The 70,299-nt window shown below is 42.1% G+C and overlaps 5 protein-coding genes across 12 annotated transcripts in view; 2 read left to right on the top strand and 3 right to left on the bottom strand.

Moving 5' to 3' along the window:
• LOC116725078 (transcription factor 7-like 1-A) overlaps positions 1-14,657 on the bottom strand; it is a 20,489-nt gene extending 5,832 nt beyond the window's left edge. Inside the window, exons 1-7 of one of the 4 annotated variants that reach the window (XM_032570974.1) lie at positions 13,831-14,657; positions 13,430-13,676; positions 13,284-13,353; positions 9,767-9,903; positions 2,160-2,237; positions 1,012-1,129; positions 710-794 (exon numbers count right to left, since the gene is read on the bottom strand). In XM_032570974.1, coding sequence (XP_032426865.1) covers positions 710-794; positions 1,012-1,129; positions 2,160-2,237; positions 9,767-9,903; positions 13,284-13,353; positions 13,430-13,603 — 662 coding nt within the window. In that variant the 5' untranslated portion in view covers positions 13,604-13,676; positions 13,831-14,657. Of the gene's footprint in view, positions 1-709; positions 795-1,011; positions 1,130-2,159; positions 2,238-9,766; positions 9,904-13,283; positions 13,354-13,429 lie in introns of all 4 variants that reach the window. The other 3 variants (XM_032570973.1, XM_032570972.1, XM_032570975.1) reach the window with 3 other exon arrangements.
• A 6,717-nt stretch (positions 14,658-21,374) lies between these two features.
• helq (helicase, POLQ like) lies at positions 21,375-29,509 on the bottom strand. Of its 4 annotated transcripts, XM_032570970.1 has the most exons (19): positions 29,375-29,502; positions 28,981-29,245; positions 28,190-28,802; positions 27,909-28,087; positions 27,468-27,668; positions 27,305-27,377; positions 26,982-27,079; positions 26,305-26,403; positions 25,952-26,097; positions 25,630-25,869; positions 24,761-24,902; positions 24,466-24,570; positions 23,858-24,062; positions 23,597-23,754; positions 23,419-23,517; positions 22,205-22,378; positions 21,956-22,069; positions 21,732-21,866; positions 21,376-21,566 (listed from the first exon to the last, which is right to left on the bottom strand). In XM_032570970.1, the coding sequence occupies exons 2-19, from the start codon at positions 29,167-29,169 to the stop codon at positions 21,459-21,461; spliced, it is 3,078 nt and encodes a 1,025-aa protein (XP_032426861.1). In that variant the 5' UTR covers positions 29,170-29,245; positions 29,375-29,502; the 3' UTR covers positions 21,376-21,458. The 4 variants fall into 4 exon arrangements, 3 of the variants coding, with proteins under 3 accessions (XP_032426862.1, XP_032426861.1, XP_032426860.1); XM_032570971.1 differs by having other exon boundaries at positions 21,375-21,588; positions 28,981-29,505; XM_032570969.1 differs by having other exon boundaries at positions 28,981-29,505.
• Positions 29,510-30,059: 550 nt separating this feature from the next.
• Positions 30,060-32,060, top strand: mrps18c (mitochondrial ribosomal protein S18C). Its single transcript, XM_032570979.1, has 6 exons — positions 30,060-30,216; positions 30,326-30,372; positions 30,445-30,528; positions 31,445-31,502; positions 31,575-31,634; positions 31,905-32,060. The coding sequence occupies exons 1-6, from the start codon at positions 30,075-30,077 to the stop codon at positions 31,979-31,981; spliced, it is 468 nt and encodes a 155-aa protein (XP_032426870.1). The 5' UTR covers positions 30,060-30,074; the 3' UTR covers positions 31,982-32,060.
• A 302-nt stretch (positions 32,061-32,362) lies between these two features.
• abraxas1 (abraxas 1, BRCA1 A complex subunit) lies at positions 32,363-36,893 on the bottom strand. The gene is made up of 9 exons (XM_032570978.1): positions 36,747-36,893; positions 35,776-35,866; positions 35,550-35,586; positions 35,400-35,466; positions 34,084-34,280; positions 33,891-34,010; positions 33,731-33,815; positions 32,811-32,928; positions 32,363-32,743 (listed from the first exon to the last, which is right to left on the bottom strand). Exons 1-9 carry the CDS (start codon positions 36,825-36,827, stop codon positions 32,490-32,492), a joined length of 1,050 nt encoding a protein of 349 aa, XP_032426869.1. The 5' UTR covers positions 36,828-36,893; the 3' UTR covers positions 32,363-32,489.
• An 88-nt stretch (positions 36,894-36,981) lies between these two features.
• gpat3 (glycerol-3-phosphate acyltransferase 3) lies at positions 36,982-49,122 on the top strand. 2 transcript variants are annotated; one of them, XM_032570976.1, is made up of 13 exons: positions 36,982-37,113; positions 37,999-38,170; positions 38,287-38,353; positions 41,479-41,767; positions 42,080-42,154; positions 42,898-42,987; positions 43,450-43,543; positions 43,611-43,726; positions 44,970-45,025; positions 45,111-45,196; positions 45,274-45,402; positions 47,361-47,440; positions 47,874-49,122. In XM_032570976.1, exons 2-13 carry the CDS (start codon positions 38,027-38,029, stop codon positions 48,019-48,021), a joined length of 1,374 nt encoding a protein of 457 aa, XP_032426867.1. In that variant the 5' UTR covers positions 36,982-37,113; positions 37,999-38,026; the 3' UTR covers positions 48,022-49,122. The 2 variants fall into 2 exon arrangements, with proteins under 2 accessions (XP_032426867.1, XP_032426868.1); XM_032570977.1 differs by lacking the exon at positions 36,982-37,113 and adding an exon at positions 37,614-37,711.
• Positions 49,123-70,299: the final 21,177 nt, after the last annotated feature.

Here is a 70,299-nt window from a genome sequence, read left to right on the forward strand (position 1 = left end):
AAACAGAACTCCACGGTGTGGAGGAGCAGGATGTGGAAGGTAATATGGATAGCATGTGATGATAAAGACATGGCAGCATAACAGTAGTTAAATGGAGGAACTGAATGTATCTAGAAACCTTTGAAAAACCCTCTATAATTAGCAAAGTGGGTTGGTGCTCAACATTCTCAGTAATGCAGATAAAGATGGATGTGTTGGGATGGAGCCCCCTACAGCTGAAACAGGGGTACTGTAGAAAAACTGGAGGTGAATGCAAAAGGCAACAGAAAGCGAAAAATCCTATGCGTTTCTGATCAGTGAACACATCGTATCCATGTGATCCCTGCTCTTCAGTGTCCATGCTGTTGCCAGACTCCAGCTGTACTACGTCCAGTTTCAGTGATGCGTTCATTCAGGCAGAGAGAGCCAGGCTGAACACACACAGGTTCTGTTCTGTTCCGCCCAGCAGGACAGTGAGGGACGGGCCACATGCACAGAGAAACTCAGTACAACATTTTATGGTGTTTATAGAGACACACCAATACAATACTAATATCCATATTAATTCTAATATTAAAAAAATAATTCTACATTGTGTATCAGTGACGATGTCTTCGATCCATAAGGGCAGATCTATTCAGTCCAATTCTATGCTTTGTTGCATGCTTTATTGTTAACACTGACAGGATCACAAGGCCTGTGTGTGTGTGTGTGTGTGTGTGTTACTCACAGCCAGCCCAGTGGGTGTGGGATGGGAGTCATTCCTCCAGGAGACACAGGATAACAGGTAGTGTGAGGGCTCCTCGACATTCCTGCTTCAAAAAATTAGAAGAACAGATTAGAGTCACAGAGGAGAGACAACCTGGTGCAGATGTGTCTGACAGCTGGTAGCAGGAAGCAGGCTGCAGAAAGTAGGAAGCAGGAAGGAGAAAGCAGGAAGTAGGAAGCGGGAAGCAGGAAACCAGCAGCAAGTGGAAAGCAGGCCACAGGAAGTAGGCAGCAGGAAGCGAGAAGCAGGCAGCAGCTGCTTACCAGGCTCAGGAGAGAACCCAGGAGACGCCCTCTGAGGGGAGAAGGCCTCTGGACTGTAGGACAGCAGGGGGCGGAGGTGGGTCATGTGGGGATGCTGCACCACAGGGACGCTGTTGGACTGGAGATGAGACAGAGGAAGCTCAGCATGTTGGTGTTTCAGCAAGTTGCTGCTGAAACACCAACAGCAATCCATAAGCATCATCTGGAACTGACCAGGTTAATGCTGCTAGTGTAAAACAGCTGCAGTCCAGAAAACCTGCTTCACATCCATTTCCTTTCACTAAACACAAACGGATTTCATCTGAGAGACACAGTAGAAGTGACAACAAAACAATTTTTTTATGTCAAATATCCATCTGTGTGGAATTAATCTAGTTATTACATTCACACATCAGGTGAATGTGACCCAAATCTGTTTTTTCACCACAGTCTGAATGGTCCAATTCTGATCTTTTCACCCCCAAAACATCTGACCTGTGCCACTTCCACATGTGTAACTAAATTGGATGCACATCAGATAGGTTTCAAAGTGCTAACTGTCTGAATGGTCAAGTCAGATTTTAACTTATGTCATTGACATGACACATGCGTCCATAGAGAGTAAATCTGGACGTAAACAATGGTAGAAGATTATAATGATTATGAATTATGAACTTATGAAAGTAGTTTGTGTCAGTGAAGCTCATCACATCCCAATCCCACCACTCCTGGCTCTGTCTACACACCCAGACTTCTCTACAGTGAAACATTAAATGTTGTGTGAACTTTTTTCACAGAAGAAACTTTTCTAAAGCTTCATCAAAAAGGATGAAGCAGCGAGGAACTAAAATGGCTCAATGAAAAATAGTTGAATATTTGCAACATGTGAAACCCCGTTGAATCATTACACTGAACACACAAGTTGTTTTGCCGACAGTTCAGTTGTTTCTCTTCATTGGTAAATAAACACATCATGTTAGTAGATTCATTGCCCTCTTCAGGCAGAGAGGAAGTACTACAATGTTAGATTAAAGTAAATGATAAAGTGAACTCATTTTGCATGTTTGTTGAACATTCCACATCCTCTCTGCTGTTACAGCAGCATAAAAATGTGGGAAACACAACATGCTGTGTGTGTGTGTGTGCGCAGCAGAGAGGGAGAGTCTTACCAGGTGTGTGGGAGCAGCAGAATCTCTGAGAGCTGCTCTTCCTGGGATGTCGAGGAGAGGCCACTGAAACGGCAGGTACTGTGGGGAGACAGAGGCTATCAGCTGTTTTATTGTCAATGTGTGGTGCACTTTTGTATTCAGACCATTTTAGCCATTGTTGGCTAACAGACAGAGCTACAAAGTTGGGGTGCACCAATATAAATTAGCCAGCAGATAAATTGGCACCGATGTCCTTAATGTTGGTAGATGAGAGATCGGCCGATACTTGCATGTGAAGCTGGTCTTATCTACCGATCTCAGGTCTATAAATCAGCTGCTGCCCTCTTGTACTCTGCTGTGAGAGAAGTTTGAGTGACAGACCGGCCCACAAGATTATGTCTGCATGTTTGCAGTCGCTCCACTTTTGCTAACTCAGCAACTTTCTAGCAATATTTAGCAACATTCAAACAAAAAAAAAAATACAAAGTCATTACTGGAAGTCAAAATCAGAATCAGCAGGTCAGGCTTTTTAAATATCACCTAGAAAACTGCTGTTGGTGAAGCCCTACAAAGCAGTGGTTTAGATAAAAAAAATAACTCATGTTAGAACGGCTCAGTCAAAGTCTAGACCTAAATCCAGTGGAGAAGGCAGGGCTTGAACCACTGATGCTCACAGTAGCTCTCCATTAACTTTGACTGAGCTTCATTTTTCCTTTTACAAAGAAAAAATAGAAAAACCTTCAGTCTCTATATCAGTACAGCTGAAGCAACAAATCAAAACATGCAGGTGGTCATAAATGCGCTGATTCCATCTAAATTAATACTAGATTGGGAATCAGTGACAATGTGTCCAATACATAAGGTCAGATCTATTCAGTCTAATTCTATGCTTTGTGTTCTGAGCGACTTTATTATTTATTTTACATTATATTTAGAATTCCTAACTATACTTCATGAACCATTTGAAATATTTGTTAGTTTATTTTCACATGTTTGGCCAAAGATGTCAACCTGTTGTTTTTGTAACAGTTACAGTTTCTTTATTATTTATTTTACATTGGCTGTTCTACTCCTAACTGCACTGAATGAACAAATGAAAGTTGTTTTTACACGTTTATGTATTGAAGTGAGCTGCACTAGTGCAAAGTTATCAAATTAATTTGTTAATCAGTACATTTGTGAATTTGTTTAAAAAAACATTTTAAGTCAATTAATCACCATCTTTGGCCGATACTATGACTCAGATATCGGTACACTGAAAAGTGTGGTGTGCATGTACCGATCATGTACCGGTCATGTACAGATCATGTTAAGCCATGAACAGATCATGGCTTAACATGATCTGTTAAACCATGTGAATATTACTCTTTCACTTAATAAAGGGAAGGGTTTGTCAGGCTTCCCAGTAACAGAGGTAAGCAGACTTTAGGAAGGTGACAACTGGCAGAAGGCATGATGGGAACTTTAAATGACCAGCCTCAAGAGGAGCAAATATTGGCTCTGGGATTCTAACACGAGATAAGGTGGTTAAGTGTCCTCCTCTCCTCTTCATTTGTCACTTGTTTACATTCCCCACTGCCCTCCCAGCCCCCCTCATCGATGCTGAGCCTCCACAGCAGGAAGCTGCCTGCAGATAAGAGCTCAGAGCTGATGGTCCTGATGAACAGGCTGCAGGGTGGACATGGGTCTGCTGAAAGACCCTTTAGTGCTCCTTCAGCTGTGAGTGACGCCTACAGGCTCTCAACTGTGACCTTTGACCCTACTGACAGAAGATAAACCAAAGCAAGGCAGGGAGGCCTTCTGCTTCTAACCCGACACTTTCAGCTGTTTATACATTTTGGAATATTGATTTATGATTTGAAAATGCTTTAACAGCTTTGGCTGGAAAGTAACAGAGGAAGATTTTAGCTGCTTGAGTCATCAGCTCAAATAACAAGAGCAAAAAAAGAGGAAGAGCGCATGGCTGTGCTGTGCTGTTATGTTTTGGTTAAATTACTACGATTAAAACACTGAACAGGATGGCCCACAAGTATGGATCATCACTCGGGGTCGCCTCAACACTAGGCGACCATTAGGTGCAAACGTTTTGCACTTTACACAGAGAATACATCGCAGAGATAATGGAATTAATCAATAAAAAGTAAGGATTTCCATCAGAGTATCATCTCTGACCTGAGATGCACAGTACTCCATGCATCTCACATGGAGACATGGAGGGTTACATCAAACCCTATTTTCCATCATGGGTGAAGAAGTGGAGGAATAGAAATACCTCTGTGTTCATCTGAACAACAGACTGGACTTGTTGAAGAAGCTAAAATCCTTCAAGGATAAGTCTGTTGTTGAGAGCGTCATCTTTTCTGAGTCATCTGTTGAGGCAGCAGCATCAAATTCAAATCTCTGGACTAATGACTAGGAGGCAGGACTCGAAACAAGAACACCAAACCTTGTTAGTCTCATCAGTCCTGGAACTACGTCAGACAAACATTTAAGCATGAATGAGCGAGACCCCCCTGCCCCCACACCAGAGCAACAAGACCGGCCCCTGCACACAGCTGGTCTGTGGCCCGGCCCCTGCTTCAGCGCTTAGAGGAAGCTGAGGATCAGCTCTAAATGGATCCAGCTGCTGGAAACACCACAACACTGCTCTACTCAACCCCCCCCCCCCCCCCCCCCCCCCCCCCCCCCCCACACACACACACACACACACACAATACGAGCCATTACTGAGCCTCGGGTACAGATCGGAGCTCAGGGGAAACTTGTTAGGATTATTGCTGCTTACGAGCAGCAAACAGCTCAGGTTCTACACAACGGACCAATGAGAGGCCAGTGGAGAACGGCTACAGGAGTTCAGGGGAAAATCCGGAAAATCCTGATGATCTGCCTTGGGTGGTGAATTTTTGACTCAAGTGTCAGAATGATTTCCTCGACCAAGTCTATCAGACATTAATGATGGAATGTTTCCTGAAGATGGATTGACCCATGATATCAGAGACCAAAGCCAGAGAGGAAGCATCTAAACACACACAGGAGCAGAAAGTGGCTGAAACGTCTCTGGAGTCAGAAACAGAAAAAGTGACAGATTTATCAGCAGGAAGCAGCAACCTCTTCTGGAACCTGAACCCGAACCTGACTACAAGACCTAATAATAATAATAATAATAAAGTATTTAGTGGTCACTCCAAAGACAGGAGGCAGACTATAGAGTAGGGCATTCTGGGTAAATACAACCAAACTAAACATGCACATCACCACAGACAATTTACCATGGCTCAGAGTGGGACAGATGCTTGCAGATTTCAAATCTCTCATTTTTAGCAAAAAATTATATATATCTAATCTATAACTGTAAAACTCTGGGAAGGTGTCACTATTGAAAAAATTTAGAGAGTATGTTCGACCACTAACATGACAGGAGATGGCTGAAGAAGAGAGTCAGCTCTGGCTGGGATTACCACCAAGTGCCCCTAAATGAGGAGTGTCCAAAGTGTGGCCCCTGGATCAGTTGTGTTTGCTCTCCATTCCAAGAGTAGCGCATAGTGTATCCTGACCCGGGGCCCCCAAGTCTGTATGACTGATTTATTTAATTTGGCTAAAAAGCAAATGTTTAATGTTTGCCCCTGTCAAAAGAAAATAAAAATTTAGTCAATTCTCCCATTACCCCCAGCCTCAGCCCCCCCAAATAAAAACTGCATTTATTATAATAAAAATGGTTTATAGGTTCGTGTTATGTTTTGGATTTGCAATGCCCTCACCCTCAACAATGTTTGTTAATCTAAAATATTTTTACCGGGTGTGAGGGGTTAAATAAACAAATTTAATAAATAAATAAGTGGATGAATGCATAATCTCAGTTTTATGGCTCAAAAACCATGAGATTTTGATATGCCAGATTTTATCAATTTGTGCTACAGTCCCCAAAAGATGAGGTAATCTTGTATTTGGTGATCAGTAGTGGCCAAAATTAGAGGAATGGACAGGTCAGGTTTTTAAAGATTGATGATCAGCCAGAAAACTATGAATCGGTGCAGCATTACTACTCAGCCAATCATGCTGCTGTAACGGTCACGTCTACTTTCTGTGTAGAACACTGAAAAACTACCAACAAAAATGATTCATAGATCAAGTCAGATGTCAAATAATTCAGACATACCGCTGAACATTGTTAGCTATGCTGTTGAGTCGCGTGTCGCTACGGTGAAGCAGCATAAACAAGGAAGTGTGCATCAGGCAACAATGACCTGAGATAAAACATCGGTTAGAATGGAAAAATTAGGAGGAATCATTTCACTGAGAGTAAAAAACCATTTACTGCTGGTCACATTCTATTGTTATTGTTATTTTGTTCATTATCTTTCAGCCACAATATCTGGAATAAAGACTCATATCGCCTGTTTTCCCACGCATGACCACATGTGACCGGCATGTTTTCTAAAGAGACAGCATTTTAAGTGATGAGCAGGTTTACAGGTTGAATCATGAGCAGATGTCCCTCAGTGTTGAGGCTCTTCCTGTTGGATGAGTCCCTGAGCTGCAGCAGCGTGCGGCGCTGTGGGGAGGAGGCGGGGGGCGTTATGGGAGGAGGGCGAAGTGAGCAGACAGGTCGTCTCTGTACGCCGCCTCATGCTTCCTGCCTGCACCCATCAGCACAATAAACAGCCTGTATTATAGTTCAGCTAGCGAGCAACCAGCAGAGGTTTGTTTACAAAGACTCTGCTTGAGATAGCTGGTCCATCTCCTCATCCTCCATAAACACTCCCAACAGTCTGAGGAGGCAGAGAGCGACTCCTCTCTGAGAAGGTCTGATAAACAGCAGAGCAACTCTGGTTCCAAGGCTGAATGTAGCCTTCAGAGGAAACAACGACCTCAAGGGAGAGAAAAAGGTACAGTAGATAAAAAAAAGAACTTATTGAAGTGATATATAAATACAGTTCATAATAATAAAGATGAACAGAAAACATTTTCTAGACTTTTTCTTTAGGAATGTTCAGTCAAATATCTAGACATATTCAGGACATGTTCAAGTACTCCTTCAATAGCTACTGATAGCAGACTGATCACTTTTATTAAAGTAGGGATGCACTGGTTTCTGACTGATCACCAATATTTAAAAAGCCTGACTGATATTGGCCTTTAGAAATTTGTTTCTGAACTAGATATAGAAAAAAGTAGCAAAGTAGGCAACAGCAGACATGCTATTGTTATACACAGCCCTCTCAGAGCTTTGTGGTGGTAGAGAATATTGGTAGGTAAGGTTGGTTCACATGAAAGTATTGACAGATGGTCGATCACCCAGAATGAAAGAAACTGGGCCGATAAAGCAGCAGCTCCTGTGTAGCTGCTGCTGGAGAACACAGAGGGCTTAACGACCTTTCAGACTCTGTGATGGACAACAATGAGCCAGAAAGAGAAAGGATGGCTGCTACAAAGCTGAGGAATGCAGGTGTTTGTGTGTGGAAGCTGGGCTGTGTGTTTAACCTGCGTGTGTGTGCGCGCGTGTGGCTTAAATAAGTAGAGGCAAGACTTCCAAAATAAACACGGAAAGGAAAAAGAAAGAGAGCCTGCAGCCCCGAGTCTAAAAGCTTCAGCTGTAGCGTCATGTGTGGCTTTAGCTGTGAGTTGACAACTTCAGTTAAGCTTTTCCCCTGAGGTCATCAACTGAAACTTTCCTTTGAGGTAACACTTCATGTTAAACATCCTGAAACTTCTCCCACTTCCACAGAGGCTACATTTAAACATGGCTGAGAGCAGAGATGTATTAAACCATCAGACAGCGGCCCCTAATCCAAGCTTATCCTCAAAAACGCTGTAGGGACGGGAAATTGAGCAACACTCTGCAAATCCTGCCTGGTACCTGGCAGCTACAGCAGCTAATCTGCAGCAGAGAATCAGACGCAATCAGAGCTCATTCCTGCTGAAGGCAGGCATGCAGGCAGGCTGTGTCCAGGCCTGTCTAACACGCCACCATTACAAGGCAGGTCAGAAACACACACACCATGCACACACACTGTACACACCAGACCTGCAGGCGGTGGTGTCTGGGCCTCAGTTTGCTAAAATATAATATCCCTGCAATATGAAGCAACAACTGCAGGTTTCAGCTTCCTGAGCGACCCTTTAGTGGCGTCGGTTTCTGATAAGATTTAACCAGCAGGTCCCTGAGGAGTTCACAGCCGTGCCAGAACATCCACACATGTCAGAGCCTCGCAAACTGCTTAAACTTCTTATGGTTAAAGCTCTTTTCCTGCACAAATTTCAGGTGTTTCATGAGGTTTTAATGTGAAAAAGCAACAGAAAGTTCACACACATGGTTTAAGGTTATTTGTGACAGTTTTTCTCGATTGTTTACACACAAATAGTGGTACTTGAGACACAATGACAACATGTAACTCATGCACCAACCTGCTAAACTACAAGCATAATTCCTGCTTTATACTGAAAGTGCAGTTGTAAATCACACTTTTTTTCAAAACACTACACACAATTTCCTGCTATAGCACAAAGTTCATGAAGAAAATCTCTCGTTTTCACAAGAAACACGTTGTCATTCAAAATCCTAAGTTTACTGCCCTTCTATGCACACGGACTCATCACATGGCCAAACACCTGCCACACACACATCTAGCCCTTCTCCAAGCTATGGAAGATGCAGCAGTAGCTTTTCATGCCAAGATGTTTTACTGCTTGTCCAGGGAAACATTGTGATGGATGAAGTGCTGCATCCAGTCCTGAACATAAGAGAGGAGGCAGCATACTTTGCTTTTTATAGTTTACAGTAAATTCCTCTGTTCTGTATGTGCAACCTTGTGTTGGTTGGGATGTACGGTGTGTAAATTGTTTTTGTTGAAAAAATAATATATTTATTACCATGTATTTGTGTGTTCCGAATATAAAAACAATATTCTAAAAATATTTTACAACACACTTGCATGTACTATGTGCAGTAAGTGTAACACAGAGTCATTATGATGAATGGAGAAGTGTTTTACACCGAACACATCAGTATTCAACTGGTGCTTATGTCTAATCATATGAGGCTCTGTGTGTGAATCTGAAAACAAAATACAATTTTAAAACATTGTTTTGAATGTAAAGTTTCATCTTGCAGGAGAATTGGAGGGTTTTGCCCATTGTGTATGTGTGTGTGTGTGTGTGTGTGTTTTGATATGATTGTTTAGTTCTGAGAGTATGAGGCGTCCTTTCAGAAAATGTATGTAAACAATCAAGAAAAACTGTAATAAGAGCTTCCACTGTTATCCAGAACATGTCACTGTGGAATATTGTCTCTGTTGCCCAGATATTGAACTAGTAGCAGGTCACGATAGCCGTCAGACTGACAGTCTTCAATCAGAGGTCTCTTCAGATTTGTTGTAACACTGCCTGCTGCAGACATCCTGTCCCTGCACAGCGACTCTTTGAAGAACCTTTATGAGTCATGACAGCCTTTAACTTCCCTTTGGGATGAATAAAGTGTTTTTTAACTGAACTGTGATGGAAAATTATTATATATATATACATATTTTTTAGAATTTGTCTACAAATAATAAACAAACAACCAAGCAAGAGACATAATGAAGCAGTGTGCCATCCTGATGATCGGCCATCAGTGTTTGGTGCTGACTTACCGTCCGGCCACTTGGAGCCAGAGCTCCATTAGTGAGGTAGGGGCTGCAGAGGTTCCCAAGGTCCGAGATCATGAAGAAGGGATAGCCAACATACGGAGACGGCTGGAAGAGGCCCGTGTCATGCTGCTTCCGGAGCCCTGAGGAACAACATCAGCATTTAGCTGGGGGAACCTGTTACAATAACTCAACAGGGCTTCTGGGAAACTGAGTCTCCATTAAATCTAGACTTAGAAACACTGATTCCATATCTGACAGTGACAGGCAAAAAGTATTCATTCCTCTTAAACTTTTCTATATTTTCTCATATTACAACCACAAACAAACATTTTTGTGTTGAAAGACCAGCACAAAGTGCTCTACCATTGTGAAATAAAAAGAAAATTATGATTCAAAATATGTTTTACAAATAAAAAAATGAAAAGTGCAGTGTGTAGAAGTATCCAGGCCACTGAGTCAATCCTCTGTGGAACCAGGTTCTGCTAGTGTTGCAGCTGCTAGTCTTTAGGGTTTGTCTCCACCAGCTTTGATCTGAAATTTTTGCCCATTCTTCTTTGTCAAAAAGCTCAAGCTCAGTCAGACTGGAGGCATTGTGAGAGCGTTTGTGAACAGCAGCTTTCAGCTCTTACCACAGATTCTGGATTGGGTTTAGGCTTGGACTTTGACTGGGCCATTTTAACACATGACTATGATTTGTGTTAACCCATTCCATTGTAGACTTGGCATTAAGTTTATGGTGTTTGTTGTGCTGGAAGCTGAACCTTCACCAAAGTCTCCAGCCTTAAGACTCCAACAGGTTTTCTTGTATTTGGCTCCATCCATCTGCACATCCACTTGGACCATCTTCCCTGATCCTGCTGAAGAGAAGCAACGCCAGAGCATGATGCCGTCACCACCTTATTTGACAGTGGGCATTGTGTGTTCAGAGTGATGTGCGGTGTTAGTTCCCCTCCACACATATAACGTTTTGGATTTTGGCCTAAAAGTTCGGTTTAGGTCTGGTCTGACCAAAGCTCCGTCTTCCACATGTTTGCTGTGTCCAACATGACTTCTGGCAAACTGCAAATGGGACTTCATATGGTTTTCTTTTAACAATGGCTTTCTTCTTGCCTCTCTTCCATAAAGACCCCACGTGTGCAGTGATGACTAATAGTTGTCCTGTGGACAGACTCCCCCTCTGAGCTGTGGATCTCTGCACCAGGTCCAGAGTCACCATGAGCCTCTCTGCTGCATCTCTGATCAGAGCTCTGCTTGTTTGGCCTGGAAGTTTAGGTGGGTTCCAGTTGTTCCAGACTCTTTCCATTTCCAGATGATGGATTGAACAGTGAGATGTTGAAAGCTTGGGAAATCGTTTTATAGCCTAAGCCTGTTTTAAACTAAAAAGTCTTGAATCATGCATCATTTTCTTTCCACTTCACAGTTGTACACTACTTTGTGTTGGTGTTTCACATTAAATTCCAATGAAATATATTGATGTTTGTGGTTGAAATGTGACAAAATATAGAAAAGTTCAAAAGCTATGAATACTTTTGCAAACCACTGTATTTACATGTTTGACTAACTATAGAATGAATGTTAGAAAAAAAAACAAAAAAAACACATAAAAACCCCCTTTCAATTAGGACTAAACTTCAATGACAATGACGATGTGAAAGAATGTTTAATCATCATTTTGCATTCCAGGTAATGAATGCAAAATGCTAGTGCTTCCTTCTAATGTTTTAGATATCTGAGAATTAACCAGAGATGCTGTGCTGAAAATGTTTTCTAAGCTGTCAGTTTCAGCCAAAAGTAATGACTCAGTCACCATGACTACACTCACTTATGTAGAAACACTTCAAACCTTCTGGAAAGGTGGAAGACATTTTAAATGACTTGTGTGTTTGCTGCCTCAAAAACGCAGCAGCCTATTCAACAGTTCTGATTCGTTCAAAAATCAGTTCATAATCAACAATCCTGAGAGCTCTGACTGTCTACATCTGGATCAATCAGGAGATTCACACTTTCTTCTGGAAGAATGTCTAGATAGGTGCAACAGCAGGAGTTGACGGTTCAAGCCCTTCAATATGGTCCAGAAGGTTTAGGGCTGAACAAAATGACAAAAAGATCCTCAAAGCAAAATCTATTTTCATTACCTCTGTATTGTACAATGGTCACACATGTCAGGGGATAAGTCTAACAAGAGTAGAAAAGTGTAAACTAGAGATGCACCAATCAGGCTTTTCCTAGCTGATTCTGATTTCCTGTTTGCGCTGAAGTCTGACTGCTCAGGCCAGTTTGTTTCTAAAACGCTCAAGAGAGAAAGAAAACACAGGAATTACAAGATGGTGAACTGTTAGTTATCAAAGCATGTCCCTAAGTTTTATCTGATTTCTACTGCACTTAAAATGCATCCATGAACTGATGCCGTTACAGACTGAAGGAAGAAGGAGTTCTTAAACTCATGTTTATGTTTATTTTAGATTTTGTAAGGACCTCCTCCAGCATACACATGCTGCATCTGTATGGGATAACCTTGAAATAAAAGAAAAAATTTGACCAAAAAATATATAAATATATCAAAGATCACTGAGTTAATAAGGGAACAATCTGCCGCTCTGACTGGTCCATCCCCAACCATGCCCATAATCTGTCAGAAGCACAGGCCCAAATGTGGAACTTCTGCATAAATATCTAAGTTCCACGATGTGAGCAGAGAAATTTGTTTTTTAGGACTGAAACATTTTATTGAATTAATTGTGAATAACTGATTATTGAAACAATTGTCAATCAATTTAGTAATTAAATAATTGTTGAGTATAGAGACTCATAAAGAGGCAATTTGCTGAATGAACAAGAGCAGTAATTAAATCAAACCGTTACAAAAATAGTTTGTATTTAAGATAAAAAACTATACATCTATACATCTGTCCAACCCAAAACTCCTCAAGTAACAGTTTTTGCTTGACCTAGTTCAAGTTCTGTAAAAAGAATGTTCTCTTATTAAGCACCTCTTGCTATCCAATTATTAATAAAAGATAACCACCATATCAACGCATTGAACATTGATGTTCAGTCCAGCAGAAAGGCCTGAGCTCCTCACATGTTGATGCTAGAAGGATTTTTTAGCTGCGGATGCATCCTTTGCTACAAGCCATCAAACGTTGACTAAAGGAATGCTGTTATTGCATTTTGGTCAAAAACATGTTTATTATTATTTAAAAATGAATTGCATTATTTGCACATTTTCATATTTTAGTGTATGTCTAATCTTATGTAAATGGGTATAAATAGTTAAATTAAAAATCTGCAGAATGTGGCCATTTTTTCCCCAATTACATTATTAATCCTCACAATAATCAATAGAATAATTCATGGCCAAAATAATCGTTAGCATCCCCAACGTTTTAGTTCAAATTTCAAACTGCAGCTCATAACTGTTGATCTAAGACTCTGTATAAACTACTGCTTTGATAAATAAGTCCCATGTAATATTTACTACTAGAAGCATCATAACCCAGAATGCCATGCTATTGCCTACCTTCCTGGAACAGCTGGCCGTGCCTGGCCCTGCTCTCAGCATCTGGATGCGGCTTGGGGCGCCTGTCTGCCTGCACACAGAGCCACAGCAGCATGAAGACACCCGGAGCACAGCGGGAAGCATTCACGGACCTCTGCTCAACTCACCTCCGAGTCAGAGCTACTGGTGGTCTCCGACTCGTTGACTAGGGACGACTTGACATCATCCAAGTCCCGCTCCGAGGACACATTGGGTTTCTCCTCCTGTTCCCCCTCGTCTTTGAAGGCGATCAGCTCATCGTTAGCCCCCAGGTCGTCTCCGTCTCTGCCCAGCTGCGGCATGTTGGGACGTTAGCCGCGGAGGCTAATGGTGGAGACTGGACTAGACCCGAGTTGGTTTAAACAAAATGCGACCCTGGAAAAGCTCACACAGAGCATTTAGCTCACGTTAGCGGTGTGCCGAACAGCCCAGAGCCTTCGTTTGAGTACAATTAGGCCTATTATGTTTCTCACCTCTATCAGGAGATATTGAAACAATCCTAAAAGTCTCGAGCAAGTTAGCTAGCTACCTGCGGCGTTCACGGACCCTTCAGTTCCTGGCGTCGAATTCCTGAGATGTGGAAGTCTCTCTCTCGTCTTTTCCACTTGGAAAACCGTACATATAAAACACAGCTCTCATAAGAAATGGGAAAAAAATCATAAAAGCCACTCATAACACACTCAGAAGCCCTGACATTGTAAGACCGAGTCCAGTCCTAAAAGTTTACGTCCACTTCTGCTGCACGGTTACTTTACTGGAAAAAGTCGAGGCTTCTTCTGATTCAATCCCCGCATCTGTAGTCCGATTTGGAAAAAGCATAATCCCCAAAACAGTGATTTAATCCGCGTTTATTCCAGTACAGATTGCTGGATCTAAGGGTGCAGAGGCGTGGGAACAGCCAGCCTGGTTGGCGTCTCAAAAGTGGAGTGGAAGTGGAAGGAAAAGACTGCGGAGTGGAGCTGCTGTCGGATCAGAGCGCGCGTGGGGAGGGAAAAAGTGTAGGGGTGAGGGGTACTGATCTGAGAACAGCACAGCGAAGGATCCACGGCTTCACGTGCTGAGGAACAGATCACTAAGCTGATCCCACATCAGGGCCAACAGGTTGGTACTGTTTGTTTGCGAAGGAGGCAAAGAAAGGAGGAGAGGAGGAGTTTAGATGGAAAAAAAATGTCCTTTCGAGTTTAAAGCAGCAGTTACACATTTTCTGACCTTATGACCTACGTGACTATGAATGTGTCATGTTGCCAGCATGTTCAACTACACACATTACGGCCTCATAAACCTATATAATGGGGTATAACACTAAGAAAGTAGCCTGAAGTAACACCAAGCAGGACTCAGGTCGCTACAGTAAATGCAGGCTTGTTTCTTTAAGTTTTCTAAAACGAATACTGCAAAAATAAAAATAAATTAAAAAAAAAAAAAAAAACGTATATAGGCCTATCAGTTCAGAAAAACAATGTTCTGTGAGAACAACAGAGCAGATTTTGAACAGGAACAAGAATAGGCAACTTTGCACTCATGGAATTTGTAAAGACAACTACTACTACTACAGATAATGCAGAATATGCTTTAGATAGATCTGATCTGAGAGAAGTTGTTGATTTTCAAATATGATAAAGGAAAAAACAAGGCTATAATAGGAGAGGCGTAGCATTATACTTGCACTATATTAGTAAAGAGCTTACTACAGAATTGCAGGACATTTCAATAAAAACGTTTGTATTCATAGAGGCCAAATATGGGGTTCCCCAAGGTACAGTGCTGGGACCAGTGATGTTTCTTTGGCATATTATTGATATTTGTAAAATTTCCATAATTTATGTTTGCACATACCGCTGAAGTGTTTTGTCATGGAAATGACTCAATTCATCTACTGTAGACAATGGGAGAAGATTTACATTTTAAAAACTGGTTAATGTTAAGACTATATAATCTCAGATTAACAACATTTATATTGTTTGGTAATTTACAACTAAACTTTTGTATGTCTGAATGAATATGTAGGAAATGTAAATAAAGGTAAATGTAGAGCTATGTTTAACTGTAAAGTAAGGCCAAATGAGATCATTCATGAGGTGCAGGGGAGTGTATGCTCATAATTCCTGAAAGGCAGGAAGTGAAAAGAAAAAAAATATTTTCAAATCAAAACTTCCTTTACATCATCAGGCACAAGGCTGGAGCTCCTCACCCAGGGTAAACCCTCGCTCAGTCAGCAAAGGCCTTTTACTGAAGATCTGTAGAAAAAATTCTACAAGAATGTGGAACTAGAAATTTTCAAACTCCAGGACTTATGGGAGGTTGGTAGTATGGACTCTAGGCTCTATGTCTTCAAAGGAAAGATTTTTAAAAAGTTTCAACACTACTTCTTAGTTTACACTGACATTTTTCCACAGCTGCCACATTTTTTGATCAAAATGAGACATATCAGCCCATCCTGCTGCCCATATCTGAGAGCTGTCTCACTGTGAAGGTGCAACATGCAGCAAGACGCACAAATTTGTCCTGCTGCAGGACAAAGAGCACATAAACATAGCCTTTACTGGTCCCACTCACAATTCAATCGGGGCCTCATGCAGAGAGCAGCCTGGCGGCAATTAGGATGCATTACCTCGTAACCCACCCTCTGTGTTTCTTTGTTAGCTCCCTTCTCTTCCTGAACATTCTCCTGTTTGCTCTTTGTGCAGCTCAGCTTCTCACAGATTACATTTCAAAATGAGGTCACAGTTTTCTGCCAGTTATAGTTTACATTTTATTATTAAAATGAGAAGATCTTAAAAAGTTGAGCTTTTTAAGATTCAGTATGATGATTATGATTATTTTCCCCTTTTCTGTTGAAATTAGAAATGGAAACTACTCTGGTATAAAAAAAAACAACCCTAAAATTAAATACAAACAAAATGGTGTTTCCTGAAAAATAACAAGCATATGGTTAAAAGTGGTCTAACGTACTACCAGGACATCTTCATTACAAAAACATCATTGGAAAGTGAAAACAATAGGATGTTCTGGGTAGATTTAACCTTAATTTATGCTCCAATACTTTGCTTAAAAATATTGATATAAAGTCAGAGGATCTACAGGACCCAAGCAGTTGATTGGCTAACTAAGTGGTGTTCAAAGTCGGTTCTTATTGGTTGGTGTCCTGAATGGTTTAGATGCTGTCCACCCTTGACAACATAAAGGGTGAAACAGTCACATTTCATTATGAATGTTACCATATCCATAAAACCAGATTTTCCAACAATGAAACATGTCACTTTCTTTAATGTCTAAATAAGTAGAAATGTTACATTTAATAGAATTCTGACTAGAATTCCTCTAGAGCAGTGTTCCCTGAGGATCTGGATTTAGAAAGACTGTTTTAAATAGATGTAATCTTTTACAACTCTTTACTGTTGGTAGTTCCTTATTTGAAGTAAGTCAAGGTGGGTAAGTGATGTACTTGTAGAATGCTTTATGTAATCCAGATGACTCTGAAGTGCTTCATACTACATTCAGTCATTCATTCGCACACTGATGGTGATGAGCCACACTGTAGCCTCAGCTGCCCGGGGGCACACTGACAGAGGCAACGCAGCACCACCGGACCTTCTGACCACCACCAGCAGACCAGGCAAAAACACAACAATGAGTGGGGCGTTTGAACCAGCAACCCACCGGTTACAGGCTGATCTCTACCTGCAGAGCCACCGTTACCCAGGGTAGGACGACAGGATGGGTATAAATGGCAATGATGTTGGTGTAGGGGGTGGAGGGTCACCTGGTGCACAGATGAGCTCACATTTGATGGTGATGACAGGCCAATATTCAGGGAAGCAAAGCTCTGATCAAAAGTCCTCCAAACCTTTTAGTGGGCGTTTTGAACCAGAAGATGATAGAGCTGAAAACCTCTGGAGCAGTCATGTTGTTCTGCTTGTTATTCTATACATTTGTTTGGTCCTTCTGGTTTCTATTCAGGAATTTTATCTCTCCATCTGAACACACACAGACCAAACAGTTTCCCCCCTTTTGTCTGAAATGAAGAGGTCATTCTGTCGCCTCTTGTCTGAGGTTGCAACGGAGCAGACATGCACCGGCCACCCCATGCCTCTTCCCCGTCTCCCCCAGGGTAACGGATCTTCACAGACTGGAGCTCTGCCAAACACTGAAGCCTTTAGATAATCCTCTCCTGCTGATACACACAGCTGCTGGTGTGTGTGCAGCACCGGAGCACAATGGTTGTTTCAGTGTGTGCAAAGTTTTTTTCCTCCAGCCTGTCTGACAGGGCTGCAGAGACCCGTGAGGAATGAGATGGAATTCTGGCATTACACAAGCCGAACCCTCTAAATCAACCGTGAACGTTCGCAGGTCTCAGGTCCATAACCCCCTTTTCCTGCTCCTAATGGTGGAAGTGAAACTGGAGACCCAGGGTGTAGTCATGAGTCCAGATGTGCTAATTCTCCCTCGCTTAGCATTTCATACTTGTTGGCTGAGTGGAAAACAAAGAGCACTTCTGAGTTTGGGGTAAAGAGGTGGTGCAGCAGAAACTCTGAATGAAGCTACTGTCTGTGGAAACAATTAGATTGGAAGTGAAGTCAGAGGAAATTACTACTGATAAAACTGCTTTTTATTTGTGAAGGAACTGTGTTTTTATTCAACACAGGCAGGACTGGGAGGGAATTCTGACATTCAGCCATGGAGGAACAGAAAACAAATCACAAAAGCATATTGTAAAGAGAAAGCATTCTGGATGGGGGTTCTTACAGCCTGTTAGAATCAGCAGAACTTCTCCATAAGTGTCTTTGAGTGTCTGAAAAAACGCTATAAAATTTGGCTGTTAGGATTTATTATAAGATTTTTCCAGTGGCTTGTCTTCTTTCCACAGCCCTGGTAAGAGTTCTTGCCCGAGTTGGTCCTTGCAATCTCCATCTGCTGCTTCCAGTCGTTTGCTTGGATGTTTGACCAGCTTTGGTCAATACTTACTGCAATTCTCCATTTTACTATCAGTGCATATTTTGGTTTTGCACAGGTCAAAAGAGACGAGCTATGTTCCTTATTACTTTTCATTTAGCTGTAAACACAACCTCAGCTCCACATTATTAAATCAAGCCAGAATGTTCTAGCTGAATGTGAAAGAAGTTATGTTCACCTCAAGATTCCATAGCTTCTGAAAACCAGCATGAGAAGTGAGAGCTTGCAGCCAGCAGCCTGTTGCAGTGTTGTAGAGGAATTCTGAGCCAGTTCATTGAGGATCTCTCATGCAGCGGGCTTCCTTCCACTGGTCCTGCATTCTGGATTCCTATTTACTGAGTAGAGAAAATTGATGTGATAAAACCTGGTCAGATAGTTTCATGTGTCGTTGTTCAGCCAAGGCCACATTCATTTCCTCTAAACCTTCTGAAGCCGTTCCTGGTTCCTGGTAGGGGTTTAAGCAGCAGCTTTTTTTTTTTTTTTTTTACATTTGTGAAGAAAACTGTGGCTGGATGTAAATAACATGACCCAGCAGTGAGATCATGGACAGCTGTAATGAAAGTTTGCTGCTGGAGGAAGACAGCTGGTGGACCAGCACCTGGAGCTGAGCAACACCCCCCCGGCCGGTCATGGCCTCTAACTCTGGGATTGATTTTTCTCTTCCAGATCTACGGATCACTACAGAATCTGTGCAGTTGAAAGCTGACGTCAGACAATGCTGCAAATGGCTGGACTGTTTCCACCGTGGTGATGCTGATGCCAGAGCCAGGGAAAACAGATCTTCGTTACCAACGGCAACGAGTTTCATTTTGATGTTATGATGTCAGGCAACAAGTTTGGCTTTTCTAATTTACTGTCAGCTGCAGCTGTCATTAAAGGAAATAACTCTAAAAGCTGTTTCACACTTTCATTAAAGACATGCTGATGCTCATCCAGTGAATCATCAAACGCGTCTGCTCTGCCTGGTTGACTCAGCTGTTCACTCCTGCTTTGTGCTTTCCTTAACTCACATTGAATTTCATGCAATGTCCTCCATTTTTGTCAATCCCTTTATACCAACGGGAAGAAAATCCCAAACGGCCAGATTAAAAGGCAGAGTAACAGAAGTTTGTCTTGGTGAAGACTGCAGCTTGCTGATGCTTTTCAGAAACTCAAAAAGAGAAAAATTTCAGATCCTGCTGCGAAGGACAAGAAAGCAGATATACACAATTATCAAATGATGGAATCAATGTCCAGGATTTAAATTGCAGTAGAAGGCAGCTCTGGCATTAAGAGTTGCCACAGTTCAACTGGTTGGTATTTAATCAGTACCATGTGGTGCCGAAGAGAAGGTGCTTCTTTACAAAGTACTGAAGGAAACGTAACATTCACCTGAGCAATTTGTCCAAAAATTGTTTATAAAGATCTTCAGTATAGAAGTAAATTAAATTAATTGTGCCCCACACCTTGGGCCTGTTAGTCCACTTTCTGTTGAATTATTGTAATTGCAATCCTCCACCTTGCACCCCTCCCTTTTTTAATTCATAAATTAAAGTTTTAATGTTGACACCCTTTTTATCCAAGGCAGCTCTAGCTACAGAACCAGTCCCAAGACTGTCCCTGCTGACCACTACAGGCTGCTGCCCTCTGCTAGATAAATGACGATAAAATGCAAAACAAAAAGGTCCAAATGTTCATTTACCTCTGTTAGTGTCAGCCTCGATAATGATTTGAAATGATAAGAACGAATAGAGACTAACAGACAAAGGATTCTTTGTGATAAATGGTCCTCTTAACTCCTGAGTGGTGAATCTCTGTAGCTCCTCCAGAGTAGGCATCGCTGGCTTCTCTGATTAACATTGTCCTTCATCCAGCATGCTTTGGTGGGTTTCCAGCTGCCACACCCTGTTCCCACCACTAGGTGGAGAGAGCAGAGCTCTGGAAGACACTCAGCTAGAACCCGAGCTGCTGGGTTCACTGTCTCCATGATGCTGTTTGACAACAGACCAGCTGCATTTATACTGAGTGAGTTTATACACACTGGACTCAATTCTGATTACACAAAAAATAAATCCTTCCACTTCACAATTATGCTCTACTTTGTGTTGTTCTGACAAAATACATTTGATATTTTTTGTTGCAACATAATAAAATGTCTTGCGATCACTTCTAGAAAGGCACAAAAAGCATAAGCTCATCTCACTATATCCATCCATCCATTTTCTTCCACTTATCTGGGGTCGGGTCGCAGGGGTAGCACTGTAACTTCCCTCTCCCCAGACACTTGTTCCAGCTCTTCCGGTTGGATCCCACGGCGTTCCCAGGCCAGCAGAGAAACATAGTCCCTCCAGCGTGTCCTGGGTCTGCCCTGGGGCGTCCTCCCGGTGGGACGTGCCTGGAACACCTAACCAGGGAGACGTCCAGGAGGCATCCTGACCAGATGCCCGAGCCACCTCAAGTGGCTCCTCTCGATGTGAAGGAGCAGCGGCTCTACTCTGAGTCCCTCCTGGATGACTGAGCTTCTCACCCTATCTCTAAGGGAGAGCCCAGCCACCCTACGGAGAAAACCCATTTCGGCCGCTTGCATCAGTGACCTCGTTCTTTCAAAGCTCATGACCATAGATGAGGGTAGGAACATAGATCAACCAGTAAATCAAGAGCTTTGCTTTTTGACTCCGCTCTCCCTTCACCACAACAGACCGGTACAGCGCCCGCTTCACTGCAGATGCTGCACCAACCCACCTGTTGATCTCCCGCTCCATTTTTCCCTCATTCATAAATAAGATCCCCAGATACTTAAGCTCCTCCACCTGGGGCAGGACATCCCACACCATCTCTGACCCAGAGAAGGCACTCTACCCGTTTCCGGCTTAAGACCATGGCTTCGGATTGGGAGGCAGTGAGCCTCATCCTGGCCGCTTCACACTCCGTTGCGAACCGCTCCAGCGGTAGATCACAACATGATGAAGCCAGTAGGATCACATCATCCGCAAAAAGCCTCTCGCTATATCTTTATATTTTTTTGCATATTCAGCTTTAATGAGAACAGCCTGAGTTGAAAATCATTGGACTGATCCTGAAACAGGAGGATATTTCTCCACTCAGGGAGCTCTTGCAGTAGTTTATAAAACACAGAGAAGAGTCCATATGACGCAACATTTTAATAAGAAAACGTAAGATTAAACAAACCCCATGAGAAACAGGCCAGAAGGAGCCAAGTGTGTTTCAGAGTAGCAGCAGCTCCTGATGCTGCTGCGGCGGAAGGTCTGCAGGCAGGGTCAGCAGCTCGTCCACTTCCTCCTGCAGAGCTGCAGCCTTCTCATTCAGGAGCATCTGGAAGACAGAGACACATCATCTGACAGACACAGCCAGGTTACTGTCACAGCTTCACACACCACACTGTTGATGTCCTAGCTTACAGAGCTGAGGCTGATGCTGAAGCAGAGGGCCTCTGCTCCAGACTGAGCAGCCTCAGCCAGACTCCACAGGGACCCTCACCTTGGCTGAGGCCACCATCAGGTTGGCCTGCTTCTGGTACAGGTGCTCCAGTGTCCCGCAGAGGACGGCAGGGTCGGCGTTGGCCAGGTGGCTCAGCGTCCTGTAGCCAGCGTTGTACAGCTGCTTTGCTCTGAACTGCACAGAAGGAGAACGTCAGTGAAGCGCCTCCAGGTAAAGCCGTGGCAGAATGGCGCGGGCCTCCAGAGACAGCAGCCGGTCCTGACCTCCAGAACTCCGGCCACCTCCATCAGAGGGATGAGCTCGGCCTTCACGCAGTAACTGAGGCGGCGGGTCAGCTCCAGCAGCAGAGCTTTAAACGGCCACAACTCCTCCAGCTCCTGAACGCATCACCAAGACAAATGTTAGCAGTGCGTACAGTATGTGAATGTGAGAATATGTAGCACACCCTGCAACTTTACAGCGACCGCATGCAATGTGCTAACATGCTAGCCGTGGCAGTGAGGCGGTGGTACCTCGGTGAAGTGCAGCACGCAGCAGCAGAAGGCTGAGGCGGCGCTGAGCAGAGTCTGAACGAAGCCTCTGCTGAGCTGGAAGCGGTCGGCCACGGCCCACACGTCGGTGTCCCTCAGCAGGGAGAAGAGGACCAGAGACAGGTACATCCGCTTCACTGCTACCAGATCCACGCTCTGCAACGCAGACAGGTAACCAACACAGCTACACACCATTCCTCTGTGCAAAGCGCTCACTCTGGATAAAGAGTCACAGTGATGCTCAGCTCTTCACTTTGACATTGTAAAGTGATCCAAACTTTACCTCTCTCTTCATATTTTGGAAAAATGTTTGTTACTTCTATTGTTCCTAGTTGATTACAGAGATCCTGTCTTCTTTTCCAAAATTACTCATAAAAATAAAAAATATATTATACCAAATATCAATGGACTACAGACATTGCCCTGAAGTGCCCCATTTTCTACGGTATACACCAGAATATCCTGCTCCTTTTCCTAATGACTACTCCTAATATTCTGCCAGGAAAGCAGATGATTAAACTCAAATAATCCAACAATTACAACCTCATTATTTATCTGTGCTTTTCTCAGTCAGACTGCAGACTTCAGATTGAGTCCATGCTGTTTACATCACTGAGAAGTTAAAGCAGTGTGTCTGTAACCACACGGATCAGATCGACCTTCCTTTTCTTTAAATGGGTCAAATTATTGCTTGTTTTTATTCTGTTGGTACCTTTGACAACATCCCTATTTCTATTATACAACCTAAGATCCATAATAAGTGAACCATTGATTATCTACTTCAGAATTTCATCACCAACCTTCTTCCAGGAGTAGTTTGATGAGTATTCCGAATTCAAGCAAATCCACTGGATCTTCTGAAATCTCCTCATTATTTCAGGATCATTTCCTAACACTCTTTCCCTGGAAGCTTATCTGAACTATGACATTATCTGAGCATTATTTAAACTCCCCCTCCCCTGCTGCTGCTCACCCCCAGGCCTCCCTCTCTCCCTACTCTAGTATCACCTGACTGCAGCAGCTCCCTTTTTGTTCCCCAACAACCTTTTGACTGATTCTCCAGCTCTTTTGGTCCCTCAATTCTCACAGGCTGTGCTTAAACCATCTGCTCCTGCTCTGACATCATGGACCCCCAGGGGCCTCACAGCATTCACCGACCTCAATTCAGTGCTTGGTAACATGTTGACCCCTGTTACCTTCTTGACTGTCTGTCCTGCAGCCTTCCGGGCCACGAAGCTCTCTGGGACTCCGACAGCAGCAGACATCTTCTGCTCTGAAGCAGACAGGAGGGTGAACTGCAGACAGGAAGCAGCGGCCGCTCAGCAGGAAGCACTGAGGCTGGCTGCTGAGCGGCGTCTGACGGAGGCTGGCTACCTGTCTGAAGTAAACCATCCAGTCAGGGTTGCACTGAGGGACCAGATCGTAGGGGGTCACCAGGTAGACCAGGTGCAGGTGGCTGCTGAGCTGCAGCCCCTCCAGACCTTTCAACAGGTCTTTATACAGAACAGAGCAGTAGGACAGATCCACTGAGCCTGCAGGACAACGACACACATCAGATGATGGTCCACCTGGCTGGCGTGTGTATCTAAACGCCCCTCAGAGTGTTCTGATGACCGACTCCCGGTCTGGGTTTACCTTTGTAGGTTGCCCTGCCCAGTCTGGTGACCTGCAGCGATGGAGAGTGTGTTGCTGTGTTGGTGATGAGCTCCTTCTCCTGCAGCGTGGCCACGCAGCGATGGACGGTGTCCCACAGGCTGCGCTCCACACACAGCTGCTGCTGCTGCACAAACAGCAGCGTCCCACGCAGGAACTGCTCCACCTGCTGCAGCGATGAGGAGATCTGCAGCAACACCACACAGCACACAATCACACCTTCAACCTCAGCCTCAACCACTTCCTCTTTTCTAAGGAACACAGAAATCCAAACTGGAAAACAAGTCAAAATATAGAATAACAAGCAAGAAAGTCTTAAATGGAGATACAGTCATCAGAACTGCGTTGCTAACATCTCTGGGTGTATATCTGGTTAGAGATGAAACTTTGTGTTCTGGATCTGTTGCTCACATGCAGACATCCATCTTCCTGACATTAAGACTACAGCTGATGAGAGCTGTCAAAACACAAACAGACCTCGGAAAGAAAATGACCAGACGGAACTGCACCAAGGTGATTTTACTGTGTGTGTTTAGATTTAGGAAAAAAAGAGAAAAGAAAAGACAGCAAATAAAAGGAGAGACATTTACGTTTAATCCAATCAGTGACAGGATCAGACTGAGGATGCCTTTCCCATCGTCCTGCATCAGGTTGCTATAGCAGCTCTCCATGGGGGCACACACCAGCTCTTTGGCCTGAAAATAAAACCACCATTTGTTGGGTTTTATAGCTCTGCAAACATAAAGAATTTACTGAAACAACAATGCTAAACATATGAAGGTTCCAGTGCAAGTTGATAGACTTGAAGAGCAGGTGAAGCTTCAGCTCTTCCATATTTCCTTACAGAAGTTTGAACATGTCTAATAAAAAGCAGTCAGACGTTACCATGCTCCTGTCCTTCTCCTGCAGGATGAGGATGCTCTCCCCGATGGTGTCGATCCCAGCCCGACCCGCTCTGCCCACCATTTGTTTGTACTGGCTCCTCTTCAGGAAGTCCGTAGCCACATAAGGGGAGCGCAGGATCACCCTGCAGGAAGACAGCCACAGAAATATTCCTGTTATTGTTTCATTTAGTTTTGAGTCACCACTGAAACTACACTTCGCTGAGCCATCCTTCTGCAAGAAAGCCAACATTTCATTCTGAAATACTTTATTCATCCCAAAGGGAAATGAAGTGTAGTTCATATAATCTAAGTAACTTCAAGGGGTTGCTGTGGATGGTGACGCTGTGGAGGAAGGATGCCTGGTAGCAGTCAGTCTCACAACAAATCTGCAGTAGCCTCTGACTGAAGACTGTTGCTGTATGACAGTCTCATCAGTGTTATGACATACTAATAACTCAAATTCTGGACAGCAAGGACAAAATGCCACGGTAACATGTGTTGCTGCCTCCATCAGTTGCTAATCTATCTCCTTTGCTTCTTCAGCTCCTCTAGAAACATGTCAGCTGGTGAAATCCTAGGAATAATTGTCCAAACCAGCAACACCTCAGCCAAAGGGATGATGAACAGGACAGAACAAAGGTAGCAGAGCTGCTCCAACCTGCCACCATGACGGGGCTATTCTTGGGAAACACACTGTGAACCTCTGGGCATGAACAGAAAAAGCAGATTTTCTAACTGTGCTTGTCTGAACATGGAATAAAAACAGAAGAGGTGCAAAGAGCAACAAGATGAAGCGAGTCAGGCAGAGTGCAGCAGCTGCTCCCCAGAAGGCTGTGGAGGGTTTAAGTAGAGAAGTGAAGCTGATCTGACCTGCGGGCTGGCAGGTTGATTCCTGCTGCCAGGGTGGAGGTGCAGGCCAGCAGGCAGAGAACGCCTCTGGAGTAGGCCTCCTCCACCAGCTTCCTCTCCTCGGCGGTGAGGCCGCTGTGGTGATAGGCCACGCCGTAGGGCACGGTCCTCCTCAGCACCGGGCACATGGAGTCGTTCCCACCGGCCTTCAGCTCCTGGAGCAGGACGGCCTTCTCAGCCTCACGGTGCTGCAGAAAGTCTCTGAGGGGAGAAGCAGGAAGTCTGAGCAGCAGCGGGTGGATGCATGGCTGCAGGGGACAAACAGGTGGAGCGGTGCACTCACTCTTTTAGGTACTTGCAGATCATTCCTGCAACATTCTCACAGTTTTTCTTTGTAGGACAGAAGACCAAACATGAATGCAGAGGGATGACTTCTGTTACCAGGGCGATGATGTGGTCTGGGTCAATCTTCTGCATGGAGCTGGAGTACTGCAGAATGAGAGGAAATCAGATTTCACCTCGTTACGACCTCACAGCTCTTCTCATCCTGCTATCTTTGATCCAAAAACTGAACATCCTTCATGGATGGTTTGTTCTACATCATAGATGATGCTGCTGACTGCCAGTCAGTCACATGGCAGGAATAACTCCTTCATGACAACCCATTCCACACAATCTGATCAACGCCAAACTCACTTTAAAATTCAACATTCTGGAGAATCTGAAGCAGTTTTCCTCCTTCGGGTCAACTTCATATATGGTGTCGTTCAGTTTGACATATTCTTTCAGCTGAACCTGGAAACAGACAGCAGAGTGGAGCTAATGCAGAGTCTGCTTGACAGAACCAAACTGACTGTTTCTGTCCCTGGAGCCAGCAACAAAAAGTTTGTTTATTTTAAGATGATCTTTTTTACACCATTAACAGTGAAAGCAAAGACAGGTTAAGATAGGTTTATAGTTGACATTGAGCTAGGTTTCTGGCCTGACCCTGCTCATTGACACTACGACGTGCCTGAACCTCCATTTTTTGTAAATTGGACCAGAACGCACATGCTCTTCATCTTCATTTGGAAGATGTTCCTGCAGAGCAGCTTCACCTGTATATGATCCCTCTCTTTTCTGTGAGTACTGCACCAGCCTATACATTAAGTATAAAAGCCTCACCGCTTGCTCGGCTTCCACACGCTTAACGCAAAACTCTAAAAGCTCAATTAGAAAGGCTGTAGGGCTTTTAGAGGTTCACGTTATCTGGGTTTGTTGACAATAGCTGTTGGTCACAGACAAACCAACAGCAAGTTGAGTTTGGTCAAACACACTCAGACAACCCTGAGATCTGATGGAGACATTATTCAGACTCTACACCGTTCACTTACTGGCCTGAAGTCATTTGTGTAATTTTCTGCCCCCAGAAACGTCTGCAGGTCCTTGATGTTCCCCAGGGTGGCGCTCATTCCAATAATCTGGGTTGCTTCTGAAAAACAGAGGAGCACTTTAGATTCAATTATTGATTACAATCAGAATCAACTTCATTCATCAAGTTTGTGGGGGCAAAGTATTTGAATTCGGTCTCCATCAACTGCATTATAATTATGTTGCAGTTATGAAAAAAAGCAAACAACAATATAAACAAAGAAAAACACACGTGGTGAGTGAGGACTAATTAACTTGATCATGTCAGACAGAAGAAGCCACTCACTGCTCATGTGCCGAACCTTGGCCAGAGTCATTTCGATCACAGCCCCTCTGCCGCCGTCGCCCAGCATGTGAAGCTGCAAAATAAACAGGAAAAACCCTGCAGTCAACTTTCTCTGATTCCTTCCTTTCGCCTCAGCTGCCACTGAACTGAGAAGAGTTTGCACCTCATCAACCACCAGCAACCCCAGGTGGTCCAGTCTGCTGCTTTCTATCAGCGAGTTGACCAGGCTGTGGGCCTTCTCTATGGTAGCGATGTACAGGGATCTCTTGTTTCTTCTCTTCACAGGTGGAAACTTGCCTTTGCTGCCAGCGTACTCCTCCACCATGAAGTCCAGCTCCAGGCCAAAGGTAGCCAGCCCACGCACCTGGCAAAGCCCGATGGAGATATAAACACAGATTGGGGGAAAAAGAGGAGAAAAGTCTGAGATGAATCTGACTCCTGTCAAGAGCTTTCATTCTTTAAGCGTTTGTCAGATTTTATTACATTGTGAGCACACTGAAGGATGAAAAAATTAAGCTCATGTGTTTACTTTTTTTTATCTGTGTATGACTGGAACTGTGGCAGGTGCCATTTTTACCGGAAATGAGCAGGTGTGTTCAAGTACCTTCTCCTGCACCAGTGATATGTACGGTAAGATGAACAAACAGTCCTTCCTCCTGCAGAGCAGCTCTCTGAGGATGAGGATCTCTGCCACCAGGGTCTTCCCTCCGCTGGTAGGAAGAGAGTAAATCAGGTTCCTCCTCTGCTGAACACACTCCAGGTTCAGACATGCCTCCTGCCAGTCTGACGCACAAAAGCAGATCAGCTGATAGATGCTACGTTATTCTGTAAAGTTTGTAGCTAATCAGAGGCATTAGTCACTCTCTTGATGAACACTATTCTCACCGTATAACTTCTGGATTCCTCTCAGCTTGTGCATCAGCTCTTTGACCTTGCTAGGGAGTCCAAAGAACGGCCCGAGGTCTGGAGTCTCAGCTGATATGGTTTCCATAGCCTGCATGGCGACACTGATCTCCTCAGAAACAACCGCCTCCTTCAGCAACGCCGTCCGAGACACACTGACAGGAGTCACTGCGTTCCCCAGCATGGTCTTCTTCAGAAGGTCTGCCACACTCCTCCTCGCCTTGCTGTGTCTCCTGCTTCCATCCTCAGAGTTTGTTTCTCCTGCAGCCTCAGTGTGAGAAGGCGTAGAGGTTTTGTTTCGGACCTGCAGCTTGCTTTTCTTTGCCCGATCTTGGATTTGTTCCTGAAACTGCAGCTGACTGGATGGCAGGTCCTCAAACACCTTGTCCTCCAGCTCATGGAACACCGAGTCAGTGAGTGGGCCCTTGGGGGACTGGGACATGGGGTCTGCGGAAGGCTGCAGAGTCCTGAAACTCTGCAGGTTCTCTGATCGCAGTCTTTCATGCTGTTCTACTTCCTCCAACTTTGCGAGGATGGAGGTGTCCTCCAGGATGCTGTCATAGTCACCAAACAGATCTTCACTGTCGCTGCAGAACTGCCACCAAAAGACAAAAAGAGAAGTAAAAGTGCCTTAGAAATCTACAACTTTTAACAAGCAAGTCACCAATGTGACTGTTGTGCATACAGAACAAATTTTTGACTTGTTTTTGTCGAGTTTCCATGCTATAACTGGTAGAGTAAATACACATCCATCCCACAGAACCGCGCGGTACCTCCACAGCTCCATGTTCTGCCATGGTGCTGCTGCTCCTCCTAGAGAGGAGGCATTTCGTTGACCCGGCTCCTCTTCCTCCTCCTCTCCCCTCCTTTCGGACAAGGATCAGGCGAGTCTCAAGAAAGTCTCGCGACCTCTTCCTCGCGCAAACTCGCTTAATTTTGACGTGAAGCCTCCCGCAACTCATCTCTGACTGGGCCCGGTGCCACTAACTCATCTGAGGCATCCTGGAGCATACACGACAATAACTGTCTGCTTCCGGCCTGTCGGAAAAATAGTAAACATGAACTCAGAACACTACAACATGCGGTGTAGACAGCTACAGTTAGCTGCAAACACTTCTCACTTTGTTCCCACAACAAACTAAACGGCAATAACATTTTAAAAATTACCCTTCTAAAAAGGTTAAAGGACAGTAACTGGAACTGTGCAGCTGCAGACTGAAAGTACAAATAAAATGCAACAACCGCTTAGCACATTCAAACTGATAACTGCTGACGTCAGAGCAAAACAGACGAAAATCTGTCGTCACTTCCGTTTTCATATGTCCGCTTGCTGTTGGATAATGTTTAAAATCCGGGTGATAGTTCTACAATAATATGTTTCTCTTATAATGATTATTGGAGGAACGGACGGTGTTTTGCCAAACTAACACCAAACATATCTAATCGTGCTGTAGTTGATAGACAACCCAAAGTGACGTAAACATAGTTAATGAAAGATTAAAAGTTAAATCAAACTTATTTGGGTTGTAACTGGTTAGATTTTGTTGATTAAAAATATTTCGATCTCAATATATTTCCCATTTACTATAGATATTAATTTAAAACGTTTTATAGACACATGCAATTTCCGTCTGCAAATATTTTTTTTTAACACAGGGTGTTTTTTGTTTGAACCTTTGCAACTGTAGGGAAGTTTTCTATCTTGTCTTTTTGGATCAGCAAACACTTACCGTTACATATGTATTTCCTTCCTTCATCGATTGATGGAAATTATTGATAAAAAAATATTACTAAAAAGACATATATGCATTATATTTAATGTTAACAAAAAGGTGTTTACCTTTAGAAAGTTTAATTAAAACTGGAAATGCGGTCGCTCGGAACCACAGTGACACTGCCAGTGTTTACCGTCGTCCCGGAGCTTCTTCCTGTCCTGTGTCAGGTCAAAATGTTGTGTGTGAGAAAACTCCAGAGGCTAAAGGCTGCTTTCTATCTCTCTAGGAGCACAAGTGAGTATCTGTCAGTCTGAACGGGTTTCCGCGGTGTAAGCTATAAACCCTCTGTTTGTTGAAATGGAACATTTGTCAGTGTGAACGGGCTGTTGTGTTTTCTGTGCAGCACACAGGAGCCTTACATCCGCTGAAGTCCTGCCGAAAGATGACGCTGTAAGTAAGACACTGGCAGAATGTTATGTGGCGGCAATACGAGTATGTAATAACGGGATGTCTTCTGCGTAGCTTCTAAAAGTGGGGAATCCGTCCAGAGAGTCCAAAAAAGGCTGCATGCTCTGCAACGTCACTGTGGACTTTAAAAACATCCAGGTGGGTCAGTGAACGCCTCATGGTTCCAGCTGCAACCAGGAACACACAGCTGGCTCTCAGGCTCCTCCGGAGCACATGTCCTTTGTCTAAACCTACATCTCTAAAAATTCTAGCCTTGCCAGAAAACGTGGAATCACAACTTTAGAGGATAGTCAGTATTTAGTAACAGTTCATTTTCTATATCCTGCAGAGGGATAAATGACAGCATCATCCAGTGTTTAGGAAAAATAACGATTTTTAGGAGAAACACAGCTCAGCTGGCAGCTTCCATTCCGAAGCTAAAAGTTCCAACCATCCATCCATGTTGCCCTTTCATTTAGTTGACCTGCATTTGCTAAAGGAAGCATTCTTTGCTCAGTGGACAGATCCTCAGTAATCTGGACTGACCTCATCCCTGCATCATCACTATGGAGACCTTCAGCAGTTTTATTCCTCCGATTCTTTTAGATGGCATCAATAAAACCATTATATATTTGGCCAATGTAGTTTAGGATTTATAACTCAATCCTGCTTTCATCCAATCATATTCTTTGTACGGTGTTGATGGTTTCTAGATTGGTCCTGTCTGTACATGGATCAGATTGCTTTCACCTAATTTTGTAGTTTGCTCACATGGACTCCCATTTCTGTCATTTTGTATTTGTTCTAATTTTTCTATTTCCTGTTAAAACGTTTCCTTTCTTTTTACCTTCCAGTTTGTTTGGATTCAAAGTTTTAAACCTAGCTTAATGGGAAGATCTTTGGTTCCCAGGAATAAAAAAAACTCCTCTATACTGTTTGAACTGATAGGTGTCTTGTTGGTGCTCTGTTTCCTGTCAGTTCCACATTTCCAACTCTACTTGGATCTTCTGTTAGTAAGAAGATCCAGTGGCTGTACTGTGTTGCAGTAACCTGATCTCCACCTGTCCTCCCTCAGCTTCTGTCTCAGTTCGTCTCTCCTCACACTGGCAGGATCTATGGCCGACACATCACAGGTGAGCTGTGGCTGCTCAGCCTTCTCCAGAGTTGAAGGCTGCTGCCACTCAGTGTTTCTCTCTGTCCTCCAGGATTATGTGGGAGAAAGCAGAAGGAGATCTCTAAAGCCATAAAGAAGGCTCACTCACTAGGTGAGTTAGACTTCAGCTTTTACCAGTGCAACCCAGCTTCTACTGCTGGGTTGGAATAACACACACACGGGGCGGTGCCAGCATCTGATCAGGTGGTTGGCAGCAGGAGCAGCTGATGGTTGCGTCTCAGCAGTGTGATGGTCTGCTGTGGCGTTCTGATAAAACTCATTCTATGGATTTTCTGATTTATTTTATATACCCAGAAAGTTTGTTTTACTCATGTTATTTCCTCATTTTTGCTGAAAGTCAGGGTTTTTTGTTCACCTGCAGGTTTCATGCCAGTGACCCACAAATATCCTGAGTTCATGAAGGATCCCAGGATCTGCAGCATCAAACATCTGGATTAGAGGATCAGTATTTCCTGCTCCCAGTGTATAAAGTTAAAAACTGATTTTGTTTGTATTAAACTTAAAAATGTCCACCATCTCTTCCTGCCTTTCCCATTTTTGTCCTGCTCAGACCTGTGATGGAGAGTGACCCATGTTCTGGTTGAGTGGTTCTCAACACCCGTTGAGCTGCAGTTAGAAACTATGGAAAACCTTTCAGTCAGTAATAAATATGGCTGTGAGGCACCAATATAAATATGAATTTATTCCAATAAATTCTAAAGAACAATTGTTATTCTGAACCATCTCCAGGTGACAATATGTCGCCAGTTCTCAGATTTGTTTATCTGAGAACTTAAAAAATACTCAGGATTTTTCATTAAAAAAAAAATTCTTTTCAAATAAAACATATCTACATATTTTATTTCTGCAGTTAATTTAAGCCCAGCATTTATTCAGGCTTTATTTATTTAGCATTTATTTATTTCCCCTGCATTAGGGATGGACTTCCCTGATGCAGGATGCTGAGTCAGCAGTTGTTCCTCCTCCGTTTCCTGCCCCTGCCCTGCAGCGCCCCCCTCTGCTTCGTCCCATGGTCGTCCTGCTGCAGGGCAGGCTGCTCCTGCTCCCTGTCTGAGTCTGCTGCCATCGTGTCTCTGCTGGGGACAGGGAAGGCCTGCAGGGACAGCCTCTGAGAGAGCAAGAGAGGGCAGGAGCCCAGCAGCGCTCTAACGGCCTTTAGCAGCAGCTGGTTGTTCCTGGGCTCAACTGGGCTGCTGGTTTCTATGGAAACAGACAGCGTGAGGACTTGCCTGGAGTTGGAGCACCTGTAGGTGGATCTGGATCTTACCTGCAACTTTTCCTGCTGAGCTTTGCTGCTTCTCTCTGAGGCTCTTCCTCAGGGCTGAAACCTCCAGCTGCAGCGCTTCTACTGCACGCTCGCTCTCCTCCACCTCTCTGCACGCTTTCTGTCCACACACAGCAAGACAGTCTGAAGACACAGGGCTCTCATACATCCACCATGTCAAAACATAAAACGTCCACAGTCAGATTAGCATAGGAACTCAAACTCTAAATACAACAGTGAGGAGAGGAAGGAAAGGAGAAAAGTAGAGAGAAGAAAGAGGGAGGAAAGGAAGAGATGGAAGGGAAGAAAGGAGAATAAAGTGTGGTTTATCTGGTTCTGCTGGAGGTTTCTTCCTGTTAAAGGGAGTTTTTCCTCTCCACTGTCACTACATGCATGCTCAGTATGAGGAATTTCTTTAAAATAAACCCGAGTTGCCCACCTCTCATGTAAACGATTGCCCCTGGATGTTCATCCAGAAGAAGTGAACACTGCAAGTCAATTTGATGCAACCTGATGGGATTCTTTAGAAACCTTTTAAGCTACTTCAATGTACAACTGTTAACTGTTTGATAACTAGTATCAATTATAATGTATGTGGGATTGAATTGAAATGAATTTTTGTGAAATACCTTGAGATGACATTTGTTGTGATTTGGTGCTATATTAATAAACTGAATAGAATAAAGGGAAGACAAAAAGTTCAAAATGGATGGGAAAAAAGAAAAATGGGACAGATGGAATGGAGAGGAGAGACAAGCTAGGAAGTAAGGAATGAAAAAAAAAGTAAAAAGAAAATGGGGTGAAGAAAGAAATGAATAAAGGAAGTGTGGATGGAATCAGACTCTGGAAAATAAATCAACTATCAGACCGTGAAGGAACCCTGATGATGAGAACATTGCGACGCTCTTTCACTCCTCCCTCACCTGCAGCTCCACCTGCAGAGAGTCGTTCATCTGGTTCATCTCATCCACCTCCTTCAGCAGCCCACTGGGGGAGAAGAACCTGGACCTGGAACAGACGGCGGAGCTTTGTGAGCAGGAGCCCAGCTGCTACCCGTCTGGGCCGGCATGAAAGCAAAGTTACCTGTGTTTGTTCATGGTGAGGCTGTAGCCTGAAGCGGAGCAGGGAGCAGACACCTTCCAGTAGCCCTGCTGCTCCAGGAGACCCAGGTTGGTCACCAGCACCGGGATGTTCACGAAGCGCCTGTAGAGAGCAGAGGACAGCACTCCCTCAGTAAACACACCGAGCCGACCTGTCCCACTGGAGCGGGCGTCACCTGCTGCGGGATGTGAAGGCGGAGTACTCCATGCGGTGGGTGGAGTCCGTGGGGGTCACCCTGCTGGACGTCAGCAGCAGGAAGATCATGTGGGGGTTCTTCAGAACGCTCTTCAGCTTGTCATGGACCAGCTTCTCCCTGAACGTCATGTGCTGCTCTGAGTGCCGGCGCTGCCGGTACCAGCCGATAACACTGTCCTGCACCACAAACACTAAACTTCACTGAGACACACTCACACCTCACTTGTCATCACACTACATCACACAAGGAGTGTTCACTCTACACTGGTAGAGATGAACGGATGTGATATTCATATCTATACTAGTCCTGATATTGAAAAAAATTTCAGATCAGGTATTGGTGACAATGTGCCTGATCAATCCTGCTGAGTCTGTACACATGAAAAACATCCACCATTACTAATGTCATTAGGCCCACAGGCAACTCTTGCTTTAAAATGATATAAGACATATTTGTCTCTTAAACACTGAGAATTTGGACAAAATGTAAAAGACCAACAAAATTGAAAAACAATGAAGGCAAACGTAGGGTTTTAGATGATTGGTAAAGAAAAAATCTGAAAGGTGCGGCATGCATGTGTATGTCACCCACTTTATTTTAATGCCCTAAAATAAAATAAAATCACCTTCAGATATTAACTCCAGCTGTGTCCAGTTTTATCTCAGTATAAACGCAGCTGTTCTGTTTCTGCTCAGTCAGCATCATGAAGACCAAGAAACCCAGCAGACGGACCTGGGAGGAGGTTAGGATAACAAACTAGATTCCAAGCTTTAGACTCCTCACAGAACTCTGATTCATGTGAACGTGGAGCGAATGTGGACAGACATAAAATAAAAAATAAAATGGCAGAATGGCCTAGTCAAAGGTCAGACCTTCAACTGAGAACATGTGGCAAAATTGATTTTGAGAGAGGAGGGAGATCAGCCTTGTGTTGTGGACGTTATGAGCCAATTACACAGAGAAGGGTAGAAATACTTTTGCAAGAATGTGATAATAAGTTAAGTCATACAGGTTAGAATACAATCCCAATGTATGCTACACGTTAAATGATAAGCCCACATATATTAAACAACCAAATTAACCTCACAGTCATGTTTTTGGACTTTGGGAGGAAACCGAAGTACTCAGAGAGAACCCATACATCCACAGGGAGAACATTCAAACTCTATGCAGAAAGATTTGAACCCAAAACCTCACACATTAAACACATCATGCTACATAAAATATATATATAAAAAACAAAACAGAAATGTCACCAAACCTTCCACAGAGAGCTGAACCCATCCCTCACCTACCTGCTTGTTATCTGCAAGCATCTCCTGCAGCACATCCAGGTTCACCTCCCCAGAGCTGCTGTACAGACTGACACACACACACTGTCAAACAGCACATACACACATACAGTAACAGCTACACTGTGCTGATGACTGATCTGCAGGACTCACGTGTTCAGCTTGAGGCAGGCGATGTGCTTCTGGATGTCTGTCAGACAAACACATTATACACACTGATGACACACAACTGTTGAGCTCTACATACAGCTGAACATTTCTTGGAGTTTAAATCACATTTTCAGAATTTTTCTGTATACAGAAAATGTGAATATAACACACCAAGACTAATAACAGTCCTACACGACTCAATAATGGTACTGCACTAGTGGGTACTCACTGTATATTTCCTCAATGTGAATGTGGTCAGACTGGGAGTCGCTGATGGTGACCTGTTCATGGAAGCTGCTTTCTCCCAGTACCAAGCCTTCCTGGCAGAGAGGAGAGAGCAGACAGCAGACATCAGGCTGCAGTCCAGCATGCATTGCTCTCTGCTGCAGGAAGTAGCTCCTCAAGGTGTTATGAACAGTCAGACTCATGATAGAGAGATGTGCTGCAACAGCAGGAAGACTTATTGCTCCTACTGGTTTATGTGAACTGCTCCTCTTAATGTGATCACTGTTGTCCGCAGAAGTGGAAGAGTTCTTTCTTGTTCTGCCCACTAAATTAGTGTACAGACGTCTTATACTGTTAATGTTCCAAAGCCTTCAGCAACATGGAACATACAGTTAAATGTACTGTATATTTGACCCTGTGTGGATTAAAGAAAATCACTATAAATTATAACGTGTCTTTCTCATTATGCCCTTTAAAAAAATAATTAGTCATATAATTTCACCCTGAAAAAAAACTCTCAATTAATATTTAAAAGCCCAAACTACGAGTATTACTGTATCCAGTCCTGCCATCACAACAGAGCTAAGATTCCAGTTAAAAATGGCCCTCTGAATTTCACTGTGAAACTAAATGTATGCCGAATATGTCTACAGTGCACAGTAGTTCTGCTGATGCACTTAATCAGTTTCTCATTATGTATTTTCTACTTGTAAATGCATTACTCCTCAACACTTCAAAAATACTTGAGCAGAGTCTGGTGTGTTAGCTTGGTTTTAGTGTCACTGGAGAAGCTTTGAATGCTCTCGTGCATTTCATTCCCCGCAGGACGTTAAGTTACAAATAGGGCAGTTTAAATGCAGCTGACTATAAATTAACTTTGTAACTTCTTTGCCAACTGCCATAACTAGAAACAGCATCGCATCGTCAGCAAGATTCGGAAAGCACGACTGTAAAAGTTCTAAAAGACTTTCTCACCACGTCTGAGTCGCTGTTAACATGCTGGAACATGAGAGAAGCTAAAACAGTCCCCGAAATCCGGACACTAGGCTCCGACATGATGCCTCTACATTTACCAAATCCAAACAGCCGCCTTCTTCTACTTCTTCTTCTACTTCTATGCACATAACGATATACCACCCATATCTGGGTACTTGCCGCCACCTACCGTACCGGAGTATGTAAGACAAGGATTTGTCTCACTCCGGGTTTCTTGATGATCTTGACGTGCTGCAGATTTCATAACGCCCACAGGGAGCGTGTCCTCGTTCTTCTCTCCGTGGACCAAACACATCCAGAGGTTCTGCTGAGATCAGCTGGACGCTGAGGGACCCTCCACTGTCAGGTCTGTTCTGCTACATCCACCCATGACATTTCTGTCAGTGTTAGTTCGGATGTTTTAAACAGAGCGGTCACTCCTGGTAACGTTTCCACAGGAAGTCCTCTCCCTTCAACAGGACGGTCACTGCAGGTCATTTATTAAACTTTTTGCGCTGTCAGGTTTTCATTTACCTAACTATATATAACTTATTATTTCTTGTGGTTTATTGACTAATGTGCAGTAAATGCACGTGCACAGTTGACGCAAAAGTCAAGACCTCAAAAGTTTCTGAATTCCAAGAAATAATAATAGTTCATACTTGAGCTGTATCGTACCGTCCTTTGGTCGTGTTTATTAAATTATTAGTAAAATGACGCTTAATAGTTTAAAGTCAAATGGGGTGTAATACAGAATTCTGTCTCAGTAACCAGGAATAACATCAGCGGTTCTGTGTGTGTTATGCGTATGCCTGCGCGTATGTATGTTTAGATATTTTCACACTCACTTACAGGAACAGTTGCTCATCAAGTTAAGTTTTAAGAAGCAATGGACCAGTTAGAGTCCTCAGGTCCTCATGTGTTATCAGGCAGGCAGTAACCTCAGCGTTGGACAGCTGCTTCAGGTCAGCAGACACTCTAACCTCTAACCTCACTAGTTGCATTCTGCAGCATTGTTAGCTATGGACTGGATCATGATTAATATTATAAAGCACCTGATTGTGAAAACACTCCTCTTGTAATTCCCCCACTTATGTAATTCCCCCTTATGGTTCCCATTTAAGATGTGCCAGCTCTTTTCAAATAGAACCATTTCTAGTTTGCACCAATTACTCCTGGAGGAGAGAAAAGATTATTAGTGAGTCAGAGCAGTTAGCTTGTTTGACTGAGAAGGATGGTTACTGGTTTGCAGATGATGAGGTGACCTGAGAGCCGCGGTGATGGAGAACCTTTGGTGTGTGGCTGGGACCATTTTCCAGCTGTGGATGTTCGTGGTGGTGTTCTTCATCATGCTTCCCGCCATGTTCGGCCTTTCTCTGGGGGTCACTGAAGTCTACATCCAGGTTCTGGTCAAAATACTCGAGGTAATATTCTTATTCTCAGTTCTGTTTGAGTCCTCACTAGAAAGTTGTGTGTGTTTGTTTAAGCATGCAGTAGTGTGTTGTTCAAAATAATCTGAAACAACCTTAATGTGTTGCAGTGGGCCACATTACGCATCCAGAGGGGCCGACAGGAACAGCCCAGCGCCTCAGTCCCTCTGCATACAGGTCAGTCCTGTACGCCCATAGAAGCATTCCAGGTTTTCATGGAGATATTCAGATTCTCTACCTCAGTCATAAAAAATCCATGTTAGACTGATTTGTGATTCTACATCTGCTTGTCCGGTTCTGATGTTCCTGCTGGGATGGACTGGGGACAGGCCAGTCCATCCCAGTCCACTTAAATGAAAGTTGGACTTTAATTTAAGTAAAACTGAAATGAAGGTCAACGATCCATGGGGGATGTCAGAGTTTCTACAGATCTATTAAATTAGCTCAGAGTCCAGGGAGTTTACTGATGTCTTGATGGTGGAGCTGGAGCTAAACTCCAAAAGCTTTTCCCTCAGGTTAGCCTTTATTTTCTCCTCTGTATGGTTGACAATATATCTGTCACAGTCGGCAGGTGACCGATATATTGTCACCTGCCGACTGTGACACATAATAATGGACTTTGATGAAATAACCAAATAACTAGTGCAGAAATCAGGAGTTACCTCACTTTAGTGACAAAAAACAACAGAAAAATAATTTTGGGAAGAGGACAGAACCAGTGAAGAATTAATATCAATAAAACACTAAAAAATAACCAAACACATGAAGATAATTGGAAAAATGCACAAATAACAATAATACAATAAAAATGATAACAGATAAAAAAAAGCAGTTTATTACATATTATAGGTCATACAATTAAAACTTAATCATTTCATAAATTCTAACCAGTAGGAATAACCTATAATTTCTGTTGATGAAATAAATGACATTGAAAATGAAACAAAGTAACTAAACATACAGGGAGCAAATAAAAAGTTCTAAAATAACAATAACACTACATGAATATCACAAATGAATAACATAAGATTGAACTTTATTAAAACAGAATGTTTGAGGTCCTCAGTTACGTTCTTCACTGTGTTCTAACATCACTCAGCTAGAGGAGGAGCTCAGCTCTGGGTTAAAAAGTTCCCCTTGTAGTGGGACTCTTAAACTCTGGTTGCAACATGTGGAGAAGTTCTGCCACGCTGCTGCTGATCTTACATGAGGCGGTCTTTGGCAGATTCTTATTTGGGCTTTAGTACACGATGTTCTGCTGCAGGAAGGATTTGTTTTTCTAACACATGGCGATCATGTGACACTGTGAGAGAGAATCGGGACTGTCCATTGGTCGGCTGAACCATCTGATGTTGGGGTTGTCGCTCTGTGTGGGAAAACTCCTGGCTTGTCTCATGTTGATGATGCAACAGCAGGTTGTGTAATGGTAGCCAAAGAGCAGACTGGGATCAAATTCAGTTTAAACACACATGTGTTTGTTTAAGTTGAATTTGTGTGTGTGTGTTTGTGTGTGTGCGCACACATGCACACCCGCACACGCCAAGAAACATAGAAACACAGTGAAGCACTCCTTCTGAGTAAGAAAATGTGAAAAATTTTCACATTTGCCTCCTGGCCAGAGGTGATCATTTATTTTTGGAAATAAGTTTGAGAAAACAAACAAACAGAGAGATGATAATGATAGGAATCAGGAGTAGGTAGTATCTTACCTGCAGCTTTGGACACTCATCTGTTTGTGAGAATATCCACTGTACGACATTGCTGCACTTACACAACAGAAAAGTATTTACTCTTCTGGCTTCTGGAATAAAACCACATTATTAGTACACAGAGCTTATTGTGATAGCCAATCCTTTGCTGGACATGGTGTGTAAGTGTGGAGAAGTCACCGTAATGCCCAGACTGGAGCTGTTCAGTTCAAGTTGCAAACTTCAGGTCCGTCCATCCCATTCATTTAATTAGTTCTCAGCAAAACTGGTATGAAAAAGAAAACAGGAAGCTGAGGGAGACTCGGCTGTGCCTGTGGGGTTAAACATGAGGTCAGCAGCCTCGTGATCCTCCACATGCTGTCAACATTACACACATTGTTCAGCTCTTGCCTGAATCTCATTTCATCTTCATTTTCCCAGGACACAAACTACTGTGTGAGGAATTACCAACTATTGTTTTCATATTGAGCTTTCTGAGTTTAACTATTCAGGGAGCTGAAGCTGCAGACATCTATGCTGTGAAGATTGTTGTATTTGGTGGTTTACTCTGTGATCAAAAGTCAACATAAAAACAACAAATAAGCCTAAGAAATTTATAAAATGACTATTTTTAGTGTTATTTAAACTTTATCTAACCAGGAAACACCGACAATGGGACTTCTGGTCAACATGACAGCAGGTCCTGTCTTTGCAAAATAAGCTCACATCACAACAGCTGCCAGTTGGTGTCAGAGTTTGGACTGATATGCATCATCAGTTCAAACTGTAATGATCTGGGTTTGGTTTGCAGGCACAGAACCTGGGCAGCTTGCAGTTACTGAGTAAACTACAAGGCAGTCTGCATGCCAGTATTATTAGTTGGTTTCCCATAAATACAATTCCTTACAATAGACTGTGGGTAGACTATGGAAAGTAAGTGATAGGAAATAAAGTCACTAAGCCAACCCTTTAAGTTATTTACAACTGTATGCTAAGTACTACCTTATCTTCACAAACTGACCACAAGCGTCGCCATGCATGAACTGGAAGGTAACTGGACCGTGCGGTCTGTTGACTCTTGAAGTGCTGTTGAGATTCTGCATTAATGTAAATGACTGGATGCCATATCAGGTGCAAAACCCCCCATTGTGGGTCTAATCTGATGCATTGTCAGTTTAAAGTCTTGTTGGTAGCTGGTATGAGATGTTCTTAACAGGGTGAATCAACCACTATCAATCTGTTCATATCTGCCACTGTAACTTCAGAAAAAGCTATTGCATTTTTTTTTCTTTTTAAAAAAAAATTGTCTAAAGATTTCATGTTTTAAAGAACTTTACATCTTAAATAAGCGTCACTGGATCTTTACTGGATTTTTCTATTTTTTAACTTTGTGTCTTGCTGAACCTCAGTGGAGGTTTTTGTCCACCTCTGGGCTTTAAACAGTTTTTGAAATGAAAATCTGTTTTAATAATTTTAATCATTAAAACAAATATGTCCAACAGTATGCTTTCCCATAAAAATCTAATAACTTAAAGTCGAAACTCTAGCCCATGGCCTTTTTCCTGCTCTGTCATGAAGGTAGAACTACCTCTGGTTCTGCTGGTTGTCTTGCAGGGATCATAGAGCGAGCGGGGGGGTCCATGGAGGAGGAGATGTGGCAGCTCCGGTGCTCTCGGCCCGAGGCGGCGGGGGCCTTCTGTTTGAGCGATGGTGTGTATTTCTGTAAGAAGGGTCTGGAGAGCATTGTGGAGGACCAGGTGACGCAGAGATTTTCCTCAGAGGAGTTGGCTTCCTGGAACCTTCTGACCCGCACCAACCAAAACTTCTACTACATCAGCCTCCGCCTCACCATCATCTGGGGCCTCGGAGTCTTTGTGCGATACTGCATCCTCTTACCCTTCAGGTCAGTCAGTGTGACACAGATCAGCCTCCCGGAGGCTGGGACAGACATGAGACTAGAAGCTGCTAAGATCATCTTCCTCTGGCTGACAGTGACCAAACACAAAGACTGAGTCATGACAGGAATATATTCTGTTTTATTATTTGGTATGGAGCTTAATGTCAGATCAAATGATCTGAAACACAGAGTAGTGCTGGAGCTCCTCTCACAGGGGTTTCTCTGTTATAAATCAGAAAGAAGAAGTATTTCAACACAAATTTCATTCTGTGAGGAGTTTAACATGAATCTTTTAGAAGACTATGTGACTTTCTGCAGGATTGCTCTGGCCTCTACCGGTCTCTCCTGGCTGGTGATTGGAACATCTGTGGTTGGATTTCTGCCTGAGAGCAGGTAAGATACAAGAAATAAATACATCAGTTCAGTGTCTTGTAAAATGATAAAATACTTTTAATGTATTTTATTTGGATTTTATGCAATTGACCAACACAAAGTACCATAGAAGTGTGATTAAAAACAAATTTCTAAAGAGCAAATTCTTTTCAGATAAATTCTTGAAAAATGTGGTGTCCCTTTGAATTTAGTCCCACTGACTCAATACTTTGTAGAAACACCTTTTGCTGTCATAGAGCTGCAGGTCAAATAGGGGCAAATCTCTATCAGGTTGGTGCATCTAAGGATTTATTTTCTACAGCCTAAACCTAAACCCTAACCCAAAAACAACATTTCCCTCATGGGGACCAAGAAAATGTCCCCACAAGGAGCAATAGTCCCCACATTGTAGACAGAAATAGGTCCCCACAAGGATATAAACACCTGGTACACACCCACACACAAACATATACACTCTTTTTACTTACTACATAACTCACATTTGGTTTCACATTTTATTTACTAGCATCAGAGGAATGTGTGCTGAAAATGACGGCTGGCAATTCATCTAAGATTTATATTTGTAAAAATATCTGCTTTGTGTTGGTCTCTCATGTAAAATACAATGAGGTTTAGGGCTGTAAAATGTACAATAAATCAGAAGTGTGATGAGTATTTTGGCAAAGTGCTTTAAATAGCATTGCTCTATTTTTAAAGCGTATTTTGAAGCCGTCCCAATTCTCCTGTGTTTTTCTATATATCAGTGCAAAGAACTGGCTGAGTGAGCTGGTCCACCTGACCTGCTACAGGATCTGTGCCAGAGGACTGTCCGCTACCATCCACTACCACAACAAGTCAGTCACACTCCAACTTCCAACACTTTACTGTACTTTTCATTTAAAGTTATTATTTTGCTAAATGTAGAGTTTAAAGAACAAAGTTTAACCTTAGACATTAAATAAATGATTTTCAAACCGTGTAGTTTCTTCTCTTATTTTGTGAAATGAAATGATTGGTAAAAAAACAGCCTAATAATAAAAAAATATTATTCTCTCATTAAAATTAAATGAAACCAGATGCTAGATAATAGTATTCAGGCATATAGACTCGTATTCTTTTCCCATGCCTTATTGTTGATCTGATGGAAATGTTTTTTTCAGACCAGGAACTAAAGTAAGCTGGCTCTTTAGAAGAATTTGCACGAACTGTGCACAGTTTGAATGTGGAAATTTCAAAGTTAGGAATTGCTGTTCAGTTTCCTAACTTTAGTCAGTGTTGTGAGATCCACATTGGCCTGTGTGCTGGTGTTTCTGCAGAGAGAACAGGCCTCAGAAGGGAGGAATATGTGTTGCGAACCACACTACCCCCATCGATGTGGTGATTCTGGCCAATGATGGTTGCTACGCCATGGTGAGTTTTGCTTCTTGGGAATATCAGTGAGTCTGTGACTCCTTCTGTAATCCCACCTTGTCCACAGGTCGGACAGACTCATGGAGGTCTGCTGGGGATCCTTCAGAAGTCCATGGTCAGGTCCTGCCCCCATGTCTGGTTCGAGAGGTCGGAGATGAAAGACCGAAATGCAGTGACCAGCAGGTGACGACAAGGTTCACATGACAACAAGAAGCTTTATGACAACTAGTTAGAAAAAACTCCTACTGATGGACTTTATTTCCTATGGACTGATGTGACATAAAAACTAAGGCAGACAATCGATGTCTCAATCTGAGTCCAGCTGTAGCATTAGCATGAGCCCCTCCCACTCCCTCTGTCAGATGAGATTGTGTTAAACATTCAGTATTATCAGGAGTGTTGCCTTGATTCTTTCAGACACATTTGAGAAATCCTTTAATCTCTCTTGAGCAAAACACTTGAGCCACCTTGCCTGCTGGTGTTGGTCAGAGGGTCCGGTGCTGCCTCTGTCAGACTGCTGCAGGGCAGCGGTGGCCACATGCAGCAGCTCACCACCATCAGCATGTGAATGACTGAATGTAATGTAAAGTGTTTTCTGTCAAGGGACACACTTGACAAAGTGCTATACACGTACAGGCCATTTGCCATTTTTCCTCTCCACTGTTGCTCCTGCATGCTCAGTATGAGGGAATGCTGTAAAGTCAACGACACAATTCAGGCGCCCCCTGCTGGTCCAGGAGGAATGAATTCTGCAATTCAATCTGCTGGGTTTCCTTAGAACCGTTTGAATCCACTTTGAATAATTAATTGAGCTTACTGTACTGTTTGATTACTAGGATCAACTGGAATGCATATGTGACTGGATTGAAATCACTTTTTTGAGATGACACTTGTTGTGAATTGGCCCTATAAACAAACTGAATTGAAATGAACTGATGAACAAAGTGCTAAACAAAAAAACATGAAATTGAAGGAAGGCAAAATAAGAACTTGCAAGACCATGAAACAAAGCTAGAAAAATGATAAAGAAAGCCAAGCAATACAAAACTAAAACCTCAAAGTCACACTGAAGACAACACAGACTGCAGGAGCTGCATGCCATCCAGCGATCAGCCCAGACTCCCAGTTCAGCTCAGACTATCACACTGGATGACTCATTCTGAGTCATGCCTTCAGCAAAAGGGTTCACCTCACACATGATTGGTCACTCTCATGCTTTGTGACCACACTACAGGAAAAATACACTATGTGGTCACTGTTAAAGATTATTCAGAATTTATTTAACCCACTAAAGAACCAGAGATTGAGGAGCTCTGTGCGAACTCACAATGAGGAGATCTGCTTTGTTTTAAATAAACTGAAATCAAGTTAAGATTGTTTGATTGTTGTGAGGATGACTCGGGGCTTTACGTCCCTCTCTCTGCAGACTGAGACATCACGTCGCTGCAAAGACCAAACTTCCCATCCTCATATTTCCTGAAGGTTTGAGTCTTCTGTCACGTTGTACATAAAGATGATCATGATCATTTTCATGGTTTGGTGACGTTTGTCTATTTGTTTCCAACAGGAACATGTGTCAACAACACCTCAGTCATGATGTTCAAAAAGGGAAGCTTTGAAATCGGAGGAACCATTTATCCAGTAACTATTAAGGTAGAAACAAGCAGTTGGACTCTCCTGGTTCTCCGGTTCAGGTTGAAGTGAAACGGTTTGCTTTGTGTCTGTTCCAGTACGACCGTCGCTTCGGGGATGCTTTCTGGAACAGCAGCAAATACAACATTGTTAGCTACCTGCTGCGCACGATGACCAGCTGGGCCATAGTGGTCAATGTGTGGTACCTCCCTCCCATGACCATACAGGTACTCACTGCTCCTTCCAATACATCAGACTGGCTGTGAGCACAATCACAAACTGTAACCAAGGCCCCAGCCATTTTACTGCTGATAGTTTTTATGTTTTTGAAGAAACAAAAAGAACAGAACAAGATAAAAAAAAAAAAAAACTTGCGATGGTGATATCAGGTATATGTCTGGTTTGTTCTTTCCTCTCTTAATCTATGCTTCCATCATTCTGTGACCTTTAGCATTTTGGACAGCATCCTGTCTAGTGTGAATATCTCCTGCTGTGAGACTGTCCAGCTGGGTAAATATGAAAAATGCAAGTCTATAACACAGGAATATATTAGCCAGCAATTGTCGCTCTCTAAACAGTCCTTAGTAATATGAATATTGGGTTTTCCTTTTAAGATGGAACATGTATGCTAACTGACACCTTTGTTCACTTTTTAAAATCATTGCAGACATTAAAAATGATTCATCTACTAGTGTGTTTTTTAAATGAAAGACATAATGAATGAGAAGGTTGAAGATGAATGTAATGTCAGGGCTGGTAACAAACACTTCTAATTCTTTCCCCGACATGTTGGTGTACGTTTCATTTTGACCTGTAGGTGGCAGTCTTGTCCTTCTGTGAAGATTCACAGCCACAGATATTTCTTACAAACTTCACTGCTTCACTGTTAGACCTGTTCTCATGGGTTTGCGATGAAGATAATTTCTAAACATTTCAGAATGTTAGAGAATTTATTGTCACAATTTTATTAAAACCATGTATATTCTGTTCATATTGCCTCGAAATAATAGCATTGCACTTGATGCTAGCAGTCTGAAGCGCAGTGCAAAGTAGATTTTTGCAATAATGTTAATTTTCAGAAACATTTATAGACCTTAGAATGAGGTGAATTTCAGATGATTACCTACATTGTAACGTAGAGTCTATTAAAAAACTGAAGCAGTAAAGTTTATGAAGAACCAGATTTCTATTTAAATGCAGGCCAAATTATTCACCTAGCCTTAAAGGAGCAGTATCGTGTAAAATGTACTTTTTTGTTACAATGTTATTATCTCATCAGGAGTGTTGTCTTGATCCTTTCATGCATGTTTGAGAAATCATTTAATCTCCCATGGCAAGTAGTTTAAAAGCCTCCATGCTTCCACCTCACAAAACAACCAAGTTTTGTGAGCTAGTCAAGTGGGCTAGTGGACTCCTTCAAACTAGCCAGCAGCAATTAGTAAACACCTGCTGGAACTGAGCACCTGCTGAGCTCATTATAGCAGCTACTGAGAAGTACAGGATTGTACTTCTCAGAGCAATGCTGGTAGAAACATTATTAAAGGGTTAATAAAGGAGCAGAGCAGGAGTTTTTAAAGAGACAAAGGCCCAATTTCAAGGTGTTAATTTACAAAGTCACATTTCTTTTAAGTCATATTTGATATATATAACATTTTTATAACAATTGAAGTTAACCGTCAAATCACCTCCACACATTTGATGGTGCTATAAAATGGCCTGGAAAATACATCATACTGTCTCTTTAACTACACACAACACTCATTACAAATGCAGGCAGTGCAGAGACCTCTAAACCAATCACAATTATTTCTCTGCATGTTTGCTTCTAAGAGTGAGATGCAGAAACCAAATAAGAATTTTATTGCTTTGTTGTTATTCATACGACTCACCTGATTATCTGATCCACTTTTGAAAGAGTTTTAAAATTGGACGGAACTGTTTTTCACCATCAGCCACAAAATAGGTTTTGCAATATCTTAGTAAGAAATTCAAGCATATGGTTATGTGTAATTATAATTTTACTGATTTAAATGAATTTACTTGATTTAAGGGTAAACCACACCTCCTGTGCACAAAATCATCCAACCTGAAAGTCTCCGTTGAGACCTGCCCAGTTCTTTCTACTGTAGGTCTGAGCTGCTGTGTTTGGTTCTGACTGACTGTTTGTGTTGTGTGTTATGAGCAGGATGGAGAGGATGCAGCTCAGTTTGCCAACAGAGTCAAGTCTGTCATTGCTCATCAGGGTGGACTGCTGGACCTGGCGTGGTGAGGACTCAACACACTGATTAGATCTGATTTGTTCTCTGACCTTAACTCATCCCACTGTGCAACTGAATATTGCTCCTAACTTACAAGTTGCATTAGTGAAAATCATTTAAGTGATTAAATGTTCTGCAAAGGTTTGAATGACAAGAAATAAAGGCAAAGAGAATAGCAGACAGGAAATAAAGCAGCTTATAGAACCTGGTGTGAACAGATGGACTCACAAAGGAAGACAGACGATTATCATCCAGCTCATGAGACGTATGTGGCTAGAGTTCAGGAAGGTCAGAAGGTCACAGAGGCTAACATGGAGATGCACATGTGGGAAGTTCTCTTTCAGTGTAACTGTGATGTATTTGTGCACTGCAAAAATGGGGTGGCAGCCATTTTAAGCTGAATGGTCCTAAACATGCGACTGTAAATGTGCTTCTTGTAGGGATGGAGGACTGAAGAGATACAAAGTGAAGGATTCCTTGAAGGAGGAGCAGCAGAAGACGTACAGTAACATCATAGTGGGACAAAACGACATCAGAACCACAAAAACATGCAGCGAGACCAGAGGATCAATAAAACTGGATCAATGAAGAAGATGTGATCAGCTGTTAGCTTGGAAACTGATGAAGTATCAGAAGCTGAAGCTGACTGTTCATTAGGGAGGGCTGTGTTAATATTCCACCAGGCTTTTGTTTTCATTAAATGTTTTGTATGTACTTTGTGTGTGTGTGTGTGCGTGGGTGGGTGTTTGCGTGTGTGTGTGTGTGTGTGTGCAATAATGTCCATCCACCAGCAGGGAGCAGTGTGTGATAACACAGTCTTTCTGTCTTGCTCCTCCCTGGATTGGAGGACATGTCCTGTTTCTCTTACAGGCACTGTCACCACGGCGATGGTGTTCTTTCTGTGTGAGAATGTGGGATGTTATTTTTATAGAGCTGTAGTTATAGAACATAAAATGAAAAAAATATTTCTTATAACAAGAAGAAACTTAAAGATGCATCATTCACTGAAAGATTTTATATTCATTGGTTGATTTTTTTTAAAACTACATTTTCATGCGATCGTCACATATTTGGCGGTACTTTAGGACTGCAAGAATGTGATTGTGGATTTTTTTAAATGACTTCTTTCCTTTTTAATGCTTTTCTGTACAAATTAAAGAGAGTAGTTTTGATTTTCACACTTTTTAAATATGGCAAATACTTTGGAATTTTAAGCCTGCACTGCAGGAAGGATATAACTGTGGGGATTGAAATGGAAAAAAAAGGTGAAATAGATGAGTTATTGACATTTCTTTTTTCAGATAGTTACATGTTTGGTTCACAAATCCTGGAATATGTGGAATGTTTAACATTGGAACCTTTTTTCATGTTCTGATTACCAGAATGTTACCAGAACCATGTTAATGATAATCATAATTAAGTAAAGTTATTTATAAAACAAAGATATAAATCACTAAGTACCTTACAGTAAATGCAAACACAACACCAGTAGCAGTTTGAACATTTAAATGACGTGAAGATTAAATCCAGCAGGAAAAGCCTAAAACAAACAGGAGGCTTCATGTGTTTCTTAAAGAAATGAAACAGTGTAAAATGTAAAAAAACACTGATGAGATTCTTCTTGCGTAGCTCAATAAGTGAACAGCAGGATTTTAAAAATAGTAATACAACAGAAATTCTGTGTTTTTCCTCAAGATTTCAGAGTTTTCACCTGAACACAATCATCACAAAACCTTTTTCCTAAGAGACATTACACAGCTCAATTAGAAAGTTACTTCTAACATGAGAATTATACTTATTGCATATAAGCCTCTGTGATTTTGAAATATTTCCTAAATTAAAAATCAATCTCAGCAGTTTAAAATGGCAGACTCTGATTAGTCAAACCAGATACTTGACTGGACAGCTTTAGTATAATATTCTAACCAAAAATTAAATCATTAAGTGATTTTTTTAATGTGTGAGAAGGAGTTCAGTCGATTGGAGAAATGTGAGTTTTTATAATCTAGGACACAATGAAGGGACTGTGAGATCTGTTCATTCTGACTGGTTCTGCTCGTCTAAAACACAGGAATCAAACTCACGCTGTCAACACCGGATCCTCTACTGGAGATATTTCCTTTTAGGAGTGTTGCAGCTAAGCATTTTTTACAGCATAAAAAAATCAATTTGCTGTGTATTCCCAGAACATTAAATTAAATTCTTGGTATATAAAATGTTTTTTCTACATTAATAATGAAGCTCTTTATAATGTAATTGTCCAGAGACTGAATATAACATATATCAATCACACTTAATATAATGAGCGTCTAATCATCTTGAAATTAAGCTCATTTTAATTATGACAACCAGTTAGTTCATATTTAATAATTGTAATAATTCATATAACACAGTAGTGATAAAACAATACATAGCATGGAGAAAATTATTTAAAATACTGATTTTTAAAAAACAGTAACAGTGCTCTAAACTACTTACAATGGTGACAATAATAAATAGTGATACTCATCAAACCGTACATGTACTGTAAAATTTTTTTTTTTAAAAATCACAGAACTGAAACCTTAAATACTGAAGCAACAGCATCAGTTTCAGTATTCAGTCTGCCTTCTGCAGACCTGACTGAACAGCTGTTACAATTACATAAATTTAATCATTTGTGAAACATGCTGTCAATGATAATACATTAGGTATTGTGTTTTATATTCTGTTTTATTTCTTATTGTTTAATATCTAAGGACCAGGTCAGAGAATGGGATATTATTTAAAAACTCAGAGAAGAGGTCAGAGGGCAGATCTGACAATGCATCAGACTGCCATGTATTTTATACTATGACTAAAACCTAGAGATCAGGTGGCACTGGATTTGAAATGCTTCAAACCTACTTCTGGTGATAAAAAACAATAAAAAAAAAATCAACATATATTTTATACACATCAAGTATTTTAAGACATTTAAAGTATTTTTGTCACATGTTTGCTATAATACTCCTAGTTGTAGTTCATAAATGTTGAGGTTCAGCTTCAAAGAATCTTATAAAGACATGACTTCATTATAACTGAAATAATAAGTAAGAATTATTATGAGATCTGATGATAAACTGAATACAGTAGAGCTTTCAGGTAAAGAGGCAACAGAACCTGATCCATTTAAAATCCATGTTTGTGCATTAAAGTGTCGTTGGACGGATTCAGCTGCGATGTGTGATGTCTGCCGAGCCGGTCCTCCTGAACAGGACTAAAACCTGTTGGTGTCCTTGTGAGAAGGAGATGCTAGATGAGACAGAAGAGAGCTGCAGATCAGCGCCGGTGGCAACATGTTTACTGTGACGGCGCTTTAATAAAGAAAGCAGAGAGTGTGAAATAGCATGGAGTTATTCTTCCACACACAAGCAGGCTTACATTTCACAGCCTCTCCTCCTCCTCTTCATCCGCCCGCCTGTAATAACAATCCCACAACTCAAATTGCTTGAACAGAAATGTTTGTTCTCCCCTAACAAGATTGTGAATTATTAATAGGATCTAAAGCCGGTTCTATAACCCGATTGTTGAGGTGGGACTCTTGGCGAGCGATGCTGCACCACACCATTTACTGTGATGTATGTGTCTGCACATCTTTATGTCCAATTTAATGTGATTCAGATAGATTTCAGAGGGACATCATAAAAGGCATTGGAGTGACCCCGACTGTGGACTCCATGCAACCACCCCGTCTGTCCCAATATGTTAATTCGATTTGGTTCAATTTTACTCTTACCCGGAGCTGATCCATACAAATGCAATGCAGGTACACTAAGTAAATATGAATACATTTCCAAATTGAATCCAAGTGAGTGTAGTCTGCAGAGGACATCATTTTAAATGGTGCTGTGCTGGGAAGTGAGCGGTCACAGGGTAAATGACTGAGGCTCCCTCTAAGACTTGCCATTAGCTGGAGTGTAATGCCTTTAAATACATTGTTCTGCCATCTATTCTGTGCTGCTGTGGTAATGTATGTGATGCTGAGGAGGTACAATGCAGCTGCAGGGAGGGATCAATACAAGTCCTGGGATGTGCCCACTGTGCTGCTGCTTCTGTTTAACTTTGAGGTTAAACACAAACCTACATTAAATGCTAATTTCATGCTAAGGCATTTCATCCATTTCATCTACACCCATCATACCCGTCCCTCTGACAACAAACTCTGGCTTTGAACTGCAGCTGTTGGTTGCAGTCTCCAGTTTGTGCCACTAGATGCCATCCCATCATTTCACTCAACATTTAAAGGGGAGTAATATGTAAAATCCACATTTTTTTTAGCTTTACATCAGGTTATAATGTTATTCCCTCATCAAAAACAAACCTGGAGTGTTGCTGTGATTCTTTCATGCATGTTTGAGAAATCCTCTAATCTCCATGGGAACCATTCTGGGTGCATAAACACTTGCTCTTCCCACAAAGAGAGTCCAGCTCCTCCCTGGAGCTGGACTCTCCAAACCAAATGTCTGCCTCACAGAGCACCCGTCCATTACACCGCCCCAGCTCTGCTCCTCCAGACTAGCAGCAGCAATTAGCAAATATCTGGTGGAACGGCATGTCTGCTAATCTGATCATACAAACTAGTTCTCAGTCCAATGCTCCTAATAACGGTTGTTAATGGCATCATGGAGAAGCATTACTGTGATGACATGCTGCAAGTGGAGTTTCTTAAAGAGACAGAGGCCCAATTCCAAAACATTAGATTCCAAAGTCATGTTTTATGTACACTGCATTTTTACCACTGAAGATAATATGGTTATTTGATAGGGTTGTAAAATGACATTAAGTGCCTTGAAAATACATAACGATGCCCCTTTAAAGTGTTTGTCCACAACATCTTTTGGTTTAAAATGTGCAAAAATGAAAATAACAAGTGAACTCACTCTATGCACCAGTCTTTATGAGACCAGTAGTGCCCCCCGCCCTGCCCCCTATTTCTTTGCATACTCTAACCAAACAGGCTTTAATTGGTCAGAATTGATCTCTTTTGCTCTGATTGAGCTCCAATTGAGTTGAAAGTTCTTCAAGTTAAATACTGATTGATTTGTGGTTAAATTCCAGTTTTCTTGTCTTGAAAAAAAAAATTGATGCAATGATTGGATGGCAGAGGTGAGTCTCTGACCTCCTCCTCCAATCACGTTCAGTCCTCCTCCTGTTTGTTATCCCAGGAATCATCTACAAACTGTTGGCTGGCTTTTAGTGAATGAGATAGTGAACGCACATGAAAAATGTCCTCCAGCAAGGTACATGAAGGTGTGAAATTGCAGACTCCTCTATGCCCTCAGCCCCGTGCCTCAGAAGCTATTTCTTCTTTTATTGACAGCACGGCTGAATTTAAGCCTGATGGCTGCCACGGACACCCCCCCTAACGTCCCTCCTGGAGTCTTGATTGCTTTTGTTTCCAGGTCACCTCCTATCTATTGCTGCAACTTTTCCAATTTCTCAGGGCTCGTTGTATGAAGACAGAAGGCGCCGACGTCACTGGCTCTGGGAAATATACATAAACCTCAGCAGAGAAATGACACAGAGGAAACAGAGAAACCTTGTCAGTTTCATGCTCGCTGGGCAACACGCATGCTGTCGCGGCTGCTGCAGACACGACTTCATCAAAGCAACAATCAAATAAAAGTCCTGCTTCATTAATATGGAATTATCTCAGCATTAAGATTAATTGCATTAAACTGATGAGAGTGTGTTCAGTGTGGAGGGAAGCTGCAGAAATGATGGATGATGAGAGGCATGATGAATGGAGAAAGCAGCGGAACTAAATTGAAAGTGTACTCATCCGTTCCCCCCTCACAACTAATGATAAATTGAGCGTGTCACATCGAACAATACATGTTGAGCTTTAAACATGGCCTCCTCCGCCTTCTTCTCACCCCTTCATCCATGCAGGCCAGCGTGGCCGACACCTACCTGCACTGGTCTCCATGTCAACTTTCTGGGGTGGTTATGTTGTTCTCCATTTGTGTCCTTTGGAAAAAAAAAACCCTGATGCTTTAAATATGGTCACAAAAACATTATGGACCAAAATACTTTTCCCAATAGCTGCCTGAGCACCAACTTCATCTTACTGTACACAACAAATGTTCGGTAAAGGGACAGTATTATGTATTTTCCAGGCACATAACTATTCTAAAGCTTAGGGAGCCGAAACGCAGGCAGGATGCTGCCTGACACGCAAGGCCAGTCCAGGACCACCATTCTGGACTGGCCTTGTGTGGCCACACTTGAATGAGTGTGGACATTAACTTCTGCTTACCAAGGCTGTTTCCATGGTTTATTAATTCATATCAATGTATATTTGGTGTCATTACCAAAATAGGCAACTATATGCATTATTAGAGGGGCTCTCAAGAAAGCACAGAGTTCAGTTTGCTGGGTTCTGGGACGCCATTGTAGTTATGCTCAGTAGTGCATTCAGGTCAAAGTTGTAATTTTTTTCCATTATTAGTAAAACTTTGTGTGTCGGTGCTGATGGCATGTGTTTAGCTGTTGGGCATGTGTTTATGCTAGTTTTATACCTACACTGCAAAAAACTACAAAAAACACAAAAGACACCAGATTCAAAATAAAATAAAAAATAAAATAAAAAAAACACATTCATGTATCTACCAAACAGTAAAAAAGATCAAATAAATAAATAGCACTATAAGAATGTGAAATGACACTATGATATTTTTATTTGTACTTCTCTGTCAGGATGTTTATGTTTAAGGCTGTTAGGGCTTTGTTTATACCTGATGTAAGATGTCTCAGGCAGCAGCACGGTCAGTATCTCTGGGATCAGGTCGTTGTGTTAGTGGCTGGGTTCTCTGCTCTTCAACTGGTTTCTGTCCCTGTGTCTCAGATCACTTTGATCATTTCTGAGGTAAACCAACAGGATCATTCGGAACAATTTATTGGCTGAATTCAGCTTTTAATTATTGACAGACCACAACGTTGGACAGGCAGCCAAAGATACAGATGATCAAAGTTGTATTAAAAACATGTCTGGCCCGAATCCAACCGACAGCCTGTGCGGTAAATGATACTGCCATCTGTGAGATTCCAACAGACGGTAGAAGAGGAAGAAAATGATCAGTCTCCATTCAGCCAGTTCATATCACAACACTGCAGATCGGAGTGGTGCTGGGGCTGCTGACATTTCCTCAAATTTCCTTGATTAAAAAAGTGTTTTGACAATTTCTCCTTTATCTACCACACTGAGTCAGAAAGTATAACCATGATGCTGCATTACCTGCTGCCTTCTTACGCAAAAGCCTTGATGAGATAACAGAAAGTTTTGCTATAGGAGGCCAGATGGTGACCAACCATAATCTGGGAGGCTCCACTGTGCTTCTGCAGCTCTTTAACTTTTATTATTTTTCACTGTTAGGAAATGTGTCAGACAAGAACTTCCTGTTGAGAGTAATGTCCTACTCTGAGTGCCTTAATATGTCTGAGATTATTATTAGAAACAAACAGCATGAACCAATGGGGAGGGCGGTTTTAGCATTTTAACCAAAAGTATACAACACAGTCAATTTGAGACAAACCTCAAAATATCCAAAATGAAAAGATGAAAATAAAAATGAACTAATAAAAGATTTAGAAACGAGTTGCAGACAAAAAACAATCAAGCCAAGTAAAATATCTGAAAGCTGTGGTATTAAAAGCTGCTGAGGCATTTATCTCCCATAGAAGTTTGTAAGAAAATTACCAGGCTAGGTTTTAATCCAGGTTCATATTTGCCAAGTTCACATTGACTGTCATCCATCATGGCCTGTAGCTCCTGATCACCGTCTCCGGGGGACCAGGTTCATCTCTCCTCTGCCTCCACACTGTTCCAGCAGAGCAAAAAGCAACAGCGGCTCCAATTTCCCTCTCAGAAGCGATTCAGGAAAAAAAAAAAAAAAGAGTCCAGTGGAGCAGCACGCTGCGCAGCTTCTTTGCAAAATGAATACTTTTTAATTTGTCTGCCAGGGATGGCCCCGGGCCCCAGGACAATGTTGATGGATGATGTTTTAATGCTGCTGAATGTTAGTTTTACTGAACAGGGAAAACTATAAATTTTTACTTCATTGGCAGTGATTGTGCCCTATGCATACAGGCGCCGTGCTGCGCGATGCCCATGAATAATCGCCTCTCGGAGCAGATGTTACTTTGCAGAAACCAATTCCTCAGATAAGATTTGCACAAGATTAATTGTCTACAGCTGTTTCATGGGCCGCTGCAATCTTAATACATTTATGATAAGTTTAAAAGCTCACCAGAGGCAGCGCAGCCTCCCGAGTGGGGAGTCGCTTTATTCTTACATCTGGATTCATATTCTCTGTCAGATTCATCATTAGCCTTTATGCAAGATGACTAAGAGGCTGGCTGTCATTACCGCAGGACATGCAACAGTGTCTGCTCTTTCTTCTCCCTCTCTTCAGGCCCATATTTTCATCTCTGCTCTCTTTGACTGACTGAATTATTCAGATATGTGCAAATGAGTTGTTTTCATTTTTCTCCCTGGGATGTGGAAATTGAAAGTGACCCGGTGTGACCCCCATCTATTACTCAAGCTAAATTGCAGTGAGTGTGCAGTGTGGATCATTGTAGCCATGCAGGGCTTTGTTAACCACCACGCCGTGACCCTGCCCACGGCGCAGCGCCTGCAGCAGCAGGAAGAATCACCGTGTTACGACCCGCTCCCCCCGCCTTTATGGGGCCCATTTGAATATTCTCCGCAGAACAAAGGCAATCATGTTCCATGTGTGGGGCCAGGTCAGGGGCCGGCGCTCTGCCTCTGGTTTAAGGGGAGGTTTTGAAGACCCATCCGGGGCCTCAAAGTTCCTCACACAGGCGTAGACAACATGAATACCCAGAGCTTTTCATTTGCTGAGCATTTAACCTCCCTCTGCGCTCTTTGGGCTGCTCTCATTCCTTCATGGATCATTTGACACCAGAGAATGTCTTTTCTTCAGAGCTGTGATGCAACAGTCTCCATTAGTGGACTGCAGAGAAAATGCAGTTTAAGGTGCACTTAATTCTTTTAAAAGCTTTAAACGTTTTCCTTATGACTTTGTGACAATATACAGTATATGAACATAGAGTAATGTAAACATTAAAATCTATGTCAACTAAGCACAACATGTTTAGAATGTGACAACATACTGTAAGTGTAATTAATTTCAGTAATACTTCAATAATCCCAAAAGCAAATTCAATGTTTTAACTCATGTCATCCAAGATGTTTTTTTAACTGGCTGTAGATGCTGACGGTTGTGAACTGGATGATCTCCTGTAGCAGCATGTATTACTGCAGATCTGAAGAAGTTTCTGACTGAGGACACTCTGTCTGATGAAGAGGATGGTCAGGTTTGTGCATAATATTTTTACACCAATCAGAGGTTCCACAAAATCCACTTGCTAGCCATCAACCTCACGTTGCCCATCATGGCAGATGGAAGAGATGGTTGGAACTTTTTGTTCTCTCATCTGGACCGAAGAGTCTGGGACTTGTGGTTGAAGATAAGGTATTATTTGAGCTTTTCCGATGTTAATCAGTTGCTCCAAGTTGGAAACCACATTTTTGCTATGGCAAAACATCACAACAAATGTCCACAAGTAAAAAGGTATCAACAAAAATGATTTCAGCTACACAGCATCCAAAACCAGAATATGTAGTTCCTATCCAACCAGTTAAAACCGCTTTGGTACAGGGTTCTACAGGCAATTTCTTTCTCTTCAAAGTTAGTTTATTGTTCTCACTTGTTGCCTAAAATCCAGTTTATAGTCAAGATAAGGTGAAGAGAGTGCAGTCCATTTACGTCTTGGTCTTTCCCTAAAACCAGTACTCACCTCAGCTCAACTCAGTTGTCTGAGTGAATATTTGCCTGCCTTGTGTATATGTGTAACTAATTATACTTAATTAGTTAATAGACACAGATTGATGAGGTGCTTAGAGTGACTATTTGCTATATATTGGTTTATCATTTCAGTTTGATGGAAATGACAAACCACCAAACTGTTTTTTAGAAAACAGGAGAAAATGACAAAACTTGAATAAAATAATTATACATTTCCCATAAATGTAATATTTACTGATAAAACAAAAGTCAAATTGCAAGGATCTGGTGAATCTGTGTTATGGAGGGACAATAGATGACTGACCCCTAGCCACCCTCAGGGAAATAGCACACATACACACATATGCACGCCTACATACATACACACACAGTAGGCTGTTATCCAGCTGTGTACCGACTGACAGGAAGTGTCCATCAATAATTCCAACACAGCACCTGCCGCCCAGCCTTTACCTCCTTCCTGTGACAGCTCAGACATCGAACATGACATAATACGCTGTAATAAAACAAAACCACCGCTTTATAAATTTGCATGATTTATAACGGGGTGTGCGATGAATTTAGCATCATAAATATGCAAACACATGAAAGCATAGCAGCCACAGAGTTGTAATTTATTCCAGCTTGGTGTATGGACTAATTGGTTCCTCTCTTAGCCATGTTCTCATTAGCAAATTAGTGTTAATGAACTGAGGTTTGTGTGTATACTTTTTTTTTTATGGGCTTTTAATTCAGAGTAGAGAAACCGAAGTGTATTTCATACAAATTTAAGATGTTTCTTTTTTCTGCAGGGGTCAAACGTGGGACGGCATTAGGATAATAAGAGTCCTCTCACGTCAGGCCGCCTCATCCTCCTCACACACCTTACCACTCTGTACAAACAGATACCTGTCAGCTCTGACAAATAGCACCACTCCTTAACAGATTATTTACTTTTAATGGAGGGGGGGGTGGAAGGATGAGCGAAGCACTTAATATGTGCTCACACGAGGTGTGATGTATGGGATCACCGCAACACAGCGGCTCCACCCCAGGCTGCTGGTGTGAAATAAATCTGTGTGTATGTGTGTGGTGGGGTGGTGGCGCTCTGCTGGGTGTAGGAGCTGTTAGATCAGCAGGCGGGCCCCACAGGAGTGTGGTGTTTAGCTGCTTTTATCATTTAGGGATCTGTAATTAGGTGGCTGGATGGGAGGCGGCTGGGGGTTATAAGGCCGGAGGTTAAAAATGAAAGAGGTGACAATGATTTCAGGTCCACTGTGTTTTCATAGTCCTGAGAAACAAAACTGCCTGTTTAGACTAAGTGCTGCATGTAAAAGCAGACATACTGTCTGTATGAACATGTCTTCATAGACGGCTTTTAAAGGAGTAAATCCCACAGGACTGTAGCGGGTTTAAACCATCACAGAAACCATCAGTCAGAAAAAAATTACACACATTTTTATTATGCTATTAAAGGGTGTTCTAAAGAATAGGAAAGATGCTGGCTGAACCTGGTGTGTATCATTACTGAGTAACATCTTAGCTCTTTAACATTGCATCAAAACAGAAACGTTGGCTTGTAGATAGTATAATGTTTTGTAGCAGCATGAACAGATTTAAAGAGCATAGAATATTTTAATAGTCTTGTGAAGATCAAAAGCAAGAAATGTCATTCTTAACGATGAGGTAAAAAAACTACTTGGAATGATTAAATGATTATCAGCATTAGTTTTAGCTAATTTCCATATTGAAATCTTGTAAGCCTTCCTAAAAATACCTTAGTACACAAATATACCTTCTGCCTTTTTATTCTAATGATGTTACACAGTAAGTACATGGAATTGTGGTTGTTTTGAGGATTTAAAAAAAATCAGCATTAATTTAATTTAAGTGTGTTTATTTTCATAGCAATTACACCACAGAACGAATTGATCTAAGCAATAAATGGGCCTTAGAACAAAAAGTTTCCAATCTTATAAAAACATCACAGAAGCAAATCATGACAGTTGAAGACTGTTTGTGTCAGAAATCAGAAAAAGCATTTCAGCTGAAGATCAGATGCAAACATGTGCAGGTAGTGGAGAGCAGAGGCTGTTATATTTGTTACTTACAAAACTGTTATACTGTACATCCAGTCAGCTCTTCTTCTGTGATGTACTTCCTGCCAATGCCCTCCAAGTTTATTTACATGGCAGTCTTCTGTCTCACTTATATATTTCTTAGATTTAGTTGTGTTCTTCTCCTTACCAGTCTGGAAATGTTAGTTTAGTATCCCTTCTGGATATGCAGTCAAAGCATGCATACAAGGAAAAAGGACATTACTTCAGTCTTTCTAACAAATATAAGGTGTTGCTGGAGAGAAGGTAGTAGTGCAGTGACAGCAGAGGAAGACGATGCATTCTACAAAGAAACAAGCGTAATTAAAACTTATCTTTGCAACATTTTTGATTGACAACATTCCAAGCACCCTGGTAAACTGTGTTACACTCACTAATGAATGACATGGTGGTTTACTTCTGCTAGCCCTGAGGTGCTTTGTATGCTTTGCCCACCTGTCCACAATCCCCTGCTTTCTCTCTCTTTGACAGCTTTTCTGCATGAAATATGTTTCCACTTTTAAATGCTGCACTTTCATAACTAGACATATATGAAGGATTTAAATGGTGCCATCTATTTGCCATTTCGAATAGTTAATATTTATGATCAATCACCTGCAATGAGGCCCTGAAGAGCCACATCTTCTGTTTTATGATGGTTATTAATGACGACCTGAGCACTTGCTTCTTCTACTCACTCAGCTCTGAACCCTTAATGATCAAAAGTATTAATTCACAGTGTTCTAATATTAATATCCTGGACGAAGATAAAAGGCAATAATAATGTAAGGCCAACATAAAGACAGAGTCATTATTTAAATTCTGTCATCGTTTGTCTTATTTAAATACCATGGTGATAAGCCCTTCTTTTAATTTAAATAAAGACATTAATTTCTTCAATGCTGAGTAATCAAAGGAATTATTTATGTGTTAACTGAGAATCTAGTTAGATCATCCATAAATCTTTCTGAGAATTTCCGGTTGTGAATCAATTGTCTTTAAAAGTGTTACCAGAGCAGACAATGAATGGAACAATCAGGAGAGAACCAAACAAATAATAAAGAAAAATCACAAACTGAACACTTCAAATGTTCAGTGTGTGTTATGGCTCACATTTATAGAGGTATTGTTTCCTCAAAAGTGTCCAAAAACTCTTGTTCCGTCATATTTTCATTAATAATGTCATCCATCTGCTGGAATTTCAGATAAAAAATTTTTTTTGCCTCCATAGAATATTTGAAGGCTGGTATTTTTTGCATTATCGACTTTATACAAAAATCATTTAGATTGTTTTTTCTGGACTGCTCCTGAAAAGTGGTTAACATCACTTTTAATTAGCAGTGATGTTAACCACTATAATTGATATTGATATACCTATCAGTATGTTACTATACTGATAGATCTTTAGCTAAAAGTTACATAGCAAATCCAATGTTTCTGTTTATACGATGCAACAGAAAAGCACGACCTTATAAAGTCCTCTGACCATCTACCGTTCCCCATTATACTAATCAGAAAGCTTCTACCAACCAGCAAGTCTGGCTGGTAGACTCACTGGTAAGCATGTCGTCCTAGAATGGTCATGTTTGGGTACCCTATATTTTTTCATGGGGATTCAGAAGGATGGATTGTGACTCTTTTCATATGAAGTTGCAGTAATAATTGTGGTGAAGCAGTGGAACCAGCATTTGTTGACAAGAGGAGGTGGGTGAATGATAAGAGGGGCTGAGACACGGCCTGCTGCCTTGTGATCAACCTTTTAATAACCTGTAATCTTGTGGCAGAAGCTGTTTGCCTGAATGAATCTGATTGATGACACTGCTCGAGCGCAAGCAGACCAACTAAACATCTAAACGTACAAATTATTAAAAAAGGAGGGGTCACACGGTGAACCTTGGGAGGAAAGTGAGTCACCTTTAGTTAAGAGGATACCCATTCTCCAAGAGCAATTTGTACTCTATTGACTGGAGAAAGTGTCTTTTCAGATGTGCGGAAATTGTCTTACATTGCAGATGAGATCTGCTGCTTGACACCGGATTCAGGGGCCAGGCGGCTGCAAATATCACATTAGCTGCCCAGGAGACACACAGATGATATCAGACTGTGTTTAAGGTCTGGACAAACAAAACTGCATATCAGTCCATCTCCCAAACAACACCAAGCACCTCACTGCAGAGAGCAGACACACACTTAGAAAGAGAAGGCTACTCTCCTTGAGTACATGAAGGTGGAAAAGTCTCCGCTGGGTTAGAAATAAAGACGTGGATGTCACTGTGACAGATGCTATGCAACTGACTTTTAGGTATTTAAGTCATGGATAAGCGGTTAAATTTAGCTTATGACAAGAACAAGTGACATGTTGAATTCAATTCTGTTGATAGGATTACATTGCATTATTCAGATTAGGCATTTCTGAATGAGATATTTTTGATGTGAATTTGACTTTGTTGAATCATCTGTCTTAAATTGAACTGCACTTGTTGCAAGTTTCTAGTTTTTTAATGTACTCGCTGATTGAAGTGTGAAACATCTTTTTGATGTCACTTGTCAGAAATCCACCAGTCAGCAGAGGAGGTCAGCAGCACAGGTTAGTTGGATCAGGTTTGGGTTGCCTGGTATAACCAGTTACTGAGGATGCTCTGAGTCATCCACAGTTCATGGATCATGGGGGGCTGTTTGACCAGTACCAGTGGGAAGACGTCGTGGTTTTACCTGTGCTCACTTGACTCCATGTTGTTGTTGTTATTTGTTGACAAGGAATTTATTTGCTACAGGATAGTGCAGTTTCTTTTCTTTCGCTCTGAACAGTGGTGATTACTTTTAGCATAATCTTCTAACATCTTTTGAGGCAAGGTAAGTTAGTAGTACCACCACCACGTCATCCACACCCCACTCCAATTGCATGCATGCTAAGGAGGAAATGCAACCATGGGGGCAACAGAGACAGGAGTTGGTCCTGCAGTCGGTGGGTCACAGAATGTATTCCCTGCCCATCTCTGTTCTTGTGTCTTTTGGAAAGACACTTCACCCATGGCATCAGTATAGCAGCCTCTCCTCTGTCAGACTGTCCCAGGGCAGCTGTGGCTACAATCCAGAATATATAATATAATATGATAATATGCTATACAAACCCGATATCATTTCATTTATAATTAATCAGAGTTATAACATTTCAGAGTGGCCTTTTACTGTGACCAGTCTGTAGATGTGTCTCTAGAAGCACATCTGCGTCTAGAGACAATATATTCTAAACATGAGCAACAAAATTATCTGGTTACCACTTGACTTTCCCTTATTTAAATGTACTGTCTAGAATCAACTTTCTACAGTCTATAATTCTTGCTGATGCAGATAGACTGTTGGTTTCCTAGGCAATCACCTTTTCCCAGCAGCGAACATATTGTGAGATGTTGTAGGAAGCTCAAGTATTGATTCTATTGCACGCAAAGGCTCACACAAATCATCCCTTCCCCCACCATTAACCCCGTTCCCACCCCTCCACCCCCTCACACACACACACACACACAATCGAAGTGATTGAAGGAAGGAATCTAGAGATCTGTATTTGAGTTTACACTCAGGTGATGTCCCTCATTACTTCTTGGTCTGGGATTTTTTTGACACTGAAGAATCCTTCACTTGCCATTCAAGTCTATCAATGTCAGCAGCAGGGCTCAGCCACACACCCATATATTTGGATTAAACAGTCAGAGTCATTACAGCCGGTGTTATTGACCTTTTAAGATACAACTTTAATAGCTTTTCTCTCCCCTCTCATTCTGTCACGGTGTAAAGCACCAGAGGCTGCTGTGCTGATGAAGTCCCCCTCAGGGTTTGCCTGGAATTGGAATCAAATACTTTAGATCTCCTCTTCCGCGGAGGTAAAGCCACCAGCTTTGTGGCGCAGAAAAGAGAAATTAAAGAAAAGGCACACAATGAGAATGAAGAGCAGGCGATCAGGATTACCAGACAGGACACATATTTTCCAACAGGCTAACCACGCAGACAAGCATGTTGGAGTAGGTCCAATGCTGTTATTTTAGGATGTGACAACATACTCTCCATGGCAACATGATGTGGTAGGGCACTGCAAATACACACAATCAAAGATGTAAACACTATTCGTATATGATTAACATTCTAAAAAACGGACTTAAAGTCAAAGTCAGACACAATAAGTGAACACATTAACAGCGTGTTTATATTTATATAAATTATTATTTATTACATAATATATATTGTAAATATATATATTTAATATTCTTAATATTCAAGTACAATACAAGGAGGTGCAGAATTGAATTCACATAAATGCATTGAGTTTGGTTCTTTGTTATATTTCTGGATCTGAATGAAGCAGGGATTTCTGTTTCTTGTGTTGCTCTCCAGGTGTGTTTGTGTGCCGGCCTCTAAGGTTAATATCCTGCTTTGTCTCTGCTCCAATTCATCATCTCAGGTGTGTTTAAGTGCTGCAGTGTGTGATGGAGGCAGACTCACATGTACTGACAGCAGCCATTTGCGCAGTGCAGGGCTGCAGCATAATCCCTCCTCTCACTTTATATAAAAGGAAGATAATGTGATAGAACTTTTCTGAACTCGTAACCTTTTATCTCTGCGGCCTTTGCGCTCTCACACCTGTCCACACGGCCCTTATTGTTTTTGTGCTCGTACCTGCCCTCAGCAGGCGCCGCGGCCGTGTCCTGTTATTCACTGTCTGCAGCCATCAGCCTTTTCCAATCTCACCATCAGGGAAGTCACAGCTCTTTGTACAAGTGCCTTCAGTAATTGAATTTGCTGCAGAAATAGCTGCCTGGAAAATTTCATTTTCGCTCCCACAGGGTATGTGTGTGTGTGTGTGTGGGTGCGTTCGTGTGGGTGTGAGCTTAGGTGTGTGAATATATGTGTGTGCCACTCAAAGCTCATCCCCTCCTGTCTAACTGATCTATTCTGTCCTCCATTTCCCAGTCTACAGGCTCTCTTCATTGGGACACTGAAGTGTTGCTCTTGTTCCCACTGTAGCCACTTTCAGCCACCACTGCTGCCTCATTCAACTACAACATCCACAGCACTTTTGCTTTGTTGTAAGACCTGGACACTGAGATGTGGCTAACTGTGTGCAAAACAAGAATTTACTAAAACTATGTGGGAGTTTGACTTCCTCTCTGACAGAATGAACACCTTTTTTTCCTGTCAAAAATGCTTTTCACTTAAAGATTCAGCATAGGGCTGGGCAACATGGCTGAAAATGTATTATGATATAAGCGTTTCAGGACAGTAAATATGGATAATTATTGATTAGGGTTTTGTTTTAAATTTATGAAATACCACCAAGCTGTCGATGTGACCTTTACTTTTTAATCCACAGTTTCCTCTCCAGCTGTATACTCATTAGTTCCTCTCACTCCACCTCATTGTTTTGTATTTTCAGGCAGCTATGAACACAAAAACTGCTGATGTGTAAGATACTCAACAGGTTGTTGCTAGGTAACCAAAGTGTGAGTGAGCTAGTTGTTGACACAAGCCTTGCTTGGCTTAAAGGTTGACCGGCTAAAGCCTTTCCTCTGCGTAAATCTCCCAGAATGCTGTGCGGTAACATCGACAGACAGACATAAATGTCTAGATGCGCTATAGTATGAAAATCTGATGAGCGGTGTTCTGACGATCTGTGACATCTCGTCAGATTTTCCTATGCGCTCTGCCACAAGGAAGGATTGTTGGGTAGCACAGGTATTCAGAACACGGCGCGGCGTTGGAATCTCAGGAAAGTTTCTTGGGATCTCAATAAAATAAGTCGGGATCTCTAGAGAGTAATTCTTGATTGTTTTTTCTTTTTCTCCATGTACCCTTAGAGGCTCAGTACATCACAGATCTATGAAGATTTTTTTTCTTGTTAAAATTACTTTCAACTCATCATTTAACAGCTTTCTTCCGGCAATATTGCGCCTTTTTCTGCCAATAGTAAATATTCTACTAATTTGACTTTTTCTTCTTATGACGACTTTATTCTAATTGTAAAAAAACAAAATCTCTTAGCGTGGTCATAAAACTCCGTCATGCTTGCTTTACTGACCTCTGCCTCCGTCTTTCTTTTCACTGTCAAACTTCTCCATCTCTCCTCTATTTCGGTAGATATATCAAAAACATCTACGCTTGTATCCTCAACCGTTTACAACCCATTTACAACAGTGCTGTGAAGCTGCTTCTACTGGCTTGGACAAGCAGCCTCTTGATTAGTTTGAACACTGCTGCCACCTAGTGACTGGAGGTTTGTTTATTAGTTAAGCAAGAATAAAGACAGATATAAAGTCCTGCTTCTGGCGCCGCCCCACACACCTCACCACGCCCTCCTGCGGTGGCACACCCCACTATTTGAGAAGTCCTGCATTTTAGTAACTGAAAGACTTGTTTACATGTAAACAAACTAAAGATGCTGTGTCTCAGCAGCAGGGGGCACTACAGCAGGTTCAAATCATTGCTTTCACTATTCATCACTATCAGATCACTGACTCTGTTGTGTTAACTCTCCTCCAAAGCTCTGACCACAGCTAGTGTGAGCTTGGTGCAGACGGAGAGGGGGGCCGGGGTTCAGCATGGGAGAGGGGGGTTTCACAAGGTTTGTCACAGTGGCAATTTTCTCCTAAATACCTTCCACAAATAATGGTTTTCAGAATGAGCATTAACAGGGTTGATTACACGAAATGGCCTTTTTAATTTACAGCGGGCTCCTATTGATCACAGGAGTGCAGATTAAAGCGTTCAATGAAGCCAGTGATGAGGTATTAACCAGCTGGAGGCCCCCAGGGGCCCGAGGGGATCGGCAGAAGCTGGCCGGGGCTCTGTCTGTGTACAGTTATTCCCCTGTAATGAAGTGCCTCTATGCAGAGGCATGGAGCCCCTGCAGGAAAAATAGATTGAAGATGATGAGCTCTTCAAAGTCATTTCTTGCTCTCTCATTCCACCTCATGCCCGGCGCCTCCTGCCCCATCGTACCCGCTCCTGAAATCGCCCCGGATTTACTTAGCCGGACGGACCGATGCAATTTTTATGACCTTATTGCTTTTTTACCATGGTAATAGTTTTGAATCAATTTATCAATCTGCAGGAGCCATCAGGCATGTTGCCCTCAAAGATCAAGTCCAGGTCATTCCATCATTGCACTCCAGAGAACTGAGATGGAAAGCCCCCCTCTCCCCCCAGTACCCCATCACTGCCAGCGGCCATATGAGAATGCTCCTCAAACAGCTTAGCAAACATGCTCCCACCACTTTAACCCCTCATTCAGAGCCCCACCAGGCTGCTGCCTTTAAAAGCACAATACAGGAGTTTCTACTTGTCTCTCAGTGAGGAACATTACCACAACAGTATCTATTATGTGTAAGTGTGCCAAAATCTCTGCTGCGTAGGTTCAGATATTGCATAAATGTGCTCCCCTAATCAAATGCTGTCAGTTGAAATAAATTCCCATAAACCACAGGAGGCTTGTCTCACTAAGTGTTCTATTTGCTGGATTGATTTAGCTCATTTTAGAATCAATAACAGATTGAACAGGTCAATATAATCAGGGGATTAATATGTTTGAATGAGCGTTACTGTCCTTTGTTTGGCTTCAACAAATGTCCATTAATGTTCGTATCACTCAGATTGGGCCTGACAGCTTTTATTTAATTAAGCTGAATCATCTGCACTTCGGTCTACTGTACACACAGTGTCCCATCAGTAACCTGCTAACAGCAGATATTCACACCGCTGTGGAACCTTCCTAACATGCAGTATCCCATATAGCATGTGTGATATTTTTCTGACTACATAGAGAATAAAATTATCATAATGTTGCCCCTCCCCCATGTATAGCTGCATACTGCCAGTATGGTAGAAAGTTCCTACATCTGGTGAAGAAGAAAGAACATATTTGGGTGTTTGAAAAGACAGACATGAAAAACACAGAGGTTGGAAGAAAATGGGGAGCACTGTCTGTCTCTGTTTTATTAAGGTAATAATGTTGCAACACTACAGTTGGTGAGATATGAGCAGCATGTCTGTAAGCCAAGACAAGGCAAGCAAGTTTATTTCTGTGCCTCCTGTCATACACGAGGCGATCCAAAGTACATAACTGGACTTCAACGGAATGGCAAAAAAGAAAACAGCAAAGCATAAAAGCATTAAATAAAAGAAAAACATTTTGAAACACAGATGTTAATGGCAGAAAAGAAACTAATGTTTCAAACAGTTAGACATAGACTTTATTGTCAATCTTCTGTACATTTAAAATGTACATATTGAGCAAAATGTTGTTGCAAGGTTCCAGTAATAATAAAATAAATAAATAAATAAATTTAAAAAAAAGTATTATCATACACTCTGGTCAACAATGTTATGGCAGAGTCGGGTTTTCAGGGAGTTTGTTCCAGATCTGAGGAGCACAGAAACTAACTGCTGCCTCCCGTGGTTTAGTTCTGGTCATAGGAACACGTAGTAAGCAGGTCTGTGTAGACATGACTTATATTTCACCAAAAATGGATTTTGGTCAGAGATCATTTGGTGTTTTATAGAGCAATAACAGAATTTTTAAATGTATTCTTTAACTAACAGAGATTAATTTTCTCAGTGTAGGTCAGAACTCTGGCAGCAGTACAGACACTATTGCAGGGATGGCCAACCCGCGGCTCGCAAGCCGCATGCGGCTCCTTGACCGGTTCCATGCGGCTCTTACGTTCATATAGTCACATTCTGCCAGACGTGCAATAATGACGAAAAGTAGTCAAATGAACTGTCAATTATTGACAACAACAGCACGCCATTACTGTTGGCCGTAACCACGCAAAAACAACACAAACAAAAAACAGTCTTTGTTTCTCTTGCAGCCTTACTCTTTCCAGTCGTTCGCCATCTGCTCTCACACAAACCTCCGCTCACCCCTCACTCTCACTCCCCCGCCCTCTCGCTCTCTCATCCATCCTGATGCATTCGTGGACAATGGGAAATCATACACTCTAATTTTAATCTCTAAACAGCGTAACATCCAGTAACATTTAGCACATACTGTAGGATCGCTATAATATCCAAGTTTCGCTTCGCTTGAGTGCAATACGGTATTTTTGTCAAATGCGCATGTGCGCAGTTTTTCAGTAAGAGTAAAATCATTTGAGTAAAGCTTTCGCGCTCAAAATGGCAGGGAAAAAATGCACAGGAAAACGAAAATATGAAGATGAACACACGACGTTTTTGACAGAGTGGGAGAATTTATATTTTTTTGTTGAATGTAGTGGAAAGCCATTCTGCCTTATATGTCAGGTGTCCTTGTTGCATTTTAAGGCTTCAAACCTTCAGCGCCACTTCAGCTCACTCCATGCTAACATCGACCAGGAATTTCCAAAAGGGACTGAACTTCGCAAGCACAAGTTGGTTACCTTGAAAAGTCAGACAGAAAAGCAGGCAAAGTTTTTCCAAAAATTTACAAAGCACTCAGAGACTGTAACGCTTACATCATATCAACTGGCTTGGAACATTGCACGGGCTAAAAAGCCATACAATGAAGGGGAGTTCATTAAAAAATGCCTCTGTGACGTTGTTGAAATCTTGTCTCCTGAAAACAATAAACTAATACGAATGGTATCAGACGTCCAACTGTCCCGCCACACTGTTGAGCACAGAATATCAGACATTAACATGGCTATTCAGTCACAGTTGCACTCTGATCTTCAAGCTTGTGAGTATTTTAGTGTTGCATTGGATGAGAGTTGTGACATACAAGACAAGGCTCAGTTGGCAATATTTGTACGGTCTGTGTCAAACGATTGTTTGATCAAAGAGGACCTCCTTGATATCATGCCATTAAAAGACAGAACCCGTGGCATAGATGTGAAAGATTCAATGATGGATGCATTTGTGAAAGCAAATCTGCCCATAGCGAAACTAACTGCAATAGCCACAGATGGGGCGCCAGCCATGATCGGATCTGTGAATGGGCTTGTGGGGCTGTGCAAAGCTGACCAAACATTTCCAGAGTTTTGGAATTTCCACTGCATCATACACAGGGAGCAACTTGTGTCTAAATCATTGAATTTAGACAGTGTCATGAAGCCTGTGATGGAAATCGTCAACTACATCCGCACACATGCGCTTCACCACTGACAATTCAAGAATCTCATCGCTGAGCTGGAACAAGGGCTTCCAGGTGACCTGCCGCTACACTGCACTGTAAGGTGGCTGTCAAAAGGCCAGGTATTCTCTCGCTTCTTCCAGCTTTTGGATGCTGTGAAAGTGTTCATGGAAGAGAAGAACAAGGTCTATCCTGAGCTCTCAGACCTCAAGTGGGTTATGGATCTGGCCTTTTTGGTTGACATGCTGTGTCACTTGGACAAACTGAACCTGACCTTGCAGGGTAAATTAAAAATGCTGCCTGACCTGGTGCAAAGTGTGTTTGCATTTGTCAACAAACTGAATTTGTTCAAGGCGCACATTCAAAAGGGAAATTTAACACATTTTCCCACTCTACTAAAAGCCAGCGGGCAGGTCACCAGCGCCACCCTGAACAAGCAAAGAGCCAGATATGCAACACTGGTTGAAAACCTGCATGAAAGCTTTGTGGCCCGGTTCCGTGATCTACAACTGAAAAGGCCACAGATTACATTCCTTGTCGACCCATTTAATGCTGAGACAGACTGTTTGAAAACCCCGATAGTCATAGATGAGCGTGCGGCTGAGTTGGAGATGATTGATCTTTGTGAGGAGGACCAACTGAAACCTGCTTTAAAGGAAGGGACCATTGAGTTCTGGAAACATGTGCCAATGGAAAAATATCCCAATGTCAAACGACCTGCACTTAAGATACTGTCAAAGTTTGGGTCAACATATGTCTGCGAGTCTGTGTTTTCTACCCTGAAACGTGAAATCGAAGCATTGGTCTGTTCTGACCGACATCCATGTCAAAGAATTGC

This window comes from Xiphophorus hellerii, chromosome 8 (assembly GCF_003331165.1).
Source record: "Xiphophorus hellerii strain 12219 chromosome 8, Xiphophorus_hellerii-4.1, whole genome shotgun sequence".
Taxonomy (NCBI): Eukaryota; Metazoa; Chordata; class Actinopteri; order Cyprinodontiformes; family Poeciliidae; genus Xiphophorus; species Xiphophorus hellerii.

Bases quoted from the DNA above. Each gene is read 5' to 3' on its own strand.
- mrps18c (XM_032570979.1), top strand. From the start codon at position 30,075: ATGCGGTCGCTCGGAACCACAGTGACACTGCCAGTGTTTACCGTCGTC. The intron at 30,373-30,444 runs GTAAGTAAGACA...TCTTCTGCGTAG, and splicing joins TCCTGCCGAAAGATGACGCT to CTTCTAAAAGTGGGGAATCC. The intron at 30,529-31,444 runs GTGGGTCAGTGA...GTCCTCCCTCAG, and splicing joins TGGACTTTAAAAACATCCAG to CTTCTGTCTCAGTTCGTCTC.
- abraxas1 (XM_032570978.1), bottom strand. From the start codon at position 36,827: ATGTCGGAGCCTAGTGTCCGGATTTCGGGGACTGTTTTAGCTTCTCTC. The intron at 35,867-36,746 runs GTGAGAAAGTCT...CCTCTCTGCCAG, and splicing joins TTAACAGCGACTCAGACGTG to GAAGGCTTGGTACTGGGAGA. The intron at 35,467-35,549 runs GTGAGTCCTGCA...TGTGTGTGTCAG, and splicing joins GCCTGCCTCAAGCTGAACAC to TCTGTACAGCAGCTCTGGGG.
- gpat3 (XM_032570976.1), top strand. From the start codon at position 38,027: ATGGAGAACCTTTGGTGTGTGGCTGGGACCATTTTCCAGCTGTGGATG. The intron at 38,171-38,286 runs GTAATATTCTTA...AATGTGTTGCAG, and splicing joins TTCTGGTCAAAATACTCGAG to TGGGCCACATTACGCATCCA. The intron at 41,768-42,079 runs GTCAGTCAGTGT...GACTTTCTGCAG, and splicing joins TGCATCCTCTTACCCTTCAG to GATTGCTCTGGCCTCTACCG.
- helq (XM_032570969.1), bottom strand. From the start codon at position 29,169: ATGAGTTGCGGGAGGCTTCACGTCAAAATTAAGCGAGTTTGCGCGAGG. The intron at 27,378-27,467 runs GTGCAAACTCTT...TTTATTTTGCAG, and splicing joins GGTTGCTGGTGGTTGATGAG to CTTCACATGCTGGGCGACGG. The intron at 22,070-22,204 runs GTACCACCGCCT...TGATGCGTTCAG, and splicing joins GCGTGCTGCACTTCACCGAG to GAGCTGGAGGAGTTGTGGCC.